Consider the following 72,089-nt stretch of genomic DNA (forward strand, 5'->3'; position numbering starts at 1 on the left):
TCCCTTATGGAGAAGGAATAGAATCTGATTATCTAACACAAAATAAATTTTAGCTATACTGTCATAAATGTAGAAGGCATAACTTTAAATGTGCTAGAAGAAAATGTAGAAGAGTATCTTAAGATAGGGGTACAAGGAAGAAAAATATACAATATAAATATACAAATGTAATAAGGTCTGATAAATTTGAATTAAAAACTAATACTAGTTTAGCATTACATGTTTAAAATATATATCTGCACATTTGTATCCAGAATATATAAAGAGCTACTATAGTATGTGAACAAGAAAATATACACAATGGGAAAAATATATATAGGCTACTTACAGAAGTGTCAATCCAAGTGGCTAGTCAAATAAAAAAAGATTCTGAACATCATCTATAATAAGGAAATTAAAACAATAAAAATGAGATAAAAGTCATAACCGTCTGATTGAAAAACAAAAGATCAGAAGCTGCTGCTGCTTATGGCTACTGCTACCAGGGCTACAGATTCATTATTAAATCTGGCTTTCAAGGGCCTATAAAATGGAAACCCAGTTGCTCAGATGAAACCTTTGTCTCTGAACTAAAGTTCCTTCATGCACCTTCCTTCTACCTCTGTGTCATTGCTCTCACACCTGAAACACTGCTGGCCTCCCCACTCTCTGGTGCCAAATTTTATTTAATCCCTAGATCCCTTTTGAGGCTCCCCTGATGTCCTAAGACTTTTCATCTACACCTGAATCTATAAGAATTTCTCTTTCTCCCATGTTTTGCTGCACTGGTAATGTGCATTATACGGTAGAGTATTTTTCTCTGTTATTTATGACTCTAGTTCATGTGTCGTTCCCTCACAAAAACTGTAAGGTCTTGGTGACAGGGAACAGGTTTATACTTCTTTACAGACCTCATCGTACCTGACACAATAGCTCTTCATAATTTTTTTTCAAGTTGTGTGTCAGTTCTCCATGGAGAAAGACACGTAGATAATTGCTGAGTTCCTCTTGGGCTCCTGAGTTATGATAAAAACCAGTTTTTATTCAATTAATGTCTCCCCAAACACTCAATGAATAATAGACCCAAGAAGTTTGTATTTTAAGACAGGTTTCCAGTTGCTGACAGGACAATAAACCATATTTACCTCCTACTAAGACATGAAAGTTTAGAAATCTCCGAGGCAAGTAAGTATCCAACTGCAAGACCAAATATCTCCAGTGCAAACAATTCAAGCTTCTATTGATTTAAATATAAGTTTATGCAACCACTCAAGGGCGGCTTGTTGGGGAAATAAGAGTTGACTGAATTAACCTAACATAACACTGACTAACACTCTGAATCATATTGTACAGAAGCAGAAGAAGACTTTCAGGGAGATTTTAGGCAAAGGTTTCTTCATATTTTATATGAAATTATTTTGTTTCACTTCTCCCAGAGAGAACATAATTCTCCAGCATTAATTTTAGTGCGGTAGATGATTGCTTAAAAAAAAATCAAAGTATGGCTTAAGAATGTTTCAGCTGTTGGTTGCTAAGATTTATTATTTAGGATTTGATGTTCAACCGTTCCCAAATCTAGTGTCGGACCCTGGAAATTGTCCTCGGTAGAATTAGCCACATGCTACATACTTTCTTTCTATACTTTATGGCCCACTGGCTCACTTTGAAATTAATGGAGGTTTGGAACTTGCATGCACTCTGTGGCTGTGGAAGCTAATCCAGACAAGAGGCCCAGAGAGAAAGGTCATCATTGTGTTTCTTGGATATTGGCCTTTTGGTTACCAGATGCTTTGGGATAAAGAATAAAGCGATCCTTTGCTTTGAATTTGTTTCAAATTTAGTAAGTGAATTTAGTTTCATAATAAAATTATTAAATCTAAAATTGAAATTGGGCTTATTTTTATTCCCAGGGAAACCAAACACTTTTATTACCATTTGTTATTTAGCAGAATTACCAGCCTCTTTGGTGAAGTCTTTCAACAAAGAGCCTTAGGGGATAGGCGGATAGATAAACATGAAAGAAAGAGAAAACCAAACATGGGTCAAATAACCAAGGGAAGGCGGCTTAGGGCAACGCTTGCTAAGATACTAAGTCTTTTTATCTTATGTAGATGGCAGCTATTCTTTCAAAATGTTTTTTTTCAATAGTAGAAGCATTATAATCCATTATTACGAAAGCACAAGTGCATTGGACCGAAAACTCTGCAGCAATTAGAAAGTGACTTGGACTGTGAATGTGTTACCTGCCTTGGGTTCTGTCTCCCAGCCTAATGCAAGTTGTGAAGAAATCAGGTGGGGAAGTGGTAGAGAGACGGCTCTGCGGATGGCTTCCTTTCTTTCCTGCCTTACAACTAAAACACGGAGAAACAAAAATAATGTTAAGGAAGTAGGAAAAAGCTATGCTTAAAAGGGTTGAGGTGGTGGCAAAATTTCTACTCAAGTCACCTAATCTTCCTAATACTTCCCGCGACCCACCAGAGCTCACTAATAAATCTTTCAGGGAAGGCCAGGCTCCTCCTCCCATGGAGACCTGACTTATACTCAGAAGGCGGTCCCCTCCCTTACCGTCTATGCCACGAAGTCCTTTATTATTGGCATGACTTTGCGCAAGTTATTTGACATACTGAGTTTCACTTTCGTCATCTGAAATGGGACAATAATGTTACTTTGAGCCACCTCACAATGTGCCTTGATGTCCTCGCATAGCCCTGTCATTACGGTCAGCATATTGCTCTCGGCCAGAATAACCTGCCTCTGTATCTCTCTCACACCGTGTTCGGTGAGGGCAGATACAAGAGTTTACACTTAAGGCAAAAGTCTATGGTTTCCAGTTAGGCAGGATGCCGGAGGCGTAATGACCATTCAATATAGTTCAGCTCAAGTCAACCAATTATAAACATTGATTAAACTGAATTGAACTATTGATAGAATAGAAAATGCATGTGAAAATGATCTTTGTACAGCAAGTGGGTTTCTCCCTTCTTTTATCTCATTCAGTCTTTATTAGAAATAAGATATTTGTGGGAATACTCACTAAGTTCAGTATGAACAAAAAAATGTTAAGAATATTCGTATAAATGTAGAAATAAAACCAATGTTTAATTCAATTATGTAGCAATTAAAAGATATCTTAGAGATCCCTGGGCTTCAAGATCTGAATGACACAGAAGCTTCCCACAGTAATGGCTCAATTAATGTCTATTAAAATGAATAAATGAATTAAAACAATAAAGAATCCCCCTGGTCATTCCAATAAGAGTATTCATTATTAATCCCCCAATCGCTTCACTTCAATGAAAAAATAGTTCTTTTTCTTTTAAGTTGCCTCTTGCTTTGTCGCACAATTCAAACTCTTTTCTTTTTTATTTGCTCTCTGAGGCAGGAGGCTCCTTTTGCCTGTTTTACTTATTGCTGTCTTGGGTGTCAGTAAACTCGCCAATTTACAAATCTAACTACAGATTTCGTACTTCTGAAGATGGTGCCAGACTTACTCCCTTATCTCCTGTTAAACTCAGTTTCTTTTACCTCTTCTTTAATTTGGCTCATGAACTCACCCACACTCCCAGTCTAAGAATCTCCTACCCGTTTTCAGGATACCCCAAGGACTCTCTTCGCTGTCTAGCCTCTCCCACCTCACATAGTCCTAATTAGGCTCATTTTAGAAGTCATGAGACACTGAGCAATATAGAGTCCCAGTAGCCTCTTAAAACAGCTTTTGACAACTTACAATTAACTGAGAAGAATATTAATGTAAATTAATTTAACTTTGTAGATTGCTTACAAAAAATCAGAACCTCACAATAGGCCAGTCTAAGGGAGCTTTCTTAACAAGAGGTTTCTCCAGTTTGCATATAAGAAGAACTTTAGACAAGAAGGTCCCTTACTGTCCTCTGCCACTGTCCGCCTGGCCCTACTCTCCCAAGTATCTTTATCATAAACCCTTCAATTATCCCAAATTGTTTTTGAATGCTTTAGATACCCAGGGGAAGAATCTCTCCAATTTTTCCTGCATTTTCAACATTATCTCTTTCTTCTACCGGTGCCTGCTCCCAGTTTATCCATTTTTTAAATTTTTCCTGTTTGCTCTGCTCTTATAGGGAAAAATTCATGTAGTAGAAATGTCTCATCTGGTCCACAGATGCAAGATCGTTTTAACACAAGAAATAGTTCATTTTTTTTCCTTCTACTCAGAACTCTGTTCAGTAAGACACAAACTACTCAAACTTAAGTAGCTGATAAGACAACCAAAAATAAAAATAAAAGGCTTGGAAGACTGAAATTCTTCTGTATTTTTGTATCTCTGAGGTTTCCATGGAAACCACTCATCTTTCTCCTTCAATGAAAATGTAGGTGATTGGAAGCCTGCAGACAAATGAATTTGGAAGTAGAAAACCTAGCTGCAGGACTATTGCTTTACCACAGCTGAAGCTGTTGAGCTTTCTTCCCGCATTTCTCCGTCCACCTCTAGGTTCACTATCAGGTGGAGTGGGGAGTTGGTAGAAATCTAAGAGCTTTAATTTTTTAACTACCTGTTCCTTTTTTTCTTCCTGCCTGAGAACTTTCTCTGGTGTCTTGGAAGCTTTTTAAGCACATGGGAAAGGCCACCGTACAGAAGCAAGAATTTAGTGCTCCTGGGTTCAACCCTGACATAATGAATTATGGGAAATGATGTTAAGGTCAACACGTCGGCTTCCCTGTCCCTGTTCCTCAGGGGGACAATCTGAGGTGCACTCTACTGAGTCTGCAGAGGGTCTCCAGTGGGACTGAGCCTACAGCATTAGACCAGGCATTAATGAACACTTTACGGGTATAGTCTGGTTTTGCTGATTCACGCTCCCTTCACTCATGATTTCTGAGATGACTCCTAAGTAAACAACCAAAACCCAAATCCATATTTTAGGTTCCCTTTTGAGAGGATACTGATTGAGGCAATGTCCTTGGATAAACATTTCTACACATTTTAATCTTAAATTGGCACACATAAAATATTTATATAACAAGATATTATAAAGAACTTATTCTCTTACCTGACACACTCAAGATGGGGAACAATGTTGGTAATGAACAGAATTATATACACATTTATTAAATGAATCTGACAGCTGGGAGTTTCATTCTTGAGACTTAATATCAACCAACTCCCATCACCACCTCTCCCCACTTCCACTGCCAACCTGCACAGTCCTCCCTGAGTCCATATGAGAGGAACCTCAGCAAAGGAAGAAGGAGAGAATTTCCCAGCACTTAGCTCTATAGGTAGTAAAATGTGTTTAGAATTTTTTCTCTCTGCTCTGCACAGGGAAAAAGAAGAGGAAACTTGCAGTTGCATCTCAAAACCAAACGTAGGAGATGTTGGTCAAAGGATGCAAAGTTTCAGTTGTGAACAATGAATACGTTCTGGAGACCTACTGGACATCATGGTGAATTTAGCTAATAATTTAAACTTCAAATTTTCCAAGAGTAATCCTTAAGTGCTCTTACCACACGCCTGCGGCCTAGCCTTGAAGTCCCTGAACATCATTTTTGCTATATTCTGTTGCTATAGGACTAGTCTGGAGTGAAGGGGAAGATGCTAACTAAACAACGGTGTAAATACTGAAAGATACAGAGCATTGGAGGGCCATGTTTGGAGACCAGCCATCCTACCTTGTATTCTGAATCATGCCAATGATCTCCTTTGTTGGGTGTTCATGTGTGCGCATGTGTTTCACTCATTGTGAGGGGCACTACGAAAACTCTTATAATCTAAAAACCCATACTGCTCTCAGTTCTGGGAAATGTTAAAGCATGACTGATTTTTTTTGATATTTTCTTTCATTTTATTTTCTTTATTACCTTTTAAAAAGTTTCGTATTAGTTAAACATTGGGACTACTGAATAATTCTGCAATTGTGTTTTCAATTTCCTCCCACCTTTTGCTTTTCCCTTTACCTGCTTAGAGACTTTCTAAATTATCTTCCAACACATTTATTGAATTTTTATTTATTTTTGTTCTCACAAAATTCTGATCCTTTTACATAATATTCTCTAAACTTCAGAGAAATGGGTACAATGTATTTTTGTTAGCCTCTGAAAACATAACTTACAATGTGCTGATTTTTTACATATTTTCTCCTATAGTTTCTTCCAAATTCTCTTTCTCTGTTAATTTTACCTTTTCCACGATGATGGATTTCCTTCAAATGTTGTGATATCTAATACTCATTCATAATTAGGAATGAGACAGTAAAAATTGATTGAAAACTTCACGATCATAGGCAAAGCTGCCTATTGGATTTAATTGGAGGTTAGGCACTGAAGAGTGAAATTCATTGGTAGCCACACAAAATGACACTACCTACAGGTGGGTTTTTCTTCTCTTGGGATTTTTAGACTCTTAAATAAATAATATTCAGTCTTTTAGGCTGTTTATTCTTGATGTAGAATGGGGCAAGAGCTTTGGCTCCACCTTTCAGACTGATTTGCACTAACTCCAACATCTTTAGCCCTACCCTTCAATTCTCCCTCAGCTTAGCCAGGGTTCTGAGCATTAAGTGTTTTCCATCTATAGCCCTAATTGTCAATCTATCCCTACATTTGTGAATAGAAAGAAGTCTGTGATTCCTCATGCCAAACCATTAATAATTGTCCCCCTTGGGAAATACTAGGAAAAATTGAAGAGAAGATGTCCCTTTTTATTTTTTATACTTAAAAAATTATTCTTACAATGTTATTTAATCATTTTTTAAATATTTGACATCAATCATACCCCTGCTGTATGTAGAAACGATTTGGAATTAGAAAAACAGCCTGGTTCTCTAGGAGGTAGAAAGAGAAGCCCTCGGGATTGAATTTGTATCTGTGCTGCACACCTGTAATTTCCTGACTGCACGGTCAGTGCATTCAAATTCCTTGGACTGTGGTGAATGGCTAGTTGCATAATGCAGTTGGCTTATCTCAGAGGGAGTCCATAGAACTGTATTCTCACAGGCCTAGAAATAAGAGGACACATTAGACATCAAAGCCTTTAGATGAACAACCAAAAAAATATGCTTCATGGTGAATAGGGAGGGTCTCCTCTTTAAGGCAAGATCTTTTAAATTTGTTTCTCAAGAAGGCTGACATTGTGAATAGTTGTTGACCACTGTGAAGGCTGCAGACACCAGTGGGGAGAGTTTCCCTAAGAACAAGCCCACGAGGATGTGCTGCATTGAATTCTGATCCAGCTTCTCAAATCCCATGAAAGCCATGAGGGTTCAGCAAAGCAAAACTAAGGAGGGAAGGGAGAGAATTTTCCTTATGTATTTTAACTCTCACCCAGCACAAATTTTATTCTTGGAGTGAAGTAAAATTAAAACAAAGCACAGGACTTGTCCTATGTGTGTGTGCATATTTGTGTGTGTGCTTGTTTGTGTGTGTGTGCATATTTGTGTGTGTGTGTGTGCATGTCTGTGTTTGTGAAAGCAAAGGAAAGAATCTAAAGAATGCTTTTGTCTAAGGTGGAATTTTTTTTGAGATCACTGGAGGAAGGGATCTAACAAAGGGGGAAGTGGATTCATGCGCAGTGAAATCGGGGTGGTGTAAGGAAGGTGCTTGTCTGTCTGTCTAGCCTGGGGAACAATGGACGGGCTAGCAAAATCTTGAAAAGCTAAACCCCCCCCAACAAAGAGTTCCCTCTCGCCGTTGTTTTCTCTCTTGTTCCCTTGCTTTCTCTCTCTCTCTATTGCTCCATGACCCGAACTCACCTGTGTGCTCACCTGTTCTCTTTCCACAGCCATGTGGCCTTCGCAGCCACATGGCCATGGCTGTGCAGACCCCACACACAATGGGCTGTAGCTAGAAACACAAGCTAAGCTGGCCAGATGCTGGGCTGGACTGCATTTTCATGTGGAGCAGAAACGCTGGGAAGTAGCCTTAATCCTGGCCCTGCTGAAGAAACTGTTGGAATTCTTCCATGGTGAGCTGGACAGAGATGGGGTCTTGGAGGGAAACCCTCTTAATTTTACATCATCAATAAGGCTTTCCACGAAACTCCACACTCCTGTAGAGGCCTCAGGAAATTATTTTCTTAGTGGCACCTCAAGAACTCTGTTTCCACTGATAACAATATGACTACATTCCCATTTTGTACCAGGGTGGGTATAGGGAGACGATATGGTGACACCTGGACTACAGTTATGATTGTTATTTTTTAAAAATATATTTTCATTGACTTCAGAGAAAGGAAGGAAGAAGGAAAGACAGAAACACCAATGATGAGAGAGTTATTGCCTCCTGCATGCCCCTTAGTAGGAATAGAACCCACAACCTGGGCATGTGCCCTGACCTGGAATCAAACAATGACCTCCTGGTTCATAGGTGACACTCAACTACGGAGCCATGCAGGCCAGGCAGTTATAATTGTTATTGTTCATCTTTATTTATTTATTGTTTCTTAACTAGTATTGAGAAACAGTACTAATTAGTCTCTGATGTGGAACTTTAAGGTGTTTGCCTACCTAGTTGGACCATTTACAACTGTCATCTAAATGGTCTCCAAGAGGTCTGAGTGTCCCACATGAGAGGCTCCAAGAGAAGAAGGAACTACTTTCCACTCAGATGCACTTCCTTGGAATAAGCTGACCTAGTTCTCGAATTTTATTTCATACTATCAGTGATTTTTTATTAATTCAGGTTTTTTTCCTAAAGTCCATTCAGTCAGGTTTGTTAACAGATAGAATGCAGAGTTTATAGTTTCTTTTTCTTATGTATAGTACAGAGAAGGGCGTTTTGAATTACACATTTCATAGTTTCCTTTCAAATCTATCAGTCTATGAGTGACACTAGAGGGAATCAAACAATCTAGCCCAAGGGCAGACACAAATCTCAGAATGCAGCTCAGTCTTTCACCGTTTCAAAGCATTTCAAAGCATTAACTTATTTTTAATACCAAGAATTACGAGACAAGGATAGTCTTATTGTTTTTGTCAGTTTTTAGGCATCCTGTTTAAACTTTCAGAATTGCAAAATAGATACTCAAAACGGAGCTTCCATAATAAAAGTATAGATTACAATTCTGATTTTAATCATTTGAATAGAGAAATTAAATTTTATAATATCTGTCTAAACTTAAGAATTTTGTGTAATCTGATTTAAGTATTTAGTTTTCTTAGAAAAATTAGTGTCAAGTTTTTAAGCCGAGCCATTTAATTTGCTAATAACTAACACATTTTAATTTACAGTTACACATTTGGCTTTGACATTTTCTACCGGGAATCAGCAAAATCACTTTTTTTCTTTGTTTCAGATAATTGTCTTATACTAAAAAAAAAAAAAACAAAAAAAAACAAAAAACCAAAAAAAACACAGCTACTCTCGTTAGCAACTTGTAAGAAAATGTTTAAAACACACATATACAAAATAACTTTGGGAACAAAAGTGTTCCCATAATTATTATGTATTAGATTTCTTAGGATGTCAAAACTCTGTTTTAATGAGGAGTCTTTTAGGAAGACTAAAAAATGAATAAGGTCTGTCGTCGAGATAGGTGAACACAGAGCGACTGAAAGGCCGTAAGCGCCGGTGAGTGGGTGGAGCATGGGCCTGCACGTGGGTATGTTTCTGGACACAAAAGCTCCTGTCCCTGCTGGTGAGTAGAGCAGCAATAAATGTTGAAAATTACTGCAGGCTTTTAAAGGGTTGGTTCTAAAGTGGAAGGGGCAATTTATTTCCTTCTACCAGCAAAGCACCTTTTCTTTTGATTCTATAGCTCCGACTCCCTCCGGCCCACCCTCTCGCTCGCTTCCTCTCCGGCCCCATGGCACACCATAATGAGGCACAGCCAGAGATTCCTTTCAGAGGGAAAAAAGACGGCCCTAAGTGGTGCAAATGGGCTGAAAATGTGTTCCTTCTACTCAGAAATGGCTCTTACTGATGCATACTGAGAAAGATCTTGTGTTTTGTGTGTGTGTGTGTGTTTTTTTTTCTGCCTCTCTGAATTTGTGATACACACACACAGTTTTTATCTTCTGGTTTGTAAGCGTCAAAGCCATAAAGGGTGAATGCTATGTCTCTTGGAGAGCATTTTAGACTATAACAGAGAGAGTTTCCAATTTTTACTGAATGGAATTTCTGCCTTAACAGAGCACACTCAGTTCGGGGTGAGTAAAATATAATAAGTGAATAGGTTGTATGGGAAAGAAAGAAGCAAGCCAGAAATGAGAAGGAAGACCAAAGTTTCTCCTTTTAATATAATTGTATCTGGAAATATATTCATTTTCCTGTTTGCATCTTCTCTCCCAAAAAACAAAACAAAACAAAACAAAACACCACTCAGTTACATAAAAGAAAAGTAATGGGTGTTATTCTTCCTTGAATATGTTACATTTTCACCGATTATGGGGAAAAATCTTTCATAAAACTAGAGACTAAAAGTAAATAGGCAAGAGAAACCAGCCCGGCCTGGCCGGGATGGCTCAGGGGTTGAGCATGGACCTAGGATCCAGGAGATGGTGGCTTGATTCCCCGTCAGGGCACAGGCCCCGGGTTGCGGGCTCAATCCCCAGTAGGGGGCGTGCAGGAGGCAGCCGGTCAATGACTCATTGATGTTTCTCTCTCTCCCCCTCTCCCTTCTTTTCTCTGAAATCAATAAAAACATATTTAAAAAAAAAAAAATAGCAGGAGAAACCAAATACATGCCTTCAGGCAAAATGACATGTAGTCTTTTTTTTCTCACTCCCAAGACTTCATTGCACTGTATTAGTAATGCGTGCCACATTTAATAACCTCTACAAAGAAGGGGAAGCCAGCGTGCCTGTAATGGTAACATCAAATTAAAGAACTTAACAAAGTTTTTTTTATCTGATAATAAAACAAAATCAAGTTTACACATTATGCTCTCTCTTCCAAATTTCTGGAAGTGAATCTGTGATAGTGATGAGTGAATGTTGGCTGGGCTTTAAAACACACACACAAATGGAATCCCTGGTATAACAGCTTATCCTTGCCAGATATTAATACCTCCACCTCCCCATCATGTTTCCCCTTCTCATTTCTAAAGATAACATGGTCTGGATGTCTTTCTTTCCATACTTAGGAAAGATTAGAAAAAGCCTACCCTCTTAGACTCTAAATTGGGTAATTCCTTTAGTCATGCCTTAGCTATGGCCTTTTAGCGCTCTGTGGTAACGGGAAATCACAGATATTATCAGTTCTAAATTTGACGTTGGAATAAACAAAAAAATTAGTACAGACTAGAAAATCAGACTGCAATATTTATGCTGCCTGTATGAAAGACCTAAGATAAAAGCCTAAGAAGCAGAAGTAAAAATATCTAAACCAACATAAAATGTTAATGTATATACAAAGCTGTACACCACCAAACCTGGCAGAAATATATTTCTAAATTCTGTTTAATTGTTCTGGTGAATGGGGGAGGAGACTTCTAGAACATATTTGATTCTGCTAAATTTGATTAAAATGGATCACAAGCAATGTGAACCAGGCAGCAAAGGCTTATCTCGGGTGAAGAATTGGATTTCCCTAAAAGGTGAAATTTATAATAAATGATAAAATATTTTAAGAATGTGACATAATAAACAACGTGATGAAGAAATGAGAAAGTCATCATTGTGAAATAATCTCTGCACAGAGATCTTCCCAGAGGATCAGTTATGTGCATGTAGTTACGATGAACAATTACAAGACTTAGCAGAAGGACAAGAAATTTAGCTTAGACAGTAAGTTCCTAGGATGTCTATTTACCTTTGATGTCTAGCATAGGGGCTGACACATAATAAATGCTCAATAGTTTTTACCTAATGGGAATCTTAATTCAAAAAATATGCCTAAGTACATTTAAACAAGAAATGTATGCCCTTAATTTTTTACGTGCTAAGTAATTAAAATTAGCCTATGTATATCTTAAGTGCAACATCTTAGGCAAGTTCATGCTAAATCACTAGTCAGTTACTGCAAGTTATTTCCAAACACAACATAAATGAAAAGTGTCTACTGTTTAAAACTGTCCAAAAATTGAACATAGCGCCTACATGCCACCCTAGAACTGACTTCTCTGTCACTTGAGGCATTCAAGCTGGAGTGAGACATCAGCTTCAAGAATGAAATAGAGTATGCAAGCTTTGGATGGGGCTAATTGATCAGTTGGCTTCTAAAGTCATTTCAGTAGATATATTTTATCATTTGTTACTTTCTCTTATATATTTCCCCATATCTAGAAGTCAGAGAGACAGTTTACATAGGGGTTGATTACATCTGTTCCTTCTTTTTTACTTTCCCAAGAATATGATTTAAAAAATAATTAGTAGTAGTTAGAACAGGATTAAACCACTACCTGTTCTTGTAAATAAAGTTTTATTGGAGCACAGCTGCTCATTTGTTTGTATAATGTCTGTATTGTTTTCCTACAGTGGCAGAATTACACAGTTGCAATTGAGATTATATGGCCTTGCAAAGCCAAAGATACTTACGATCTCTTTAAAAATAAATGTTTGCTGACCCCTGGTCTAAAAACTTGTTTGAACTATCAGTATGATTTCAACACAGTATCCAAGCATCATTCCCAAAACTTTAGGATTACTTCATGAAATAAAAACATGTTATTGGCCATTATAAGGACAAATATAGCTGACTGGTATTACTTGTCTATAGATAACAGCGTTTCTCATTTGTATTCCCACATTGACATGGTTTTTAAAGTATACCAGCATAAACTCTTATAATTGACTAACTTGATGATTTAAATATATTTTCATTACGTTAAGCAAATCACGTTTCCACAGTGGTTGACCATGAGTTCACCAAGCCCAGCATTTGCTCTGATGTAAGAACAACACTGCTTATGTTATAGTTGGAGCGGCGTTAAGAATCCCTCATAACACGAAGCACTTTGCTCTAAAAGCATTTTTAATTTGGAATTTTCTAATAAAAGAATAAATCTTAAGAAATTACTCCGACATTCCATTTTAAAAATAATGATACACTAAAACATTTTCATTTTAGATGTTTTTATTTTCCGCCTCTTTTGTAAGAGAGATGGTAAATATTATACTGTTACCTGTGTTTCAAATGAAATAAAACTTTTACAGTGGAGTCATTCAGCTGATTGAAAGTTTTCTCAATTATACGTGCCCTCTTTTCTACTTGGCTGCATGGTTTAGATATTCATAAATATTTAAGAAGTCAGGTTTTCCGATACAATATGACTGTAACCCATTTTTACTGCGAGAACGGAATTGTTTTTGCCCCTGTAGGTGTGTAAGAGAGACAAGCTAATTGCCTTTTTAACTTACAGATTTTCAGCGCAAGATCTCATTATCATTTGCTTTCAGGAATGAGTCTCTCTCAAGTTCTGTTAGAGAGGATAGCTTATTTTATTATAAAATCATGAACTCTTTATCTTCCCTATCTTTCTCTAAATTCCCATACAGAGTACTTAATAGAAGTTCATCACTGTTTCAAGTGCTTCTTAGAAAAAGTTGCGAGAACAAGGAACATTCCACATTAGCATAACAGAATACTTGAAAAGTCAATGACTATGTCCAGGTAGAAATGATTGCGCCCATAACCAACATTCCAGACATTTAGAAAGGTCATAGAGAACTTCTTTAATATTCAGTTCACAGGAAAAATTATAAATGGCAAGCTTCTATTTGTTATGTAGAGAGCTATTTTATCATTTTAGATACCTTACAAGTGGCATAATAAAAATTGTTCCCCTGGGAAAGTAACCTGGTTGAAAACCACAGCTATGGATCTGGAGTTAATGAAATGCATACTAACACACACATATGCACACACAAGCCCATATACAGTAGTTTCAGTCTTTACTGGAGTGAGTTGTCTGGTTGATTCCAGGCTTAGGTAGATTTTGAGAGGGAAAATATCCAAGGCATAGTGTGCGTAAAGGAAAAGCATTATGGATGTTTGTGTAAGGGATGGCAAGTTACAGCAAGTACACAGGGCTTAAGAAAGAATTTATTTGATTTATACTTTTGATTTAGATCCAGTTCTGAGTTTAGTGTTCAGCTGGGAAAAGTGAGTTGGTTTTTTACATGATGGTATGCCTCTTTCTGTATATTCCTGAAGAAGTCTTTAATAATTTGTGTATATGTATAGGTGTACACACACATATATATAACTAACATAAGTGTTTTATTTCAACTACTTTACCCTATGATGACATGGACATTGCTCTTAGAACCTCTTTAGTCTTAGAATCTCTTTTTCGTTTCTTTAGTATGAGGAAAATAAAATGTTTAGCATAGTCAGGGTATTAAAGAAGATTAAATTAGTAACTTGCATAAACAATCAATGTAAATCTGTTATTTTATGAACTTAATTTTTATTATAGTGGATTTTATAGTTACAGTGTCTTTCTTTTTTATTGATTTCAGAGAGAGGAAGGGAGAGAGAGAGAGAGAAGCATCAGCAATGAGAGAAAGTCATTGATTGGCTGAGCCACAACAGCCAGGCCAGTGTCTTGATTTTTAGAAACAAATATTGAGTTTTATAGTCTCAAGAGTGTGTATGTGAGGGAAAACAGAAAAATATTGGAATTCAGATTATTGTTATAGGTCAGGCTTTATCTTCAAAAATAATATATTCCAAAAAATAAAGTCAGATAGCCAGAAGTGCAAACAGGAAGGTCATTCTAGGCTACATACAGTAGTGAGGTGGTTCACAAAATTGAATGGATAGGAGATTCATTCTGAGGTGAACTAAAGGGAGCTGAAGAAACAGAAGCATGGTCAATAACTTATTTATTTAAATATAAATAAGTTTATTTAAATATAACTTTGTTTTGTTTTTTGTCTTTAGTAACCCGGCAGGTGCCATTTATTCTGATTGGGTAGAATGTGAGAGGGTCAGATAATTGCTTTTACAGTTGTTTCCAGTGTTTGGGGCCTGTGTGTGTGTGTGTGTATGTGTGTGTGTGTGTGTGTGTGTGAGGTATAGGTTAAAGGTGTGAATTTTGACATGATTATCTTGAAATATCTATGAACCAGACAGGTATAGATATCAAATAGCTTAAGAGATATGGATGTAAATCTCAGATGTAACATCTGGCCTGGGGATTCTTTGGGACTTGTGCCACAGAAAGTCAAGTCATGAGAATTAATGAGATCATCTCTAAGAAAGCGCAGGGGGAACTGGATGAGAGGACCCCAATTATAGCAGCTAGGTACAGAGAAACGAGCTAACAAAAGAAGAAAAGCTAATGAAGTCAAGTAATCCCAGGGATATTTGGTGTCATAAGACCCCAAAGGAAGAAGCTGTTAAAAGGGAGGGTGGATAAGGGAGGACAGTCATTATTGCCAAATGCTTCTAAGAGGTAGAATAATATAAAGTCAGAAATTTTTCTATTGAATTTGGCAAGACTAAAATTCACAGTGACCAGATCTAGAGAAGTTTCAGTCAAATGGGTATCAAATGCATGTTGTTGAGATACTAAGTAGAGCTAGTGAATATAAACATTTCTTTGAAGATATATATATATATATATATATATATATATATGCACACACACATATATATACATAATTGTATATAATTTGTACATTATATTAGAGAATATATGTATTAATATATATGCAAAATACCCATATGTATTGATGCAATAATGTATATACAGATGGCCAATAAATATATCAAAAGACACTCAAGGTCACTAATCATCAGAGAAATGCAAATTAAAACTACACTGAGATATCAACTCACTCCTGTCAGAACGGCTATCGTGAATAAATTAACGAATGAGTGTGGGCCAGGATATGGAGAAAAGAGAACCCTCATGTGCTCTTTTTGGGAAAGTGGATTGGGGCAGCCACTATGAAAATCAGTATGGAGTTACCTCAAAAAATTAAAAATGAAACTCCGTATGATCCAGTGATTCCTCCTCTGGGAATTTATCTGAAGAAACACGAAACACTAATTCGAAGGAATAGATGCAGCCCTGTGTTCACTGCAGTGTTATTTACAATAGCCAATATTAGGAAGCAGCCCAAGTGCCCATCAGCAGATGAGAGGATAAAAAAGCTGTGGGACATTTACACAGTGGAATACTACTCAGCCATAAAAACAGAAGGAAATCTTACCCTTTGGGACAGCACGGATAGACCTGGAGAGTATTATGCTAAGTGAAAGAAGCCAGTCAGAGAAAGACAAATACCACATGATTTCATTCATATGTGGAATCTAATGAACCAAATGAACTAACAAGCAAAATAGAGACCGACTCATAGATAGAGAGCAGACTGATGGCTGTTAGGGGAGTGGCTGGGTAGGGGTGGTGGTGGAGGGAAGGACCAAAAAATAAATAAAAAGAAAAAACTCACGGATGAGAACAACAGTGTGCTGATTGCCAGGGGAGGAGGTACGGGAGGAGATGGAGGAGGGAGTGGGGGTGGTAAATGGTGACAGACAAAGACTTGAAGTGGGGCGGTGAACACACGCAATACACTGTACAGGTGATGGGTTGTAGAATTATGCACCTGAAATCTGTATAATTTTGTTAACCCGTGTCACCCAAATAAATTCAATAGAAAGGAAAAAAATAATAGATGTGTAACAATTCATCAAGTAAATCCAGGGTATCAATAATCTCTTCTTATTTCAAATCTCCTTCCCTGATACCTACTTCTGCACTATGCTTTTCCACATTGAGCACATTTTTCTCCAGTCTCAAAGTTATGATTTACCATTAACACCTCAAATAGTTTAGCAGAGATATGCTGGTTTAATACACTTTCATTTGATTTATGATAAACTGATTTTGGTGTTGATTAGACTCTTATAACTTACTTGTTTGATGTTTATCGGCCAGATGTCACTGCCTCTCTTTCTTAAATGAACTTAATTATTGCCACAAAGAACATTAAATCTGACTGCTTTATAGACAGATCAATATGACTGACAGTGAAATAAATATTGCCCATTACTTTAAATTGTTGTGCAACATACAGGCCACCAGATTAAGGGGAAACGACCCTGATTATCAGCCAGTAAATCAGGCTTGGGTGTTGCTTTCCCAGTTGTCTGCATCTGCTCCTTCATGAGATGACTTTTCTTAGGCTTGAAAGACAGAAACGCACATAGGTATTCAGGACCACGAACAGAAATCCACCAGAGCTGTTTATTGTAGGCAGAGATGCGGTGATTTTTTTTTATTTTTATTTTTTATGGTAGCAGGGATTCTTTAGGAACATGTAAAAACATTATTTTATTTACAAGGGTGAATGAGAAGTGCATTAACCAGCTATGGTATTTTCTGGGTCAGTTTCATGTGACTTTCAATTCATGAGCTCAGAGATTCCCACCAAAACACAGAGATTTTAGTGGTTTTCACTCGTACTCCTATTGTTCAAAAGTGCTTAAATCAGACATAAAAAGTTTCATAAGGCTTTCTGGGCATCACATGGTTCTTTCAAAGACACTATTTTGAATGATTTAGATCGTCTGCTAGGAAATAATGCAGAAAAATAGTGGTAATAATTTATTTGCTACAGTGAAAATGTTGTATATGTGAAAGGAAAAGTGCTTTGTGAAAAGCATGCTTGGGTTTTTATCATTTAAGAAGCATCTGAAAAGAGTTCAGCAATTTCAGAGGTGCTGAAATACAGATACTATATTTTAATCCTATCATCACACATCCTATTGAGCCAGGTTACCTTAGTCTTACGATGACTACCTAACTTACTAAAACTTTAAATCTGTACAGAAGAAATTCCATTTTGTAGCTTTATAATAAACATTCAAAAAACATCATCATTATTGAAAAGTTATAATGCTCCCAATCACGTTATAATTGTTCCCATATTTAAAGAAAATGTCAGTAAATCAATAACAATCTATTAAATGATACCTGAGTAAAGTAAGACTTTCTGGATAATAACTATGCTATCTGGAATATAACTGAATAAAAAAGAGAATCAATATGCTCAGGATGAGTGGAACATCCTGTATGCGTCAAAGGTGAATTCCAAATCGGTCACATACCTTTAACTTCTTCCATTGTAAGTCTATTTTCAAGTGTTTGTATTTAAATTTGTAGTGTCACTACTTATAATCAGAGGCCTTATAAAGTGTCTCTTCCATTCCCACTCGCTTTGGGTGGGCTTTTCATAATTGTGTAATTTACTTCCCATAAATTCTTTGCTATATGATCATTACAGTTTTCATGGTGTATTTTAAACAGTAGTGTTCCTCTACTCACATGTTCAACAAATGTGATACTAAGGGAACGGCATTGTACCAGGCACTGGGGGTTAACAGCCCCTGAGACTGTTCTAAGTACCTGTTTTTAGAGACAACAAATGTATGAATGTATTTTCAACCATTGGTGTCTTCACAAGTTTATGTTTTGTAAGAGGTATCCTCTGAGCAAGCCTACACATTGGCATGTGAATATTTCCCTTTAGTGATCTTTAGATATCTTTTATTTTTATTTATTTTTTGTATATTGTTTACCATTCCACCAGACTGTAAGATGTTTGCAGGCAGGAATTCTGTAGTTTCCTTAATTACTTTTGTATCCTTTCGGTAAAGCTTGATGGTAACAGATAGGTATTGAGTGAGTGAATAAAGAAAAATATCATCAACTAGTTGATCTTGTTGTGTTGGGGCAATAAATATAGATTTTCATTCTTTTGTTTTTATACTAACATTTTAAATTTTGTTTTTAATATGTCTTTGTTGATTTCAGGGAGAGGAAGGGAGAGGAAGAGAGAAATAGAAATATCAATGATGAGAGAGTCATTGACTGGCTGCCTCCTGCATGCCCCCTACTGAGGATTGAGCCCGCAGCCCTGGCATGTGCCCTGACCGGGAATCAAACCACGACCTCCTGGATCATAGGTCGAAGCTCAACCCCTGAGCCATGCCGGCTGGGATATTTTAAATTTTTATTTGTTAAAAAAAGATGGCATTACATTAGAACAATCTTATTATTTAGGTAGTTCCAATCTTTATTTTTCTGGATAAATAATTTGAAATTATCCAGGTATTTTATTTTAAGAAATGCAATCTCTCAAAGTGAAAGAAAAAAATAAATGAAATAGTAAAATTAGCTAATGTTCTTTTTTATCTGTGTGGGGCACTTTACTATATTGTTTTTATATATTATCTTATTTAATATTCAATAAATATTGTTGAGGTACTCTCATTTTAAAGACAAGGACACTGAGGCTTAGGATACTTAAGTGACATGGTCACGATTCCTCAATTAATAGATGTTGAAGTAGAAACTCAAGCTGAGCTCTGTCTGATTACAAAGTCTTAAAATAAATATCTTCACAAATGAGAAATAATGGATTTTTCAAGTAAAGAACAATATGAGTCCTTGTTCTGAAGCAAGCATGCTAACATAAATTATCATTTAAAAATAATCTTATAGTTTCCCTATCATTTTGAAAAAGCGAGTCTTCAAATTTGTTATAGTGTACCCACTCTTTAATGAGAGATCTATAGACAAAGATGTAAAATCTTTTACTACAACCCACTATATTTTATTCCTTTGGGAATGTCATAGCAACATAAGAAGTGCCCACCTTTATCTCTGATAAAGTTCTTTGTCTTAAAGTCAATTTTTTCAGGTATTGATATAGTTATGTCATCATTTTTATTTGCATATGTTTAATGTGTATGTGTGCATGTAAATACATTTCTATAATTTTATTTTCAAAGTTTTGGTCCATATATTTTATGTTTTCTTTTGAAATAACACACCCAGATTTGACTTATTTACTTTTACACCTTTTTTTTTAACATAAAATTTTAATTCATTTACATTTACTAGGATTACTGATATTTTGGAAATGTTTGTCCAGTTTACTTGTTTCATAATTGCCCTGCTCTTTCTATTTTTTCTCTTTTATCTTGCCCTATCATGTATAAAGTGACTGAAGTTTTTTACTTTAATCTATGTTGTTATTCCTTTATTAGTAGGAAGGTATGCACTCTATTTCTGTTCATGTTAGTGGCTGCCCTAAAAATGGCAGATAACAACTATAATGGCAGCTTCAGGCAGGCAAGGACATGGTCTGTATTATTAAATGCTATATCCTCATGCCTTAAATAGCAAATAGAACATAATATTTTTTAATAACGATTATTAAATAAGAAACAATATCGATTGTTTAGTTCTCACAATTAAAAAAATAACAAAATGCATTCATTCTTATTTTTAACTTCTAGCTTATTAAATAGCACTCCAATATTTTAATTTATTTTTCTAAGTAGTCATTTAAAATTTTCATATTAGTTTACAGCCATCAACTGTTTATTATTTTCTTGAAAACTAGATTCACTTGGTTATACAAATCTAGATTTGAATAACTTGTATTAAAAATCTAATAAAATTTACCTGATTGTCCAAAGTGTGTGTCACTTTTTGGCAGGTAGATCTCTGTGAATGTTCGTTCAGCAGCTGATACTCATTTTATCTTTTGGCTTTTATATCCTGCAGAGTCTTGACATTATCTGTAAGAAGCTGGTAGAAAGGAAAAGAGTGCATGGAGAAGGGTTATTTCTTAAAAGGCTTTGTCTAGCGCTGGCACACCTCGCTTGTCCAATGTTCGACTGACCGGAGCTGCTCAGACTGTGTCACTTAGTTACCAGGGAGGTGAGGCAATACTGTTGATCCTTGAACGACATGGTGATTTATGTTATGGTAACATTTTGTACTCTCTTTTATTTATATAATCATATTAAAAGTACTTTTCTATTTGGGATACTGAAAATATGTCTGCATGTAGAAATGACACCCAAGAGTGTATATTCACACATTTATTAAGCTGGGAGTTTAAGATTTGCTCATGTTACTGTATGTACACAGTTTCCTATTACTGCTGTAAATAACTACCACAATTTAGGGTCTTAATTAAAACAACACAGATTTATTATTTTAAGTTCTAAGGGTGTGAATTTTGAAACGCTTCTTACGGGGTTAAAAATCAAAGACCGCATTTCTTCTGAAGGATGCAGGGGAGAATCTGTTCCTTAACTTTTGCTCACATTCCTTGGCTCATGGCTGTATCATTATATCATTCTGACCTCTGCTTTTGTTGTAGAATCTCTCTCTCTGACCTTCTTGCCTCTCAAAGGACCTTTGTCGTTATATTATCTCCACCCAGATAATCCAGGAAGATTTCCCATCTCAAGATCCTTAATTTAACCACCATTATAAATGCACTTTTGCCATGTTAAGGTAACATATCCGCAGATTGTGAAGGTCAGAATGTGGGCATCTTTGTGGGGACATTACTCTGCCTACATACTGTGTAAGTTATATCTCAATATGAATAAATAAATAAACACATTCTTTTTTTGTAAAAAGAAAAATAATGGTCTGCTGATAGTGCAAATAAAAGAAAGGAGATCATTTTTTTATACTCATTTACCAAATTTAATATTTTTTTCTTTAAATAAAACTAACACAAAACCCATTCTTGATATTGTATAAACATAATGTCCAGTCTTTTATTCTCTTCTTCCTAACAACAAAGCTAGTTCTAATCATTATGACTCATGGAAAAAAATAAAATAAACTGATACATTTTAAGAACTTTAGGGTTTTAATTTGATGAGTTCTATAAGGCATGAACTCATCGAGTTGGTGAATTATTATCTCATCCTGGCAAAATCTAAAAGATGAGAAGTCATTGTAATTCTTATGTCTATTTATAGTTGTGCCCAAGTTTCCTCAAAGACAGTTGATGAAAATTTCCCTAGTTGGATTTGGAAAACTAGGATAAATTTAGAATCGTTGAATGGTTAATTAAAATACAATAAACAGTCTACAGCAGTTTTTTTTCTTAGTCTCTGGGGCAGAGGGTCATAGAAGAAAAGCCCAGGTCGGCCAATCAGTCTCATTCTCACATCTTTCCCTCTAATTAAACTCTTAAAATGTTTTATGAAGAAAAACATATTTTCCTTTATGTTATCAGTTAAAATATTTTTTCACGAGTTCCAAAGTTACAGCTTCCAGGGTGACTGCCTATAAACTCTGGAACTGCAGTTCTATTTTGTCTGCACTGGGAATGTTAGTAGCTTATTTTACCACTCGTGTTAGGAAAATTATATGATGCATCTACTTCATTTATCTTTCATTAGACTAAGGCAGATATACTCTAACTTTCACCACCACAAAACTTGCTGGTCTAACACGTTTAGCTCTGTGTGTTTGTGTCTTGGTGATACAGAGACCTGTAAAGTTTTATATCATGTTTTCAAAATGTTACAACTTTGCAGCTAGAACTGTATGAATTTTCCATAAATGTTGGAGAAAGCAGTAACCTTAATATTCAAGAGGACTAGTACATAAAACAAAAAGTAGACAGAAACATGTGTTCAGATAGTCCTCCTTCCTTCCATTTATATTTTTTAAATATATAAAATTTTGAATGCATTGGGTGGCCATTCTAATACTCTTAACCCTGAACACTGAATCCAGTCTTTTCTTTGATACCATATATTACTCACGTTCTACACTTTGCTTCTTTAATAAAAGAACCATTATCAAGGGAATTATTCTTTCAATCTTTCTGTTTCCATTGCTACTGTGTGTGTGTGTGTGTGTGTGTGTGGTGTGGTGTGGTGTGATGCACACAGATGGAAAGGTGTATTTATGAAATCAAGGAATGATCATTTTAGGGGACAGATTTTTACTTTTACTTTTAGATGGAAAGTTTTTCTCTTATATTTTTATTATCACAATTGCATCATAGGAAGAGAATCAGCTTATGATGAGTATAATTAGTTTTCTAGCAGAAAACTAAGTCATGCTGCAGTAACAGACAACTTTAAAGCATCAGTGCATTTAGAGGAAAATGGCCAAGGCGTGTTTTCCTTCCTCTTACCCGTGTGCTGCATGCAGCCTGACTCTTGCTCTTCTCCGGGTGACCACCATTCTGCAATACAAGCTGCTGGGGGAGCCACACTCAATAGTAGTTACTGTAAGAGAGAGAAAGAGAGAGAGAAGACGAGAGAGGGAGAGGGATGGCAAATCATACCATTTCTTAAAAGCCACATTAAAAGTTCTTAAAGCAACACGACCTACCATTTCTGCTTAATTTCATTAGCCACATCAAGTCATAGCTGTGTCTACCTCAAGGGTGTTGAAAGGCCAATGTTCCCACATGCCTCGGGGAGATAATTCATAGCAGGACTGAATAATTTTATGTCTGCTAGTAATTTTTGAAATCTCACATTACTAATTGACACAATTCAAATTGCTTCACTTTTTATATATATATGGTCTCTCTGTATATGAGTCCTCCCCGCCTTTCCCAAGCCTGCCAAGACTGGTTACATGCAAAGTGTCTTTATTATCCATTTCCTCTTCTCATTATAGGTATTACTCACACACAGTAACTGCCTCTTGCAGTTTGGCTGTTCATTTGGTTGGTTTTTATCTGTCGAAGAATAGATGTCATTTCACGAGGCATTAGATCATTTTTTCCTATCTCTGATTTGCAAATTTTATAGTTGATTCTCTTACGGAGTTTTTCTGTTTCCCAATGTCTCCATTAACACTGGCCCACCTGAAAGAACTGTGTCAAAGGAAGAGATAAATATTGGAGATATTGCCAAGTTCAAAGGTGCTGAAGTTCTATCGATGTGCCTTTCATTTTCCCTCCTGTCAAGTCAATGCCTTCTGCTTTTGATTCTATCAAGACACTGAGTGATCTCAGGAAACGCATTCATTTTATGTAATGTCCACACTGACCATGCTCTGAAAAATGTGAGGGTAAATTTATATTTTTTTCCCTCTCAACCCTACCATCAATATCCTGTAAAAATATGAGCACCAATAGCACACAGGTTAATACTTCATGCCAGGTGCAGGAAGAATATACTTAGCAATCATTTTTTTTTAGGACCTGAATCAATATCTTTTCTCAAGTCTGTATTTGTAGAATTTCAATATTTCTGACTTGACCCATGACATTTCCTAGCACACCAACATGCTTGCCCTTCCTTTGAAGAACTAAAACCATCCTGGAAGTAATGACAGCCAACTCTAACTTTCTTTCGTCCTGGCAGAGTGACTCGCACATGGCAGTGGATTCTCCATAAGCCTTCTGAGCTAAAGTGAATTCTTGATATCGGTTCTTGTTTATTGCAACCAGCTCCCTTGCTTTCTTCCCCAGAGCCTGACTTACAATGATCAGAATCTAGTCAAACAATCTTATTCACCCCTAATGCCTCCGTTGTTTAATAATTGTGCCTAAGTCGCGGACTTTACTTGAATGTTGACTATTTCTGTGCGACCAGGCCGCCTGCTCCCTCTCCAGCCTCCCTTCTTACAGCTCCCCCTTTCCCGTCGGCTGCTGCAGCCTCTCAGGCCCCTCGCTAACCTTGAGCACTGAAGGCCACGTGCCCCCTGAAACCCAATGCCTTTTGCTGCTCCTTCTGTCTGAAATTGTCCTTCCCAGATATCCTCATGATCCACTATGCTTCCTTTGTTTTTCCACACATCGTGTTTTCTGTGACACTGGGCGGGCCACTCTCTAAAACTGCACGTGCTACTCTTACAGAGGGTAACAAGAAAAACAGGGATTAAATACCTCATCCTAGTCCGTTCAAGCTGCTTAACATAAATACTATAAACTGGGCGCCTCGAACAGCAGAAACGTGTTCCTCGCAGTTCAGGAGGCTGGGAAGACAAAAATCAAGTTGCTAATAGATATGGTGTCTGGGGGAGAACCTCCTTCCTGGTTCATAAACAGCTTGTCTCTGGCTGTGTCCCCCATGGCCGAAGGGACAAGAGAACTCTTTGGAGGCTCTTTTGTAAGAACACGAATCCCATTCATAGGGGCACCCCCTTCATGACTTAACCACCCCCAAAGGCCCGCCTCCTAATACAGTCATACTGTGGGTTTGGATTTCAACATCTGCATTTTGGGAAGACACATCCAGCCCATAACACACATAGAGAAGGGAAGTGAATCAAATACTAAATTTAAACACCCGAGTTCTGTGATTCCTTGTTTTTCTGAACTCGTTAAGAGAAGGATGGTACTGGCTCTTTGTAACAGGGAATTTTAACTAAGAAGAGAAAAGAAAGGACAGGTAATGTTCCATACAAAAGAACATTCCAGAGGTGTCCCTAATGGAAGAGCCTTAATCTAGGGCTCAAATGGTGTGAGCTGGGCCTTGCTGTTTCTCAGCTTTTTGACTTCACCTCCTCGGGGCTGGCCCCCTGCTCAAGCTCACCCCCCCCCTTATTACCCCCAGAAACCCAGGCCTGTGCCCTTCCCCACCCCCGTCAGCAGTCAGCAGAAAGACAAAGGTGTCTCCTTTAGCAGCTCGAAGTCCCAGAGCTGGGTTTCATTCATCCTCTTTGGCCAGGAAAATGTGGTGGAAAATTTCGAGTACTGATTGGCAAAGAAAAGAAAGCAAGAAAGGGAGGAAATGTAACAGTTTACTCTTCACTTCTTTTCCCCTTGGGATAACAATACTTATCGAATAACTTGAAATTAACATATCGATTTATTTAAATTATCATCTTCATCTCTTACAAACAACATTAAAGTGCATTCATTCATCACAAGCTGTGCAAATTTTTTGTTTATTTCCTAATTTTTGCTGATAAAGGCTGTTTGATAACACAACCACATGAGCTAACTTGTTTTCAAGTTGATGTGTTTAGGGTCTAGTTTTAACATGTTCTTAAAGCAACAAATAGCATGTTCGCCATCCCTGTCTTGGATTTGCATACGTTTAATTAGACCATTTATATTATACTGTCCTGCCATGAGTTTTTCAATCACTACATGTTTTCAGCAACTACAAACAAATGTACTCTAATTTTGGGGGGAAAAGCACACAAAAAACAACGCTCTAAATATGTGTCTCATCTCTGAACAATTGGAGGATGGCAAATAATGTTTCAGGCATTTTAAATTTCTATTTCCTTCAGTAATTTTTGTATTTTTAAAAAGTCAGGACAGAATTCATAGTTACTTAACCTGTATAATTACAACATATCTCATGAATATTACCCTCTTATACTTAAAGTTTATTAGTAGAAGTAATCAGAGATATTCATTAAATACAATTATGAGTAATGGTCATCTATGTAACTTTGTTGCCTTCAAGTAAAAGCATTTGAGCAAATTACATTTATATAAGGTGTAGAAAGAATAAACATTAATTTTAGTTTATCGACTTGAGGACAGTAAACTATTATTTTGATTGAACTTATAAGTCAAAATTCAATCTATTAATTAGGTTAATGTAATGTTTTATACAGTGCTTATTTCATTATTAGTTTGTTGATTGATAGTGTCTGTACTCTAAGGATGTTACAGACACAGTTTGGGGTTGAATAAATCACATACCTGAATGTGGTTGATTTGGGATGGTTGACTTTTCTGCTTTTCAAAAGTAACAAGGTTGACTTGGGTTTTTCTTTCTCTGTTTTTTGTTTTTTGGGTTCTTTTTAAGCTTGTAATTTTTAGAGGTAAAAGGAAAAAGGCTTAACTGTATATTGTCCAGAAAAAATAGATATTACTATTCCACTTATCTTTACCTCTCTAAATTTTCTCTTTAAAATTCTTCATTAAGTCCAAAAATCATCCTGCCTACTAGATGTCAATGAGTAATATTAAATTTTCCCTTAACCCCAAAATTTCTTTCTTACCTTAATCTATCATTTTTCTTTTTGTGTATCAGCTTTGATAACTTTCCAACCATGCTTCTCAAAATGTGGTCTGAGGTTGGCGAGATGACCTCAAGTCTAAAGTTTAAAAATATTTTAAAATCTTTTTTTTAGATCTCACGAGTAAATGATACAAAGAATAAAGACACTTATTTACATATGTTTAAAAGTATTTTACTACTAGTCTTCTGAATTGTGAAATTAAACTTTCAAGTTACCCAAGTCTAAAGGAATCTCTAATTTACTGTTCTTTTATGTCATTTATCTACCTCAAAATTCTTACATACAAATAGTTAGAACCCTCACACATTTTGAGAAAGACCCTATGGTATCAACAAATATTTTTTATTGTTTTGGATTGGTTCTGATGGTCAATCGCTCATCTTCACTTTATGTTTTATAAAGTATGCCAGATAAGGAGTTATGATGAGCACACATATCTGCTTTCTCCCACCCCACCATCACTATAGGAAAACTGAGAACCAGTGAGATAAGCAGGCCCTGGGGACTTTCACTCAAACCAAGTACCTGTAAGGCAAAAAAGTTGGAAAGCCATATTGTCAGAGAAGTGAAAATTGATTTTAAGTTTGCTTAATAAGTTAATGCCTTAACTTATCTCTTTGTAATGCAATTAGCAATTTATCTGTTGCCTTTTATGTGTAAATTTTAAGAATAACTAATAGCTAAAATTTGAAATCTATTAGCAAAGGAATCATGGGAATATATTAGCATCAAAGGAATCACAATAGAGTTTATCTATACAAGCTGATTTAAATATACCCTTGTTATTATATCAGCACAATGAACCCTTAAATACTCTTTTCTCAAGGTTCTGTCTCACTGATCTGTCGTGTTTGGTGCTATCTTCAGTGTGTGGGTGTGCATGTGGTCTGGAGCCTAGAATCTTAGATATAATTTTGCTTCTGGAGTTTTCTATCTGGTGACTTAGCTGGTGCACATTATCACCTTGCATGTGTTCGGCAGTTCTAAACTCTGTTATCAGGAGTATTTTGCAATCACAATCATAGCTCTATATTGGAAAACCTGCCTTCAACTGCTAGAACACAGGCCTTAAAAGCCTGTAAATCTATCTTCCCTTCTGAGACTCTACTCCTATTGCTCACTCCAAATGGTGTTCCTTTTTTCCGTTTGTAAGTAATACATTCATCTCTGCTTGACTCAGACCTGCTTGATCAATAGTTGTTCTGGTGGTCTTTACAGGGAGTTGACAGTGAACGCAGGTTAATCCATTGTCACTTTGGTGTGTAAATGAAAGAAATCCTGCCTGTGACCTGGATTGCATCTCTGAAGTGGGTTTGCCTTTATCTGTTCTCTTTGCACTGTCTTCTAATGGGTGCTGTTGTTTTGGGTACTGAGTTGATGGATGGAGATAATTTCACTCTTTATAGCCGTTAAGTGCTTATAACATCAGATGCTTTCTAATGGATCTTATTTGCACAGAAAATAATGGAAAAGTTCAAAGCTGAGATGAGAATTGTAAAGAGGGCCTGAGAACACTTCTGCCATTTCTTGGGTTCTGCTCTATTTTAGAGAGTAACATGGATATCCTTTGTTCCCCAGGAAAACCTAGGTTCAGAAACTATTCTTTTGACCTTTTATGCTTCTAAGCAAAGTAATGTTGGTTGCACATAAGTGTTTCTTTTAAAGATAATTTTTAAAAATAGAGCCTATTTCTTGTTATTTTGAAACTTTTAAAATATTTTTTATATAGAGCAGGAGGTAGCATCCCTCTGTGTTTCACCATGGGTTTGACAGAAAACAATATGATGATTGTAATCCTCAGATATTTGTATTTTTAAGATAATTTGAAATGTTTTCTTCACTGATATTATGTTATATAAAGTGATAGTGTTATGTATTTTTAATATAGAATACGTTCAAAGGTTTTCCCTGGAATTCAGTAAAATATTTCCAAGTTCAAGGCCACTTACCATTTTTCTTCAACAGCTTGTTCAGACTTTTAAGCAGGTACAGTGCCCGTGGAGGCAGTAGTTTTCAAAATCAGTGTGTGTGTTTTTTCTTCTTTCTTACAACATTTCTTTATATTGCCTGATGTTGAATCTATATGATCTCAGATATTACAAAGCAAATACATTTACAATTCAATTTTTAGAACAGAACATGATTGCTGTTTAGGGTCAAAGCTTCCGTCACCAAACCGATTTGCATTAGAATTCTCATTCTAGCTTCCTCTTGCTGGGAAACTTTGGGTAGTTTCCTAAACACTCTAAGTTTTCTCCTCTAGAAAGTGAGAAAGTGAACATTTAATCCATAAGGCTGTTGAATGGATTCAAATTAAAGATAGCTTGCGATACCCCACTTAATACAGTGGCTGGCACAGGCCAGTGAGCAATAAATGTCAGCTATGATCACCATTATCTCTCCTGTACACCCATAAACCCATTTTTACATCTATAAATACCATCATTGGGTGTGTGTTTTTTCAAGACAAATATTAAACCACAGATGAGGATAACGTGTTGTAGTCTTTTCCTCGTTTCTAGATAAGACAGATCAGCATAAGGAGCCAGGATTGAGATATATGTCCCTGCTGGCTCTCCTGACACATATGAGACAAAGTGATCAAGATAGCGGAGCTCTTGGGAGGCCTGTGGCTGGGTCACATTTTCCAGTGAGGGGAGTGGGAAGGCCCAGGGTTTGGATGGGAGCCTTCACTCATGGGCAGAGGTAGCCTTTATTCACCTAGTGAGGAAGCCTGGTCTCGGCTGTTGGAAAAAACGCCAAATGGGGGAGATGGCTTAAATATTTTTTTCTCCCCCAATTGGTTTATAGTTGCAAAGCTCCTAATTAAAAACTGGTGCTGTCTAGAGAGAAAAAAATCTGATACACTGCTAGCTTGTCTTCAATGAGAGATATAAACCTGAATAAACCTGAAAGGTCTGGAATTTCACCAGGGTGGGAGGATTGAAAGCCAAACCTTAGTGAAGCGTGAGTTTTCAGGAAATGGAATAAAACATGTCTGGCTTTGCTGCTTTAAGTGTTCTTTTAGGCTCAGACAATGTCCCCCTCAAAGTGATTTATAACAGAAGTGAGGAGGACCTGCAGGTTGGAACACCTTTTATAATGGTTTGGTGAAAGTTGAAATTTTTTTAGGATACTCCCTGAAAAAAAAAGTATGAGATCAAACATGATCCCTGTGTGTGTGTGTGTGTGTGTGTGTGTGTGTGTTATGCTGTGAGAATAAAATCCAAGGTATGTTCTCCTGTGGAACTGGAAGTAAATCTCATTTACTTCCTTCAGACTCTTAATCCTTTCCCAGGAAAAGCTGAGCATGAGTGGGTACTTTGGAATTTCCTTGACTGGTTTCTAAAATGAGACTTAATGTGGAAAAAATAAATTTTTAAGTACAGTTTGAGAGATATACGAGTTTTTGGATCTTTGAACACTGTTTAATCTCTTTACATATAATATATCCCGATCCCACCCCAGTACACTCCTGTCTACTCTATTACAAAAGTAGCATGAAGGATCGGTTTCTTGAACTCAGGAAACTCAGTAATAATACAAATGGAAACATTTAAAAGTTATATAAAGTGCATAATATGCTGTAATAAAAGAGTCAGAAGACTGGGCATCAGTTCATTACTTTACTCTTCAACTTATTTTAATTTAGAGAATCTGTGTTTATGTTGCCTTGATCAAAATGCACACGCACACGCACACGCCCACACACTCGAGAAAGAAAGAAAGGAGACAAGAATGAGAGGGAGGAAGGAAGAAAGAAAAACGAGAGTTAGAAAAGGAAAGGAAAGAAGATCTAAAAAAGAGAATCTGAACTACAGTTATACAATACCAAACATTCTGATGCAAATAGAAATAGATAATTATTATCTAGTAACATTTTATACACAAAAATGATGGTCATTATCATATCTATGGTCATCATTTCTTCTCAAGCACATGTTATAGAGAATCCCAATTATCATTTTGTTTTTTTGGCTGGATGATAAAAATTGTCAGTTCATTATATGGAAATAGATAATACTAAAGATTTGTCCTTGATGTTTTTTGGAGGGGGTGGGGCTTCAAAGGGCTAATTTTGGAGGTGGGGATATGGAGAAGAGGCCAATGACAGGACAGGTATGGGAATAGAGATGGCCAAGTACACAATATTTATTCAAATGTTAGTGTTGCAGTAAAGGTGTTAACTAAGAAAGCACCGTTGTTGGGTTTAACTCTTAATTCTACTAGAAAAGAGGAGGAGAGTGTCAGCCAGTTTTTCTGTAAACATTGTATGTGGTCATGGACAAGATCAGAAGATTACCTTTGAGAGTATATAGCAAGGCCCTCATTCCAAGTGCAAAAGGAAAATCACAGCATGGGGCTGAATTCTGAACTCATGCTTTTGCCAGTAGTAAACCATAGTAGATCAAATTAATTGCCAAGTGTTTTATTATATAATTAGCAATAAATGGCAAGATAGAATAAACCCAATAATTACAGACACATAAGATATGCATAGTGAGATTCTTCTAATCTAGCAGAAAAATTTAATTACTGTTCCTATGGCTACAGAACCCTGAGAAGCAATCTTCCTGAAGGATTTGCAGACAACTGCAGTAACCACTATGAAACCTGACCAAAAGAGGATACCTCTGAGGTAATTAGGTAAACATTTAATTCATGTGGATTAATGATCTAGAAAGAAAACCAACATATGTAAAATATTAAATAGCTAAAACATAGAAGTTTTTACATGCATCAAAGTAAGATGAAAAATAGACAAGCCATGGGAAAGTTAAGGAGCAGCCACTTAAATGATTATAGCCATGAGAAGCATCCAAAATAAATTAATATGGATACAGAAATGCAAAGAAAAAGTCTTCAATTTTGTCACTGATCTTAGTCTTTAAAATAACTAAGAAACAAGCAAAGTTTAAGGCTCAAGGCTAGTTGTTTGCAAATTAATTAATTTTACTTAATTCTTTTTATTATTCTTATTTTTACCTTGGTGAAAGCAGCACAACATGCTCAATTGACCTGTCCATGGTTATGCATTCACACAAAACCTTGAATTAGATGAACACGGCCCTGAGAATTATGCTAACACATGACGAACATTCTGGAAAACATTCAGACTTTTTTCCCTGAATCAAACGGGACAAATGCACTGATAATGGTAATATGGGAATGAAGATAAGGGTATCATTGACTTTCCAATCCACCGACAAGTCAGCTGAGGCCTTAAAAATTTACGACCTACCCAAGACCTCACTGGATATTAACAGGACACACATGATAGGAACTTATTTTTCCTAAACCTGTTCCTTTTTAAACAGTAATAAAAATATATAAAAATATCAAAAATACTTATATTGCGTATGTTAAATAAATAACATCTATTGCATTTATTATATGCCAATTGTACATCCATTGTAGGAGCTCCAGTGGGTGGGATATGTAAAAGACTTTTATGATATTTGTCTTCATCCACAGTTCCTGGTTTATAGTAACCGGAACCCTTGAAGTTTCCTCAGTGTTGAGGGTGATAAAGGTGTCCCTTGTGATGTTAATAAGGTAAATTTTGGATTTCATCCAAAGGTGAGGGCTGGTTCCCAGGAGAACCACCATGTGATTAAAGGTTTGGAACTTTCAGTCTCACCCCCTAACTTCAGTGGAGGGAGAAGTGTCTGTAGGTTGAGTTCAATGTCAAGGGTCAATTTATTAATCAATCATGACTATGTAATGAAGCTTTCAGAAACACACAGGAGAGCAGCTACCTGACCTTTTTTTCAGAGAGCTTTCTCATTGGGAAACTAGAATGCTTTCACATGCTTCAGCACTGGGCTCCAAGTTCCGTGAGGTCAGAAGCTCCACACTCTATGTTTTTTCTTATCTAGCTGATTCATATCCTTTAATATCCTTTGTAATAAATTGATAATCTAGTGAGTAAATGGGTTTTCCTGAGTTCTCTGAGCCATCTAACAAATTAATGAAACCCAAGGAAGGGATCTTTGGAACCTCCAATCTATAACCTGTTATCCAGAAGCACAGGTAAGAACCTGGGCTTGTGACTGCATCCGAAGCGTGTGTATGTGGGAGGGGGGCAGTCTTGTAGGACTGAGCCTTTACCTGTGGAACCTGATGCTATCTCCTGGTAGATTGTGCCATCATAATTGAGCTGAACTCTTGGGCATCCTGCTGGTATCTGAGAATTATTTCTTGGTGGGAGGTTGACTCCCCACTAACATTGGAATTAGGTTAGGGAATACTATTCAAGGACGTTAAGTAAAGGGCTTCTAACTTTAAAGATAATCACTTTTTAAAGAAAACGAAAACAATATAAAACAATTGATGGATGTGATGGATATCTAGAATGTTTCTCACAGGTTACATGAGCTCTTAGAAATCAGGAAATTTAAAGATTAAAGTGATATGAAATTTGAACTTGAATTAAAATTTAAAGTTGTGGATGAACAGAGAAACAGGAAATGATATATTTATGATTTAGTTATGTGGCCTTGAGAATCTCACTCCCGTTCCAGGAGATACTTCTTCAGTTAATCTTTTCTAAAGTGGAAGGAGTTGAGTCCTGCATTTTCTGATACTCTGGAGTCATAAGGGTCCACCTGCTCTCTTCACAAGGGCATAGGCCCCGGTGTCAGATACACTGAGTTTAGTTCATACTTTCTTCATGAGCGTTGGGAATAGTCAAGTTACTTAGTCTATTTTCACATTTGTAAAATTATAAAATAACCGTGGTAGAAGTATGCATGATCACAATACATGTCACATAGTTGGTCCTCAAAACAGGCCACTATTATTCTTACATGGACAACAGGATTACAAAGTGAAATGTGCTCTGAAATTTAGAAATGACAGAATATCTCATAGACCTCGATTTTGTGGTAAGTGTAAAATTCAATCTTCGGTCTAGAACTTTTTCCCATTTCCTAATTTTACTAAATTTAGCACACACTAACACTCATTTTGAGAAGTTGAAACACAGCATATTGTCGGTTAAGAGAAGAAACTTAGAAATCCGTAATAAAATCTGTAAAAGTTTATTACATTAAATTTTACCATGGATAGACTTATATGAAATGTTTTAAACAACTTGGGCTTTCTCTGGAATAAACTGTCCCAGTAGAAACTCTGCTATAATTTACCAGGGAGTCTTTATATAGTTGAAACCCATATGAAAGGCCATGGTTGAGATGCGATCATATAAAAAACTGGCCTTGAGCTGTCCCCTCTTGTCTTGCTACTTTTCCTCTCTGACATGGTTTGTTGATTACTCCTACCCAAGCTTGTTCAGGTCGAAAGGGCCAACTCCTAAAAGAAACTGAGGCAGACTCAGAAGTATACACTTAAGCTTCAGCAGGAAACAAAACAAAAGGATTTAACGTCTTTAGAAATGTAGAGACCTGTGAGTCTGGCTCTTTCTAGACATTTTTATCTTGTTGATGGAAGTGATGATAGGCAAAACATCAGTTTTCACCAGATAGGCCTAAGTAGCCATGTGAATGACTATTTATTATATGTTAAGAAGCATCTCACACTTGACAATTTGTATCGCTCGGGGGGTGATAACATGGATCAAGGGACCACTAAGCAGCAGCAAGAAGATAGACTACAACTCTGAGTTTATGCTTCTATGTGTAAAAAGCTATTAAAATAAATTGTAATATTAAATTTGAAACCAGTAAAATTTCCTCCCCTTTTTAAAAAATTTAGATTATATCTAATAACTAATGTGTTCTGATTTTCAAAAGGTGGTTGTTTTTGTTTTCTCCCCTACATAGATATAATCTTGAGGCCATGGTATTTTCAAACACATACACATATGTATCCTTGCAATAGATACAGATGTATCACGTACCCATAAATTGTGTCTGTCTATACACATGCACACACACATATTCATGGCGTCGACAAGCTATCATTATCATGCCATTTAGGCCAATATCTGAAATGGAAATATCGCATCATTTCCTAATTATGAATTTCTTCAGAGGTTACTATTAGGCCTTCCAGTAAATGTTGATGCCAGACCAAAATAGAGACATGCAAAGCCAGTTCATGACTTACTTCCAGTAAGCTGTAATCTTACCTTTTCATTTCTCCCAATCACTGAGGGCAGCGTTCTGGGATACTGGACCAAAGAGCTAGAGGAGTTGTCCACAAGCAGCTGCCCACACATGCTTTGAATTTCACAGAAAAATAATTCAAAGTTTATCAGCGCACTTTCAGAGCTAACTTACAACCTCTGTCATATTCATGTTTTCGTAACATTGCACACGTTTCCCGAGGAAGGGCATATTTCTCTTCCTGTCCCGTCCTGAGACTAGTATAAGTCAAATGATCAACAAAAAATTCAGAAGGTTCAGTAACTTGTACAATTTGTGTCATTATTTGAGATATATAGTAAGACCTTGTGGATTTAACATTATACCCTAAAAACATATACATTAAAATAATATTTAAGTTCTTTCTCTACAACTGATTACTCTTTTCCTAAAATATTAGATACATTTGGTTATGCCTCCTAATATCACCAGATGCCACACACATTACGCTGTAGGAGGTTAACAATTATTTAAGTATTATTTATCATGGTAACAAACCAAAAAAAGAGAGCCAACTTTTTCAACTGATCTCTAAAAGTTAAGAATCATGATTCCAATACCAGTGTACTAATGGTTTTCTTATTGATTCTGGCCAAGTTATACAATTTTTTTTTTTTATCTTCTTCATATATCCCCTTTAAACTTAAAATGTTTAAAACATGGAAAACTCATCTATTTCTATAATTAGCATTTGCTTTAGGCCGTTTATGCATGATTCCCAAATAGTTACATTTGGTCAAACCAGCCTAACCTCACACGGCACTTGGCTTTAGAGAGAGAAATCCAGCCAGATTATTAGTGTAAGATTCACTTTTCACAAGCATTTATACTTTTGGAAGACTGAAGCCTGCCAGAAAAATTACTAGTTTGGTCACTAGAAGGAGCTAGGTTTCAATGCTTAAGTTACTCAGTAATGAATTAAACAATTTACTTAAGTAATGATTTAAACAGTGTCTTCCTTCATAAAATGGGGACAATAACATTTGCCCTCCTGTTGAGAATATTAAATGTAATAAAACACCTGTAGAGGATCTATGGGCAAAAGGTGCTCCAAGAATTAATAATCGGTACCTATCATTGTTATTACAAAACCTCTCTCACTCCCTGAAAAGTATAGGTGTTAACAAAATAAAAATTGACTTCAGCATTCAAGTTTTTAACCTGCTGAGTACTAAGTAAAAATCCTACCTTGCCCTAAAGAAACCTGAAGGCAGGGGCTGGGCAGGTGGTTGGGAAGAGATTAGCCAAAGAACTTACATGCATGTTTGCATGACCTGTGGACACAGACAATAGTGTGGTGAAGGCCTGGGACAAGGGGGGTGGGGGAGGGCACAGGGGGTGCAGGATAGAAGGGGTCAATGGGGGGGAAAAGAAACTTGAGACTTGCCGGAGCAAATTGAGTGGAATACTTGATCTCCTTAGGTCCCACCACCTCACCTCCCCTGTTTTATAGTTTTCCATGTTTATTCTTCTGCAAATAGGGCACAAATTGATGGTCTGCTGAAAACACCATAGATGTGCTGTTTCCTCAGCTATGATAATCTAGAACCAGAGAAATTATATCATCCTGAAAACTTCATTTTATTTAATTGACAGGTGGAGCCCTTAAGTACTTTGCCACCAACCTTCTTAGAATTGTATAGTTATTTGGGGTACTGAGGTTATCTACCAGAAGAAAGAAACATCAGCTGACCTTTAAAAAACAAACAATGGTCACTGAAATTTTCCCTTAACATTTATTCTTTTAATATTGCTGACATATTTTTATTATCAAGAGCAAAATTTATTGTAAAACAAAATTGCTTGTCATAGGCTGTAAACTCTCATGGGTGGTATATAATTCTCTTAATAAAGTATAAGTTTGAACCCTATTATTTTTTGCTGTACAATTTTGCAGAGGAAAAATAATGAAGAAGTTCTAGAGTGTATGTATAATTTCTACCAAGATTCTATAACCGTACTTGTTTATAGTGTTTTCTCTGCAAAAACTCTAAAATGTTTATTGATATTTCTCTAGCTCTTCTTTCCCCTTTTTTTTAATACTCTGAACTTAATCACTGAGTCACTGTGGTGTGCAGAGGGCTCAGGGGCTTGTTGCCCGAAGGGGATTGTGAACACTTTCTTTTTCCCAAAGGGTCAATGCCATTTCACCGCTTCTCAAAGAGCCAGGCAATGATCTGGAGAAGAAATCCACAATATTCAGGCCAGTCCCCTGTATTTAAAGCCAGGAGTCTTGGTGAAGAAAGCAAAAGCCATTCTAAATACACAGGGGTCTGTGTCAGTTCATCAGCTTATAAGAAAATCCAGAAATTTTTGTAGGGAGCCAGGAGGTGAAAGGATATGCAGATCTTGTTTTGCTACTGCAATCAAGCCAAGCCCACAGAAAAGTGCTAGCATAGTCGTATTTCTTGTCCTGGAAGATAAAGTGTTGTGGTAACTTTTCCCTACATATTTGGATTTATGGGAATTGAACATTTTTTTCTTTAAATAACCAAACAAAGGATTTTGACATTAAATTTAAAAAGAAAGAAAGAAGAAAAGCATTAATTCAAATCCAGATAGGTTTAGATTTTACATAAATGACCCATTTTGATACACCATTAGCATCTGTATTTGACTCTCTTTTTTATACAATTCATATACATATATCACACACACATATATTCCCAAATATTGTATAGGTATAGATATATGCGTATATATACATATTATATTAACTCATACTTGGATATGTATATATGTATACTATGTTTATATGGGGGAGTGTATACAAACCAGAGACACAAATAAAAAGCAGGGATACATACGTATATGTGTATGAGTATGTGTATCTGTATATATACACACACATAGCAGTTGGTCAGCGTACCTGTCTATAAAAGAAGCTAAAGTTGAAAATAACTTATTACTGAATAAACTCCTTAGCATGTGAAATTTTCCAAATATGAAGTCACTAGTGGTCAGAAGGCCAGGCTTTCCTGCCACGGACTTTCAAAAGTACTACTTCTACTGCATGCATTATAAAGGATTAGCATATTAGAAATCTCAGCTTTATATTGCATGGTTTTAACTACAAAACTTATGCCTTTTTCAGCTCTAGAGTTCTATGGTTATTTTTGGAAATGGTATTTTTATGAACCACCAATAGCAGTATTGTTTTTGTGCATGTGTGTGTGTGTGTTATAAGTACTTTTCTGATTCTACCATTATTTCTTTTTAAATTAGCCCAACAGAGTAAAGGCTAAAGAGCAATTTGTCCTTTCACCCTTCTTAATACAGTTGAAATAAGCTAAATTAAATTTTAAGTACAACTGTTCACAATGACTTCCTTCAGAAAATGAAAGAGGCTGGATTTAAAAGGCACCTCTAATACTTCCACATTGAGAACTTCCTGGAGAACCTGGCTTTCACCAGCTTCCAGGGCTAACCACTCAAGGTGAATTTCAACCTATTCTCCCACCAGGCTACCACAGAGACAATACACTCCAGGGCACTCGAAAGACGTTGTTGACTCCACTCAAATCCATGCTCTCTAATCTCTGCAATTTTATCCTTTACTGCTACAGACATCTAATCTTTACACTAATTAAAGTTCCTACTTCCTTGGGAGAAGGGGGAGGGTTCCTCACTCAGTCTTAGGTAAACATGGCTTGATTACTTTAGCTTTCTGTGATCCTTTCATTTTCTGAATTTCAGTAGTGTTTACTGTCCAAGTCATGCTTGTATTTTTATGATAGTATTTTCCATAGTGTTTCATATGTGAAACACCTAAATCTGCTGTTACTCCTTCTTGCAGATTTCTCACTTAGTGCATGGTAGACTTCTAACATACATTTGTTGAAGGGATGAAACCTTCACGGTCAAGCCCAAATACCCAACCTCTCAAATTCACCCAGCCTGTCAGTTGCTCCTATCTGTCTTTATATAACACGTTGTAAATCAGTCATTCAATACATGTTTTGAACAGCTCACATTTGCCAGACGTGGTTGAAATATTGGAGATAGAGAAGTATACATAATATACCTGGTCTTGCAGAACAGAAATTATTTCTAGTAGGGAAAGAAACAAAGATAATAAAAAAGCAAGCTCCAAAAGCAAGCTAATTAATTTTAGACGGTGATGTTGCTATGAAGATAATAAAACAGGTTAGCAGATAGAGCTTGACTGCAAAGGACTGCAGATTACTTTAGTTCAGTGTTATAAAGTCCCTTGTCAGAAGCTCAGACATGAGCTGGACCAGGAATGCTGATTAAGAGGCAGCAGTGTTTAAACCTATCACAGGATAGAGGAAGGCAAACAAAGAACAAGTGAGCTTTCTCTGAGCATAGAGCTTGGCATGTTTGATGCCCAGATAGAGGGCAATTGTGGCTGGACCACAGACCTCCTGTAAGGAGAAAGATGAGGTCAGAGACATAATGAATGACTCTTGCAGAAACTTTGGTCCAAGGTAAGGATCTGGAATCTTACACTGTTTGCAATGAAAAGTCAATGGACTGTGTTAACCAAGTGAGTTAAGATGTCTTTTAATTTTTGAAATATCACTATATTGATTGCTATACTAATCCTATGACCCCCCTAAAGATACATAAAAGTCCTAACTAGTGGTAACTATGAATGTTACCTTATTTGGAAATAAGATCTTTACACAAGTAATCAAGTTAAGATGAGGTCACACTGGTTTAGTTCCTAATCCAATCACCATTGCCCTTATAAAAAGAAAGGATTTTGGAAATAGAGATTGGAAATACACAGAGGAGAAGATCATGTGAAGACAGAAGCAGAGATTGGAAAGATGTATCTACAAGCTAGGAAACATGGAGGATGGCTGGCAACCAGCAGAAATGAGGAACAGGCAAAAAGGGATTCTCCCCTAAACTTTCAGAGAGACTGTGGGCTGCTGACACCTCAGTTTCAGACTTCTAGCTTCCAGGACTGTGAGAAGATAGGCCATTCTTACCAGTTTTTCTTTCTCTTCAAATGTTGCTTTCCTCTGGGCAAGCATTTACATTATTCTAATATCAGTATTCATGCTGTCTTCCATGACACTCTTCAGGTGGTCTTATTTCAGGTCTATAAACATTTCCTGAAGACCTGATATGCTTAGGACACTGGGCTTACTTGTAGTGATTTCACAGAGAAAATATGTGGTCCCTGATTTTAAGAACTTTGCAGATAAGTGGGTGACACTGAAGCAGAGCAATTTCAGTGCAATGTGATAAGCACCCTGCTAAAATTAGTTCCAGATGTTTTCAAACACAAAGATGAGCAATCAAATTAGCCTGGGGGTGGGGACTTGTTGTCATAGAAAAGTTCCCTAGTACGGGGCAGCTTGTGTGTCATATCATTGCCTCAATCATGGATTTGTGTGATGTGTTTTCTCAGTTTACCTTCCTTTCCCTCTACAAAAGTGGTTTGAGTGTCTAAATTATTATTAATTATTTGGTGCAATAAACTACTCAATTAAAAGTAACACTTGTTGCTGCATATGATGTTTAAAATAGCCTAATACACTTAAAGGTTAACAAATATCATATACATATTCAAACAATGAATAGAAGTGACTCAATTGTAAAAATACTTAATTGTAAAGAAAGCACACAATTAAAATATGTGTTATGCCCCAAAGGTTACTCTTTAAATAAATTATTTGGAGAGCATAACACAATTTTCCCACAAAATAGGAATGCATATGCTATCAGGCTAGTCCATGAAGGTCTAATTAGCTTATAATGTAGCTGGTATATTATATATTTATCATAAAAATCATTAAAATCATATTATTCACCCCAAAATTGGAATGATTAAATATCCAATAATGGTGGCTTAATAAAATAAATTGTGTTTTAGCTAATTAGCTCTATAATGAAATGCTATAAAGCCACAGATGATTACCCTGCAGAAGAATATTTTCAAACCTTATGAGTTTTCTGATTTAAAATATATTCAGTAATACAGAAATGTAAAAAGCAAAACACAAAAGTTGCTCATCAGTCCACCTGTGAGAGCCATCCAGTGTTAATTATTCAGCATGCACTTCAGCCTTTTTAGAGAAAACTATTAATATAAATGGAACAAAATAGTGATATATTATTAATAAAAATATGTTTATTTTTGCAGGAGAAACTAAGGAGAAAATAAACAAATGGGACTGCATCAATATGAAAAGCTTCTGCACAGCAAAAGAAACCATCAACAAAACGAAAAAGGAGCCCACTGAATGAGAGAATATATTTGCCAAGGACACATCAGATAAAAGGTTAGTATCTAAAATATATAAGGAACTGATACAACTTAACAAAAGGAAGACAAACAATCCAATTAAAAAATGAGCAAAAGACCTAAATAGACACTTCTCCAAAGAGGACATATGGATGGCTAAGAGACATATGAAAAAATGTTCAACGTCGCTAATCATCAGAGAGATGCAAATTAAAACCACAATGAGGTCTCACTTCACACCTGTCAGAATGGCACCATCAACAAATCAATGAACTACAAGTGCTGGCGAGGGTGTGGAGAAAGGGCACCCTCGTACACTGCTGGTGGGAATGCAGACTGGGGCAGCCACTGTGGAAAGCAGTATGGAGTTTCCTCAAAAGATTAAAAATTGACCTGCCATTTGACCCAGTGATCTCACTTCTAGGAATATATCCTAAGGAACCCGAAACACCAACCACAAAGAATTTCTGCACCACAATGTTCATAGCAGCACAATTTACAATAGCTAAGACATGGAGACAGCCCAAGTGCCCATCAGTAGCTGAGTGGATAAAAAAGCTTTGGCACATTTACACCATGGAGTACTATGCAGCTGTAAGAAAGAAGGTTCTTTTATCCTGTGGCGCAGCATGGAGAGAACTAGAAAGTATTATGCTAAGTGAAACAAGCCAGTCAGAGAAAGACAAATAACACATGATCTCACTTATATGTGGAATATAATAAACAAAATAAACTGATGAACAAAATGGATCCAGAGACATAGAAACATGGAACAGACTGAGGGGTCTCAGAGGGAAGGCAGGGAGGGGAGTAGATGGGGAGAGATTAATCAAAGAACTAATACATTTATAAGTGTAACCCATGGACACAGACATTGGTATGGGGAAAGCCTGGGGGTGAGGTGGATGTGAGGTGGAGGGGACCAATGGGAATAAAAAAGGGACATCTGTAATATTTTCAACAATAAAGATAAACTGGAAAAAAAGTATATTTATTTATTTTTAAAACCTTTCATATTAATATAAAATGTTTTAATAGTAGTTGGATGATGAATATTTTATACTTTATTTTTTTTACTTTTCTGAATTTATTTCATGTATTTATTTGTGCTTTCCCAAAATTTCAGAATTTCCACATTCTTAAATGTCACTTTTCAGAGAAAAGTTACCTGAATAATTTTTATAAAAAAGCTATTCTACTCTTTCCTCCATGTGAGACTCATTTTTCCTCCTAACATATGACTTTTTTCTCATAACACTTATCATCACTTGACATAGTACATATCTATTTATTTAATGACTCTGGCTTCTTCTAGAATGTTCATTCTATGAATGCAGAGGCTGTACCTCGTTTGGTTCCTGCCTTATTTCCAGCTACTTACACAAGTACCTGGAATGTATACAGCACACGATAAGTATTGTTGAAAGAATTATTGATGTAAATAAATCACTACATAATAAAAAATACTATATTTTCAACTCTGTACATATAATAAGTATGCTACTTTAACTATATTTTAATGGAAAAAATATATACAATTGGAAAAAATATAGCCTTATAGATATTAAAATTAGTTGGTGGTGCAGGCTGCCAGGTGGCTCAGTTGGTTGAGCGTCGGTCGTCTCATACACCAAGAAGGCTGCTGGTTTGATTCTTGGTCAGGGCACAAACCTAGGTTGCAGCTTCTCTCTTCTCTTGGAACACTACAGGAGGTGACTTATTAATGCTTTTCTCTCTCTCTCTCATCAATAAAAATATTCCTGAGTGAGGAGTAAAAAGAAAAATGTTGGTGGTTTAGGAAGAGTTTTAATTGGGAAAAGAAAGCAAATAAAGAGCTTTCTTTATTTTCTGCTGTGGTCTTTAGAATTATTTCTGGATTTTCTGGATGGTGGATACCAAATCCACTTACTGACCTTCTCAAATGCCCCTGGTAGACCATCGCTCTCTAATAAGCACAATTCATATGCATGGTGGCTATTATTATATATTTTTGACTCAAAAATAGAAAAGGGTGGGAGTAATTGAAGAAAAGGAAAGAAATTGAGGGCACTGAGAGGCTTTTGAGAAGTTTCTGGGCAAAATTTGGATGATCTGATGTAACTAAATGAATCATTCAGAAGCTGAGTTATGTAGAGATAACAAACAGTGCTAATGCATCATGGGCTTAAGCCAACAAAGGTTTATGATTCACTCAGGCTCTGAGTCTCAGTTTGGAAGGGGCTCCGTTCCACCTTCACTTTGTCCATTCTGTAGGATCCAAGCTGAGGAGTCATTTTTTTCCCCCCTGTAGACTGAAAAAATATGCACTGGTTCTCTAAAGCTCTTTTCCTAGGTGACACCCAATAGTTCTATTTATCTCCTTTTTGCCAATGCCAGACACATGGTCAAGAACAAATTTCATTCCATGGGGAAAACCACTCCTACCCTATGCCCAGAAGGAGAGCAAGGGTTAAATATTTGTGGGCAGTTATAATGACTGCAAGGCAAAAAAGAGTGAATGGAACCTGTATGTGAGAAAGTATGTGGCTTAGAGAAAGAGAAAAGAGCACATTGACTTTATGGTCAAACACAGTGCTCCAGCCAAGGGCACGGCCAATGCAAATTGGATCTGCTTCCTGGAATTCGGCAATGAGTGAGGTGCCTTGTTGGCAACATGGCATGAACTAAGGGCCTGGAGAACAGCAGTAAATCCCTCTGTCTTGGTGATATTTAATTCTATATTTGTGCATTTCCTATTTATGGGTTTCAAACACATACTGTTCACACCTGTACACAACATTATAATGAGTGAATAAATATAATTAAAGTTTTAATAGCAATAATATCCATGTCTCTAGTCATGGGTTAGAAGCACAATGAGACCAATGTTTCTTTCTGATTTTCAGCACTTTACATCTTTAAAAACCAAAGAAACCACAGAGCTTCAAAAACGTACAATGCTCTACCACACTTAATGGTGAGTAACTCAAGCTTAAAAGGGTTATTTAGATTAATTTGCTTTTAAAATTCAGTTATTACTAGATTTAAGTGATTTGCCTATTGTTAGCTAACTCTAGCACCCATTAGTCTAGAAGCCGACATGTAACGGGCACTTCTCTGATTTCTGTGATTCTTAGTTTCCAACATTAGCCCCCTCTTTCCATTTTTCCTTTTATTATAATTTGCTAATACATTAGCTTGGTCCCTCTGGATATAAATACAATGCAGCTTTTAACTCTGTTTATGGGATACAGGAACACGCATCCTGCCAAGAGATTTCACATTGAGCTACAAATTACTATCATGAGTCATTATTTCCATTTCATTCTTCTTGTATGCATGGAATTAGTGTGAAGATCCCATTAGCAACGGTGCCATTACAGGCAGAGTATTATTTTTTAAAGGAGAAATCAAACAAAACAATTTTCATAAACCCTAGGCACACATGAAAATAAAATAAAAATCTTTAGAGGTTATTGTTATTATGAAAAATAAATAGTATCTAGGTACACAGTGAGGATTTCAATGTAGGTATTTTTTAACTCTTCTAGCTGGAGAAGTGTTAGAGGTATATAACTATAAAATAGAACCAAAAGTAAAAAGTAACCTATAAAGAGTAATATAAGAATTTTTAAGGAGGGATCTATTTGACTCTTTGGTGAATTTGTTACTTCTTTCTATTATAAGCTAAACATATTATCTTTAGTTTTATGGCTATATTACTTTTAAATATAATTTCATTTAATTTTGGTCTTCAGAAAAAATCATCCAACAATATAGAACCCCAATGCTGTTTTTCCTGTTCATTTGAAATATTTGACACAATGCTATGAGCTTTGCTGAATCAGGGTCTCAGAGGGGACAGTACAGATTCCTAGGCTTAGAAAATTTTTCCTGAATAAGTCAGCTCATTTAGCTAGACAGATGGCTATATCTGGATGGTCCACAGGTTGTTACTGAGCTCCTAGCACATGCCAGCACTGTCCTAGGCACACACAGACCTAAACCCCCCTGTGGTAGAAGCTGCCGTGCCGGTGAGTGTGGCAAACAGATAACACACAGTTAAGAAGAAATTAGCGTCATTCAGTGATACAAGAAGGCTATGCAGTGGCAATTTTAAAGGAAGGACATCATACTGCGCAATAATTAAATATGAACCAACAGTGGAGAGACTGGGCCATAGCTATTGCTTGGGGACAGGCCGGGCAGGAAGGAGTAACATCTCTTCCAAGACCCTGAAACAGCAGCATACGGTGTGTGTCCTGTTTACAAAGGGGGGGCTTGGTGTAGTTCAGGCAGAGAGGTGAGGGAGAGGCTAATAAGAGGTGCACTAGGTTCCTCCATGTAAGCTTGTTTCCTCTAGCTTCCTGGTAACCTATTTCGAAAATTGTGCAGAAAACAAACAAAAAAATGAATGCCTCATTTGATACTGTGAATCCTGTTTCCAGAAGTGGACACCATGGTACCTCTTGCCAGAACTTCTACTCAGAGCCTAATTATAGGCAAGACTTCCAGTGAAACATAGAAATTTATACTTATAGATATTTAAGTGCAAAGGAAGTTTGACTTTTTTGGTTCAATGGCTTTTCAATTTAGGTTTTTTTGATTTGTTTTGTTTTTACTTTCCTCGGAGTTTATAAGAATTTCATCAACAGAAAAGAGGTACTTAAAGCTGGATTGATTTTTTTAATGCAGTGAAGATCTTTTATAACCCCTTAATTTTATATGAGCAGGAAATGAAAGTATAGTATCACTCTTTTGTGTTTGTTTCTGTGGATTAGCTTTCCAAACCAAACTGGATTTTTTGTGGGGGTTTTTTGGTTGTTGTTTTTTTTTTTTTGGTCTCCAAATTTCAATTGACTTGCCAAACACAATTAGTCTTCAAAATAATTGTGTCTCCCTTGGTTGTCATACTTGCAGATTGGACAGAAGTTCTCTCTCTTTTTTTTATTAAATATATCTTTATTGATTTCAGAGAGAGGAAAGGAGAGGGAGAGAGAGAAAGATCAATGATGAGAGAGTCATTGATCGGCTGCCTCCTGCACGCCCTCGACTGGGGATGGGGCCTGCAACCAGGGCATGTGCCCTGCCTGGGAATCGAACCCCGATCACTTGGATCCTAGGTCGACGCTAAACCGCTGAGCCACGCCGAGCAGGCATAGACAGATGTTCTTTTGATGTTAACTTTTCCAGGTGGAAGGAAAAGAAAGATTTTGAGGAAGTTCACTATGACTTACTGCTAAATAATGAACTGTCAGTTTGGGGGGAGACTGAAAATGCCAAGGCAATTTTGAAATATAATTTAAAAAAAAGAAATGGATAAGCCAACTGACTCTAGAACTGATGAGATTTGTAGTAGAAGGCATGTTCTCAATTGATGGCTTACACAAACACACGACTTTAAGTATCTGCAATTAACTACTTTTTCCGTGTGATTCTTTGATGGACTGCAGGTTGGTGCAGAGTAATACTCCATTACCCCTCTCTATCACTTTTGATGGGTTAAATAAAAATCACCTAATTGCTGGTCATGGAAATAGAAAAATCCTTTTCTTCTCACAAATAAAAAGAAAGAAGGGCTAGAAAGCGTAGGTGCTATTAGCTGTATCTGTTCAAAGTCGCACTGCCTTTGAGGAGAGAATTATGAATTTAAAAAAATCTGGATGGACTTTATTTTGTTTTAAAATAATACTAATTATGGTGACTTCTAATATAAACGCTAATGGTAAATCGGATACTATTTCATGCTTTAACAACTGAATGGTTAAAGCTGTCAAAGTTGATATTTTTAAAAGCAATATATATAGTAGTGTTTTCATATGATGGTGTGATTCCTTTTCCAACCACTTCTCTATTTTCATAAATATTTTACGTACTTTGTTAGGTCACATTTATGCAGTGAGGCAACAAACAAACAAACAAACAAAATAAAACAAAACACTGAAGAGGACATTTGGCATCACATTTCAAGCATAGACCGTGTACTAGTTTATCATTTGTTTATATACATATGCTATCTTCAAGTATTTTCTGCTCAATCACAGAACAATATATGTGGGAGGGAAACGTATTTTATTCTAAACTGAAGGTAACTTCATTTCTCACACTTTATATCTATTATAGCCTATAAACCCTTTATGTTCTGTGGGTACAGCAATTGGATTTTTATTCCACTGATTGTCATAAATATGGAGATTATCAGTGGTTATAAGTGACTGAAAAGGTCTGAAGGTTTACTTATGTTGAAATTCAAGAAACACGTAAGTCCTACCCACGAAGACCTATAACCTCAAAGATGACTTTCACGTGGCCTGCTGAATCCTAGATTTTTTTTTCTTAAAGGTGATTGGCTGTTAATAAATCCAGAAATCTCTGCAAATATGTGCTACTTCATTCTGTGAAGTTGTTTGCAATTTGTTTTGGTTCGCGTGTGTACGTATGTGTGTGTGTTCTTACATTTGTAAAAATTTAAAAAAATAATGCTAATGAAAGTAAACAGCAAAAGGGAAGCTATGGTCTGACAATCAAAAGTAACATCAAGAATATGTCCATATCAATTCATAGATAACACATTTTTGCAAAACTTTTTCATGCAGAGAGATTTTCTCTCTTTAAATGTTGCCGTTTTGGTGATTAGAGAGTTAATGCAGATAGACAGCTGAATAACTTTTGCCCTGTTAGGTTATAAAGTCACTTCCATTACTCAGAAACTCATTCCTTGCTGCAGGCAGCCCACATCATTATAATAATGGTAATTATAATAATTATCATAGTACTTACACTTACAATCACACTGCGCCGCCTCTCCCAGCAAATCCCCCAACTCTTCACAAAGGAAATGCGCACCGTAGATGGGCGCCCGGCCACTGAAGTACAGCTATCCCTGGAGTGGAAGAGGGGGCATCTCTCTTCTCTTCGGTTTCCAATTTTTCCTAACAGTTGTTATTCAGGTGAAAAGATTTAATCGAAGGTTAAAAATAAAAATAAGAATGTGAGAATTGAGTGCAAACTGAAAAAGTCTAAAGTACCCCAAGATGCTGTTGTTAAAAACATAATGTCCAAGGAAACACATTTTTAGCTTTTAGTTCATAAGAAATACTTCCCTTATGGGATCATGTTCTGCAGATAATGTGCTCAATATATAGACACCAAAAATATCCATTGGCCCTAGAGCAACTATCAGCTGTTGCCTCCTTGATCGCAGGTACGTACATTTCCCATGAGCTATTGGACAAGTCCCTAAAATTTAGGATTGTATTATTTAGGATATGGAGGGCAAACAATTCGACTCTACTCTTTTTTCCTTTTTCGCTCTAGTAATTTCTAAACCACACCATCTTTTCAGGCTAATTTTGGCTGTGTTGTGAATATATGTGGATTGCATATGGCTAGCTTAGCAGCAGTAATTGCTGGTTGGCCATCTCTCAGAACACTCTGGGTCTGTTTGATTTAAAATGATTTTCCCTCTTTATATATTTCAATGAGTCTATAAATATAATGAAAATAGCTTCGTTGAATTACTTCAGTACCTCTGTATGTGATCTTAGCTAGAATTAGTTGTTTAGTACAGAATAAAAATAAGAAATATAAACTCCAAACTTTTCACAAAAGTCCTTCCTTAGAAGTTTTCCTAAACAACAGCTGCTTTCTAGACCTCAAGATGATAATAACTCAGATTATGTTGGTTTTCTTCTCTCTCACGTCTGCATTCCCAAACCAAAATCTTTTTTGAAACGCTGCCTCATCCATAAGAAATAAGCTTGTCCTCCTCTGAAATGCATAACATGAGAGCTGGTTACTCCTTTCTTAGAACACTTAGTCAGTGTATGCTCTATAAGGGCAAGGATTTTCAATTGGCACTGTGAACATTCACAGTACTTGTTACATAGTAGGTGCTCAATAAAAGCATTTGACCTGCTAGGGTCTACCTTGTACAAATACCATTGGCCACTAGGTGGATGTCTTACCTTTACAACCCAGATGCTTAGTAAATATTTAGCAAGTAACAATGATTATTGTTATCTGCCCTAAAGTTCTATAAACTCATAGGAAAACAGAAGGTCCTATGTTATTTATCATTATATCTTCAACAGGGCCTTGTATATACTGCACATAATATTTATTCAGCAAATTGACCCAGCCTAAGAATTGTGTTCACAATGTGTTGCTTAAATCCAAGTCCACAATTTTATATTCTTTGTATAATATTTTTATTCTGTACACTTTATATTTAATTAGGAGTCAGATTTCTAGAAGGACTTTGGAAACAAGTAGCAACTATTCCAAAAGTTCTATCCAAACAAAATAAATTTGAAATATATTAGAGGAGAAAAGAAAGAACGTTCCCTCCTCCTCCCCCCAAAAGCTGGTCTATACTGAAGGACTTAATGTTCCTAGCAGATAACTAAAAAATGTGCTGAATCCAAGGAAAAAATTTATGTGTGGCCATCTGAACTTTACAAAATAATTGCCCTGCTAAAATTTATCTACCCTACCACTGGGTTAATGGAAGCCTGTATTTTGGTATGCAAAGAATCCTTTTTTTAAAATAAAAATTTATAAATCTCTTAGGCACGTTACCCTCTTATTTGACAAGAAAGTTGCCTTCACATATAATCTGTCATAGCCAAGTCTGCAACAATGTACTACTGGTGAGTCTTAAATGAAAACACTATTTTTTGGAGATGGACAATTAGCCATATTATTCCAGTTGTGTGTTGTTGAAAGAATATATGATTCTTGTTATGAAGAAAAAAAGTTCAAAAAATTACAAGAACAAAATATTTGTAGTTTTTCACAGCAAGAGAAGACAGCAACCTAGAAATAGAGTAAAATGAAGATGCTCGCCCATTTCCTTCCCCTAAGGATGTTTTTCAGGAACAGAAAGAGTGTCCCTAGGGGGCGGATCGAGTGTCATTTAGGCTAGAAATTACATGCTGCCCTTAAATCTGTCTTGATGGGCTTGCGTTAAATGGCAAGGTTGTGAAATGAAATACAAATTAGGCTTAAATAGGATAGATTACATTAAAAACGTACTCGACGGAGCAGGAAAGTTCAACCAAAGTTCAGCGAGTTCACGCTGGTGTGAAGTGGGGTGAGGTCTGGGCCCAGCGTCATGTCTGCTGTGGGTGGGACCTCATGGAGACTTCTGGCTGCCGAAGGCGACAGAATATACACAACAGTGGGCATTCCAGTGGTGACTGACATCCTGCCGGATGAAGTTAATTCGATCCACGTGAGGATAACACTAGCAACTAGCTTTCCGACCAGCATGCCCCTCGTTGGTTCACAATAAACGCACATTGACTGATCCTCTAAGGCGGCGTTTGTCTGCATCATGAATACATATTTCTGATTTTAAAAGTCATCATTCACATGCTTCTGACTAATACACTAAATTGAGTAGCATAGAAATGGATATTCTTATCTTTTCAACTGCTCTCCACTTTCAGTATGATTTACATAATTCAAAAAATCTTTGAATTATTTTATGTATCCTACTGAGAAAATTTTTTCATCATTTCGTACATTAAAAAATTCATAAATTTGAAACAGATGACTTTTTTCATTCCAGTCTTATGCGTTATAGCTGAGATTGATAATACAACTATTTTTCTCTTGATAGCCAGAAACTAAAATTATTTGTATTGATTGCATATAGTAGGAACTGTTTAAATACATTGCATTTCTTATTTCATTGTCCCAAGAATGCTACAATGGTGGAAAGGAGTTACTATTATTTCCTTCTTCCCCATTCTCTGGGTGAGAAAGCTGAGGAACAATGAGGTTTGGTAATTTGGCAGAGAGGTCAGACTTGTATGGAAGGAAACCAGGATTTAAACACAGGCCCATTGGCTGCAGAAATGGAATCTTACCACTGTATTGTGACATCCTACAATTTCATTCCTAGTTTTTAAAAAAGGGTAAATACAAAGGATACACAGTTAGAACATCTGAATGGTCCAAAGTGAAAGATCACAAGTGGGGGTAGACATAAACTGGATTAAAAAATGTCTTGGTTAAAACTGCTAATAAATAGAGCTGCTTTTCAAGGTGATAAATATGCTTAAAAATTATGGTGATCCACAACTCTGTAAGTATACTAAGAACCATTGAGTGAATATGTATACTTGTGCTGGAATCTTCTAGTTACACTGAAAAATAATCTTAATTTCTTTCTCCCTTTAAAATTTTTAAAATTATAATTGAAAATACATTCATACATAATTATTTTATTTATTTTTTCCTTTAGCCTTCTTTACACATTTTTCAAATTTGAACTATGGAGAAATAGAGAAGTGACTTTGGAGTAGGTCACTTTCTGAAGACATTTATCTGAAAAATAAATTCGATTTTAGCTGCTTTGGAAGTTGACAAGGCCATGCAACCTTCTCAAACCAAAGAACTCTGTTCTCAATTTGGAATATCAACATCTATAGTCTAATTTTCCAAAAGTTACATCCTTCTAGGTTAAACAAAGTTTCTGACACCTTAGGGAAACGTGCAGAGGACAGTTTAACCCTGAAAAACATTAGAAACCTTAGCACACGTTCACTGTGGTTTGGTTTTGTTTTACTTGTAAACATATTTTAAGGCACGAATTGTAAGAGAACAAAACAAATGCATTTGTACTACATTTCATTTATTTTTACAGTGTACTAAATTCTTTCATATATGTAATGAAAGTATCTTGTTGATCCCTGTGTTCTAAACCACATGAAAAAAGCGCATTTTAGATTTTAATCACAAACAGATTTAGGCTCCATTATGGTTTTCTTCTTTTAGCCTATAGCAGCACAGTCATTTAAATAAGATGTTTACTTGTAAAAGTGTGTGCGTGCTTTACTTGAAATAGCTGATTACAATCCTCTTTAAGGGTTTTATGATACCTCTTTTAAAAAGTAATTTTTAGGTTAAAATTTAAACATTTCACCTTTTAAACTGCCTCATGTTTGATTTGGTATGCTTGAATTAAACACACCCAATCTAATTGAATCTCTCCCTATTTAAGAGAATCTTTCTGAAAAAAACAGGCCTGGCAGCTAACTTCCTTTCTGTGGCTTTCCAAGAATGAATTAAAATGTGCAAAATGACTTGAGATTCATGGTGAAAGGATGCTTTAGAGTGTTAATCCCCCATGAATTCTGCCTCCAGGATTGTGCTTAAATGAACAGGAAACTTCTGGAATTGAACAAGCATTGTGGGTGGCCACTCTATGGTTAACAGGAAAAGAGGGGAGATTTCAATTAAAGATGTGAGTTAACTCACATAAACACCATTATTTGTAGGTGTATAAGTATAGGCCTGCTCTGATAGGCCAGACAGGCCCAGAAAGACTGAAAAATTAAATTTCCAACATGTCAGAGGAAATGCTCTGAGGATAACATGTACATTTTCAGGAATTTGTTTTCTATCTCTTAACATACTTCTGCAGTTTCACATACCATTGAATTTGGCTATGATCAGAGTTTTGGAGATTTGCAGATAAAGCTCAGCATTATGTTCTGGTTTACTCTTGAAATTTTAGGATTTTAAATTGGTTTTCCATTCTATTTCCATGTTCTGGTGTGGGAAAGGAATGTAACACACATTTATTTCCTGTGTATTACAATGAAAAATAATTCCTACATACTGTGGCCACACAGATCAAAGAGTATTATCTTTAATAGCAGAATGAGAAATCCTGTCTCTGATGATTACTGCAGATATTCAATTTATGAATCTTTTTCAGATCTCCCTATTACTCATTACAATTGTGTTTTAATATTTCTAGGTTTGTGTATACTGACTAAAGCATCTCTCTAATGTTTTATTTAACCACCTTACATACACATACATACACACCGAGAAATCTAAAATTGAAATTATGCTATCAGGGTTATGAGTTTTTTAAAAAAATTGAGATGAATTGCTTCAATTTCCAAAAATCAGTCATTTAAACATTTTTAAGTTTAATTTACAAATATGGCAGATATAGTCATTCAGGTGGTCTAATTTTATGTCAAATATTAGCTACATCCTGAAGCACGGCAAGCTGGTGGAAGTTTGTGATAGGTAAAAATACTGTGAACACATCAAAAATTAAGAGTTTGAAATTTAAGTAAATTTGCGGTAAGACTTGAGGAGAATGGTGATGTTTTCATTTGCTTTTTAATACAACTGTCATTGTTTTAATTCCTTTTTACTGAATTTATTAGGGTGACACAGGTTAACAAAATTATACAGGTTTCAGGTGCACAATTCTACAACCCATCATCTGTGCACTGTATGTGTGTTCACCTCCCCAGGTCACGCCCCTGTCCATCACCATTTATCCCCCCTACACTGACCTTCCTCCCCCCACACCCTTTTCCCTGGCAATCACCACACTGTTGTGTGAATCCCTGAGTTTTTTTCTCTCTCTTTTTTTTTTTTTCTCAATCCCAGATTATTTTTTTTTTAAGTGCTTTCAGATTTGGTGCCTTAGTATCTTTTCAGGGTCTTGTAGAACAATTAGAATTAGGCACTTAATCCTTCAACTTGTCAAAGTCAAGGAAAATTAAAATGGATTAAGCAGTAGAAAATGCCTGAAGGGTTTGACTGATGTACTCTGACTTGTCTTTAAGTGCACACCTCATTCCCTGGGCTTTGTTCTATTTTATATTTTATTTTATTTATTTTACCACTTCTCATAAATAATGAGGCTGACTTCTGCAGCTGCTTTAGGGGCAGGGCTATATCCAAATCACCATGTTAGAGAACCGCCTGGTCCTATAGCAGACATCCCCACCAATGTAATTAATGAAGACTCCACTCAACCAAAACCTCAGAGGGAGTCTGTTTATAAATGGAAAGTACAGTGTAATAACTTCTGTCTCTTTTTGTCACGTTCTCCTTAGACATCCTTAGCATACTGTGTACTCATTCTGCCCTTTAATTACAAAGAGCAATCATGTTTTTAGCACCAACTTTACACCAAGGATTCTCTGTGGAATTCATGAAGCTTAGGGCTCAAGAACTTAAACTTGTAGGGTTCCCTTCCAAGTCCTGGGAGAGGCCCTGCCAATGTGTTCATATAGCCATGCTCTTGTAAAGTATCCAAAGATAAGGGTTTCTTTGTGACTGACCAAGACCTCAGTGTTTACCACTCAACCTTCTCCTAGGTGGCACTTCCTCTCAAGCCAGGTGCCCTTGGGGTGAGCATGGACAATTACAGGATTTGGGGAAAAGAGGGTGAATCTGGGTATGCATTTAGTCTGATGTGTCAGGATCATGTTTATTTGGTTCACAACAAGTTCTGTGTACAGTTACTGCTGGTCACATTTGTTCTGACTGACTCATACTTGCAGTGGTACAGGGGAATGTGTCCCGTAGTGCCAGGCAATTGGAAGTATGTGCTTAATGGGATAGATGAAATGAGGAACTAAAAGTCAGCCAGTGCAAAATTTTTCAAGAATCTGATGTGGGACATTTTAATGGAGGCTTTGGTTTTCATTGATGTGCAGTCAAAACAACATTTTCTTCTGTCAAGAACTTATTAACATTTTGGACACCTATAAAATAAGTGTGCAATAACTTTTATTTTATTTTATCAATGGAAATGGCATATTTGTAAAATTTTTATGTACTTTCTTAAGTGGAAAGATGTTCTGGAACATTTTAGTAAAACAGGAAATAAATTACAGACCCCTTATTTAGACATATATGTACTATAAGAACTAGCACTCAGTTCCTCACAGCATCGAAGGAAGAACTAAATGATAAGATTGAGAAGGTGGAAGCTAGGATTATAGACAAACTCTGGGTTCTAAGAGCATCATCTCAGAAACAGTTCTGTAGGGCATCTCTGCTGATTGGCAAGTCCTTCTGTCTTCATAACTCCATCTTTACCTGAAATTCAAATGTCTGATCGTCTGGGTGAAGGCCTTTGAGTGACAGTGCACAGGAATTGCACGGGCTGACAGTCAAGCAGTATCACTAGGGAAGATAGGCAAGGTAGACAGAAATAAAAAGGCCTCGCTACAACTGAATACTGTGCTTGAGGATATATGTGACGCAGCCTTGTGTTTTTCAGGAACTTGCAATTAGTGTAAGGAGTAGCGACATAAATGGGTAGTTTGAAAAGTATGTTAAAGACCAGAGAAATTAGGAAGCACAGGATACAGAGATAAAGCCCAAACCTGGCTTTCTTGGAGAGGGAATGCCTGAGCTGGGTCTTGATTCTGCATCCAGTCTTCCTTTCTAGAAAAAATATGAATGAATATCATATTTTAGCATATGACTGTTAAGAAAATAAATTTAGATATCTGCACAGCCAGGCGTGGCTCAGCGGTTGAGCGTCGACCTAGGATCCAGGCGATCGGGGTTTGATTCCCGGTCAGGGCACATGCCCGGGTTGCGGGCTGCAGCCGATCAATGACTCTCTCATCATTGATGTTTCTAGCTCTCTCTCTCCCCCTCCTTTCCTCTCTCTGAAATCAATAAAGACATATTTTAAAAAAAAAAGAAATTTAGATATCTAATTTTCCCAACTCATCAAGTACAACACCCTCTTCAGGCAAAAGAAAACTGAGTCCAAGAGAAGTGAAGTAATTGACAAATGAAAAATCAGTTACCTAGTGGCAAAATTTTACTGGAAACCAGGTTTTCTAAATCATACTTGCTCCAATACTCTGTTCATAATTCCACACAAGAGAAGAAAGGACTTCACAAAAATTGCCAAACATCAAAGTAAATAAATAAGACTTCATCTGAGATTTTAAGGAAAGTAAGCAAAAAAGACCTGGTATTTACAATTCTACTTCAGGTAACATGACTAAACATATGTATCTAAAAACTTTTAAATCAAAATATTGTAAGTACAGGTTAAAAAGAGCAATGTGTTGGGGAGAAGAAATTGGTATTTCATAATAGGAAGCCATGAGCAGGAGTCCATGGGATTTTTAAGCTAATTAACAGCATGTTGAATGGTGAGAGCAATGACGTATGTCAAATATCATTTAACAGGCTTTAAATCTGCACCTCATAACAAATGTATAACCCATTTAGACCCAGATCCCTGGCTTTGATTTCTTAAGAGCATATAGACAAATATATTTTAAAACATGTAGTAAGACTCACGGTTTACTAGGATATCACAAGGATATCACCTAAAACTCAGGGTCATGGAAAACAGAAATTCCAGGTCTGTAAACACAAGAGTATCCTGAGCATGGGGAAAATGATTATGGCATAAGGGACGCATCGAGGACATAGGCAAGGCCCAGCGCTAACATGCCTTCCCAGGGCACTTGCTAAATTCTTTGTACACTCATTTCTTTCTGTTCTCCTCTTATTTTTCCTCCTCTTACAGATCCAGGCGGACATTTCCTCCTGTAATCCTGGGGTGTTTTTCCTCACTGCCCCTTCCCTGGATAGCTGCTCCACTGGTACGTCATACAGTCGAAACATCTTCCTCAGCTGGCATGTGGAAGGTTTAGTTACCCGACGTATTATATTCAGGTCGGGTCTTAATCAGACTGCAGGCGTGGGTGTGATTAACCAGGCAGTGGAGCACGGTGACAGGCCCCGGGCCTGTGGGTCAGACACAACCAAGCTTGAATCTTCCCTCCAGCACTTGATAATCTTATTACTTTGAGCAAGTAAATAAGAAAAGAAAAGATCATTTTCTTATTTTGTACTATAGTGGTGATGATAACATTTTCTCATTGTGATGTGGAGAAAAACAAACAAAATAATTAAAAGTCAGAGGTCTCGCCCTGGCCAGTGTGGCTCAGTTGATTGGGAGTCATCCCTGTGCCAAGAGGTCGTTGGTTCAATCCCTGGTCAGGGCATATGCTCAAGGTGAGGGCTTGATCTCTGGTAGGGGGTGAGCAGGAAGCAGCTGATTCATGTTTCTCTCTCTCTCTTTATCTCTCTCCCTTCCCCTCTCTCTAAAAATCAATTTTTAAAAAAGTCAGAGGTGTCAGTAAATCTTATTTCTTATCATCATCATCATCATCACCATGGCCACCACCACTGATGACAACATTATCTGGACAAATATGTGTCTTCTCTGAAGTAAAAATATATCCTGTAAGCCACTTCTGTATATTTTTTTCTCTAATGATTCATTTGATTTCTCTTTGTGCTAATTTTCAGAGAATTTTGTAGAGTAATTTTCTTTATGTCTGAGGCTTTAAAAAATTTTTATAATATAAATAGAAAAGAGAGAAGCAGGAAAAGATGAAAGATTAGTAATGAGAAAGTAGAGGTGAGAGTGGATGGATTGGATATTATTTTTATATATTAACCATTGTGTTTGAACTTACTATTCTTAATTTTATTTTCTCCAGGACATCTCTTTGTTCCCCTCAGGTACTGCCCACAGAGGGTTAGGAAGTTCAAGCCTGCCAGGCTTAATCTGAGTAAAACAGATGACAGTGTCGTCTGATGGGAGTGAGGGAGGCAGGGGTGAATTCAGGGGCTTGAGTAAGCTGAGTATGTTCTGGAATAGCCCCTCTGGGAAACAGGATAGGGAATCAACCGTGAGCAAATGAAAGGGTTTCCGAGAAGCGCTGAGTGGTGAGAGGAGGCGTTTTCAAAGGATCCCGTTGGCCTAGTTACATGACTATCACAGCTCAGCAGTTCTTGGTTAGAAGTAAAGAACAGAAATTATTTGTTTAAAAGAGATGCTAGTAGACAGAGATTTGAGAGAACAGTGCAGAGTTAGTCTTATTTGTCCTGTTTGGAGGCTGAATACCTGAGATGTGAGCTGAGCTATTTATTGTTTTCATTGTGTATACATTTTTGTGTGTGTTCCATGTAACATAATAAAGATTGTTTTATACATTTGTTTATTTTCATCATGAGCAACAGTTAGTTGTTGAATGTGTTTAAAAATAAATGTGCCCTTATTTAAATTTACCCAAAATAAGAAATTAGAAATTTGCGTTTTTATAGGCATATATAAACATGAAGAGAGAGGAGACAATAAGAAATAGTTTCAAGCATATGAGGTGTATATATATATCCTTTGAGTGTGCATTGCAGTGATTCCAGAAAACTAATTAACATAAGAACATATATATGTGTGTGTGTTCCTTTCACTGAGAATTATTTAACTTTAAAACATTTTAATTATGAAATGTCTCTGAGCAATTCTTTGTTAGAGATTAAGCTCTCAAGTGACCATATATTCTTCTGTTTTCTTTTGAGCTTACATAACTTGGTTAAATGTTTTTCTCTTCCATCCATTACCAGGACGAGTCTGCAGTGCTCTGTAAAATATAACCTTAGCTTTGGTGCTGGCTCCTGTGAAAATCAGGTGATTTATACAAGTGATTAATGTATTGTAATTGCAGAATTGCCTCAGAACTTAGTAGCTTTATAGAAAAATATGACCTGAAGTGACTTCAGCAAACTAAGTAAAAATTCTTCCTTGAAAGTTCTAAGGTAACTTAATTTTAATACCCAATATCTGTATTTTACCACACAACGAGAAAGAAAATATATGGAATAATTTTCTAGGCAGTTATAACTATCAAAGTACATTGTCCATTAGAGATAATGTGACAACAGAATTTGGGGAGCCCTGGGCTAATTTTTTTTAAATGTTATTCTTACAAATTGTATCTACAAAATATTTGGAGCTCAGCACATTGTCCACCAACTATCAGGAATCATGAAGTAGGCATACATATTTCCAGAAATTTTATTTTATTTAAAGACTTGGAGAGGAGACTATATTTAAAATTTCAAACATATATGGGTATGCCATAAAATAGAAGAAAAAGTTAAGATAAATTAAATCTTCAAAGAAAGATTTCAAGCACACCAAGCTTTATGATCTTGGCTGTATCACACAAATGCTTCAATGCTAAAATTCTTACTTTACTTCTCTGTTAGGAATTCATGATTGGAAAGGTTTCAAAGGCAGAACTGTAGGTTTAAAATGAAAACCATGATTAACTGAAAAAGAAAATAAAAATCCATTCACCACAGCAAAAGAAAGATAAAATATTTAAGAATTAATATAAAAAGAGATGCATTGAATTTATATATCAGTCAGCATTACATTGAAGAAGCAGAACTACTTTACGTGATGGAGAAAGAGCATTTATGCCAGGAATTAAAGTAAATGTAATGCTGGGAGCTGGTGGAGACAGTGATTGTCTCTGCCTGGGGCTGAGCTTGGCAATGCTCTAGGTCTGCTAGATCAGTAATCAAGAAAGGAATTCGGACCTTGGTGAGGATGAACTGAGATCCACAGTAGAAACCGTGAGCCCATAAAGACAAACCGAGGGCTTATCTCACTGTTTCCAGTGTTGGTGTCCTGATCTTCATCTAGGGAAATGTAACACTTTCACCAGAGTGCACAAACGTCATGTCAGTCCTCTTAGTCCCAGGAACTGGGCTAATGAGAGCAGGAAGGGTCCCATCCGGACGAAACTGTTCTTGTGAAGATGCTCAGGACAGACAAGCTCATAGTTGAGGCAGGAATGTGCTCACTACACCTGGGACTTGGGTAGGAGTCTCATCACTGGAACTAAGCAAGTCCTGAGCACCACGGTCTCCGAGTGGGTCCAGGAAAAAGGAGCCTTTCTCGGTCTAGGCTATTTGCGCTGTAGACAATCCCTTCTCGTGAGATTCACATCGCATCTCTCTGTTTCAAGAGGGATTTAGTAGGTATTTGGTTGCTGAAAGTACTCAGATGTAGGTAGTAAAAGAAATGAAGAGCCAGAGGAAAATGAGAGAGGCAAAGGAACAGTTCCTGAAAACTAACGTGAGGACAGCAAAGGAAGAAAGGAAACAAGAACAAAGAGAGAAAAAGGAGAAGGGAAGGGAAAAGTCACATCAAACTATCATCAGAGAGATGTTTTTTATAAGTTATTTCATTTAATTTATGGAACAATACTTATTATTTTTGTATACAAATGACTAGTTAAAAAAGCAGACAATTAATCATTTGGCTCACGGACATACAGTAAATGCTGGAGCAGACGCGCAAACTCAGATTTATCCCATTCCATTCCTAAGTCCCAGTCTACTTTCCTTTCTCACGGATCCAAGCAGGTAAGTCCAAGGTGGTCCCTCTAGACAGCTTCTGACTGGGGCAGTTTCTCTAAACTACTGGGGTTGGCTTCAAAGCTCTCCTTAGGTTTGGAGTTGAAGGTTTAGAAAGCTAAGGGCTCTTTGTGAACTTCTATTAAGGATACTGATTTGTAAAATCATATAGAGATATTCATACTTATGTTGAAAATTACACAGTTTTTACTATGACTTCTTAGTGGAACTGGTTTGTTGACTGGGTGTTTGTCCATCTTGAATTTCAAGCAATTTGCTGGGTTTTCTTTCTTCGTGGTTGACATCATCGAAGGCAGATCCCAATGCTTTCCTACCACTTTTGGATGTTTGAGCTGTATTAACTGATGATCTTACAATGTGCTCTACGCCCTCACATTACACCTAATTAATGTTTCCCCCTTTCTCCCATTTGAGCCTCACCCAGGCTGAGAGGCCCATGGGGGGTAGGGGGACACAGGTGTCAGGGAATGTGTCTCAGGGTTCAGTCTTTCCCTCTCCTTCTTGCAGTCACTCTCACCACAGTAAACTACAGCAGCTCATGCTCTTTCATGCCAAAACTTATGATGAGGGCAACGAGGTAAAATAACTAAAGGAAAAGCTCCTTCAGCGGGTACTGTGATGTATTGATGACATGGGATGTTTCCAGGCAGATATGAAAATAATGGGTATTTTCACATGGGGGTCGGAGACATTTTCTATACCCCTTAGATTCCAGGGGGGCATTTGTTGAATGAGGAACTGTGTGTAAGTCTTCGGCAAGGATGCAGCTGGAGAGAGCATTGCTGGCCGCCCCTCCTGGCAAACAGCTCCACTCGCTTACAGTGGCTTCACCGAGGCCCTGCTCATTTTATTTGGGAAGTGAGAAAAAAGACACCCTCTCCCTGTCCTTTCAACACTCATCACTTCTCAATGACCTCTAGTTACTCTGATGAACATCTAACCTGTAAATACAGGTTGTAGGTGGGTTTGGATAAAGGATGTCAGAGATGGTTTTGATCTCTCCTAGTACCTGTTATAGATGCATCCAGCTACTCTCTTTAAAATGTGGTGGTACTTTAAAGCAATCAGTTTCAGTTATGGGCATTAGCCAAAATGCTAAAACAATGAAAATCCCATTTTATACCTTGTTACCTAAGTACTCATTTTTTTTGGAATATTTGGAGAGGATGTGCCATAAGAATCTATGACTTTGCCCGGCCGGGCGTGGCTCAGCAGTTGAGCATCGACCTAGGATCCAGGCGATCGGGGTTCGATTCCCGGTCAGGGCACATGCCCGGGTTGCGGGCTCGATCAATGACTCTCTCATCATTGATATTTCTATCTTTCTCTCTCTCCTTTCCTCTCTCTGAAATCAAAAAAATATATTAAAAAAAAAAAAAGAATCTATGGCTTTATACAGGTATAAATAAATTTCCCTCTTGGTTAATCACATGTAGATAGGAATGACATCTTACCTGACATAAAATACAGGCTTTTAAAAAAATTAACAAGTAAGGAATATGGTAACTAGTTATTCTGATAACCACAAATTAGGCCCGAAGTACATTTTTTGTTTGTTTGCCTTATAAAGTAATCTCTAGTACTAGATTCTAAATGGTTCACAAAGTATTTCCAGATTGCATTTGGAAATCTCCAGTTTGTTATGAAAACACTGGCAGAATTTTAATTATAATAGTGCTACTGGGCACCATTAACCCCTTTCAGATACATTTATGCTGAAAAAGTGGTAACTACAAGGCGTCCATCAGGTTGTTAAATAAACACAGGTGTTGCCGAGTCCTGGCTGGCGGGCCATCTGCAGAGGAGTTATTCTTTGGAAGCAGTCAAGAAGAAAGGGCCAGGAGACGAAGATCAGTGAGGTCAACTGTAGACCTGATGAACGTTGCTCAGAAACAAAGGTGGCTTGTCTGTCATAAGGCTTATGCTTTTAGCTAAGAAGTGGGTGGGATGACATGTTTGGCTTTCCATACACTTTCTCCCTCCTCCTGCCCCAAAGGTTAGGGTGAATGCATTCAGCTGAGTTTAAGTTGCCATCAGATGCTGTCGTTTAAAATGTTGGACTTTCCCATGAGAAAAAAATAAATCGAGGTTTTATTTCTTCCCTTTTGAAACCCTAGTTTTAAGTATCAGTGAATAGGCAGGTTTTTTTTTCTACCTTCTAGATGCAAAATAAATATCCAGGTTAAACATCATCACACTTTAAGATTGGATCTTGATCTATCCATGACCCAATGTTTTGTTGTATTTCTGTCTTGATGTTTATTTACTGGAGAGGGATGAGACATTTACAAGGCCACAAAATTTTAAGTAAATGAAAATGTTGCTCTCAATGTTATTTTGCCCCCACAAAGGTACCCCAAAGAGCAGGATGCTGGCTAAGTGCTAAGCAGTGGTTCTCCGAATTTCTTTGACAAAGCCTTTCACTACCCCTGTCCCCAATCCTAATGGGATTGCCCTGCATTGCTGTTTAGTCACTAAAGAGACTCTCCCAACAACACTCACAGGCCTTGTACCCTGGAACATGGGTGATATGCTTGCTCTCTCTTGCTTTCCTTCCAAGCCCCCACCCCTCAATCTGGGCATCCAGTTATGCAGCTTGGGCTTTTGTGTTAGAGTCTAGACCAGCAATTTTCAACCTTTTCATTTTATGGCACACATAAACTAATTACTAAAATTCTATGGTACACCAAAAATATATTTTTTTTGCCAATCTGACAAAAAATAGATATAATTTTGATGCACTCACATAGGATGGGCTATTGTTGTGTTGTGTTAGCTGTTGTCGTATTTTTATTTGACAATCTAAGGGAAAAGAGGTCAGAGCCCCTGACTAAGTAGTCAGGTATTGCATGTTCTAAAAACTCTTGTGGCACATCAGTTGAAAATCACTCGTCTATGCGAACATGCTCTGGTCATGTGTGGAATCACATTATGCTTCTGGAGGACAAACATTTTCTGACTATTTCTGATCAACTGGGGAAAGGGCAGTGAGAGACAAGAAATGTTTTGAACGGAATAAAACAATATTAAATCCTGGATATTTAATATCAATATGCTTCTTAAGGGTCCATTTGAAGAACATTTTTATTTTAGTAGATAATTATGGAAATTGTGATCCTGAATTAGTACAATAAGGAAAAAATATACAAGATGGATTCAATCTGGAATACATTCGTAAGTTGGGGGACTGTCAGTTGCTGGAAACACAAGCCAAATCGATCACCCGAGGGGAACAGTTGCTGATAAAGGTACAGACAGCTCAGTGCCCTCACTCTGCGCTTCTTGGTACAGGAAGTCAGCCCAGATTAAACAGAGGGCGACCTCTAAGCCAGTCCTCCTTGGCTGCACTTCCAGCAGCCAGGCTTTCTCTGTGTTCATGTGCATGAGACGCGAGTCTGGTGTCTGGTGTGTGTCTGTATTTATGGAAGAAATTGGCTGTGAACCAGGGAGTTTCTCCTGCTCAAATACTCTCCTTTCAAACACAATCAAACTGTCAGCTGGTTGGCATTGGCTTAGTACATCTCTCAGATGTTTTCTTTTCACTCCACCAAGGGAATCATAGACCATAGGCATGAGCCTCCAGACCTGAGTCATTAAGCCTCTTTTGATCAGCAGCTTATAAACCTGATCCCTGTTTTGAGTTAATGTCTCCCTGTTGATGTATATTGCAAATGAACAATTGGAGGGTAGCGATATTCTTTCATACCGTTAGTTGGATTAAGAATAGAGACTGGATCGCTATTTATACCTTAAAATAGTGTTAATTATATCTAGGGATATGCTCAAGTCTACTTTATTTTTCTTTCTGCTAAATTCATTGAAAGGCTACGATTTGGTTAAGTATTTAAAGTATGTTTTCCTCTGTAGATGCTAATAAAATAACAATCTCCTAATGTTACATTTCTGCTAATTACATTTGAGAAAATTTCCGTCTGTGTGTACATGTGTATATGTGTATGTATGTGTTAGTGTGTGTATATGTGTTCATGTGTGCATGTGTGTTAGTGTGAGTACATAGGCATATATGTATGTGTTAGTGTGTATATGTGTTCGTGTGTGCATGCATGTGTATGTGTGTGTTAGTGTGTGTGTGCCCGTGTGTATACATGTGCTAAGGTTCCCTAGAGCCCCTTGGGTGCTGACTATATCTTCCCCAAAGCCGCTTCTTCTGCCTTCTTCCTGTTAATTGTCAGGGTCCCACATAAAGGCAGAAAACCAATGTTAGGGGTCCTGTCTTCTGATTGGAAAGATAAAACTACTAAGAGATAAATCAAGTGAGAAATAGTAGAAAACAAGAGAAGAGAGGAAAGTGGAACACCCTCAACAGCTCTCTGAGGCCGCCACGAAACACGCCAATTCCAGAAACGCTCGCCTGCCCACGCATCCTTGGCCCGCGCCTGGAAGTGGCCTGTAGGCTCATAGGTTAGTCACTCGGAGAAAAGGTATCTCTAAGCCCCTAACATGGAGAAAGCCTCCGTCTAGGCGAATTCTGCATTTGGTATTAGCTCGAGGGACTGTTCTTCTCGTAGAGACGGGCGCTACGCCCTCCACGCTGCAGGAGGCTGAGAACGGTCGGCCGACCATGGGAACGCACCCGAGAGCCCTGAACTCATGCTGGAGCCCCTGAAGTTTGGGAGGCAGGAAAGGCCCAGTGTGTCCCATCCTTAGCAACATGGTCTATTATCATGAGTGTCCCATTTGCTGGAAAAAAACCTAGCTTGTGTGAAACCTCGCCTGCTTTTTTAGTGGTGGCAATCTGCATGGGGGTTCAGGCGTCCACAGTCATTTCCTCCAATTAACACGAGCAGGAACCTTCCAAACTCTTCTCCATTTCTGATGCATCCTAGCCCAAAATGGTAGAGGGGGTCCCTTGGAGGAGCAGGGGCGCCTTCTCCCTTTTATCCAGCTCGCTTCCTTCCTTTCAGCCCCCCGGGGGCCGCAGTGCCCAGCCCGGTCTCATGCCCCGCAGGCCATGGAACTGAAAGGCCCTGCGAATGGGCAGAGCTGCATCGTCACAAGCGCCTCAGCCACATCCGAGTCCGAAAGGGGCGCAGCTGAGCCCACGCGAGGGAAGAATCACATCCAGGTGACTTTCCGCAGGTCCTCCCCGCCTGGCTCAGTCCTGCGGTTGTTCCCCCTCTGCCTCGTCCCAAGCACGCTGCGCTTTAGGAACTTGGAAACCATCTGCGAGCAGTTCTCCGGCCTAAGGACGTGGCAAATAATTTCCAGGGGGGTGGAGGTTTCCTGATTAATTTTTACATGGCCATGTGAGTCTCGTCTCCATTCCCTCGCCCCTAAGATTGTGTTACAGTTAATCAGGCAGGGATCCCAACTTTGTGTTAATTGTTATTCTCTGTGTCTTTTTTTTAGGTACTGTGATTTCTACTATTTAACGCACACCCACCACCACCACCACCATCATCTTGTATATCTTTCTACAACCGCCCCATTCATTTTGGAACATAATACCATTTAGGGAAAGATGATAGTGGTTCTGAAATCCTAAAATACACAGTACCCTGTGGTGAGCACTGACATTATACACAACGCAAATGGCACAGCACCTTTCAGGGTGGATAGGATTGTTTTTAGAACTGCTTGTGGAACAACAGTTATCATTTATTTTGCATTTTTCTTCAATGAATGCCCATGGTCAAGTGGACTTTTTAAGATTTTTTTATCTCTTCCTTAAGTCAGTTTATAGTATTTATACCTATGGTTTTCAAATTCTTCAGTGACACAAGAATTGTACCTCAAGTCTTTTACTCCCAGAAGAAATAAATATTTCGGTCTAATTACATTTTGGGCTTCTATACAAGTTTTTATTCATGTGAATTGGGAGTTTTAGGGAAAAAACATCTCAAAACCTGTAGATCTGTTTGTTACTGTGTCACATCAAGCTATAATGAACTCTGAACCGCAATAATAAGTGCAATAATAATATAATGTATAGTAATAATGTTTATAAGAATGTATATCATAGTATTACTTTCTAACTGGAACCGTAAAGCAGTACTACTCAAAGTGAGGTTCAGAGATCACTGTCCACTTGTGGAATGCTTATTATATATTTCCCATGACATGAATATAGAAATAAAGAGGATTTTTAAAAACTCACCACGGTTTTACATCGCCATGGCATTCGAGTTCATCAGAGTGAGCTTGCATTTTTGTACATGTTTTATTTTACATTTAATTTTTCCAACAATCTGTTTTATTCTGTTTTGCAAAAATATCCAGGATGCATTAAGACATTTTTATTATAAGCTTCTTCACCAGATAGAGTTGGAGGAGCACTACTCTAAGGGCTTCATGTCTGTCCAACTGTCAGGAGTCTTCTGTTCTCGTTTCTTGCTGTCCACACTTTAAAGCTCTCCAGAGCAGCTGTGTGCGGTGAGTAAGCACCATTATTCAAAGTGAAATTTTATACGAGTTAAGACAAAAGAAAACCCTTCAGCTATTTTTTCAACTTTGGAAGTGTATTTAAAATTTGAAGGAACATGAATGCCCTTTTTGATCTTGGTGAGGGAAATCACAGCATACACTTTGAGAGCCCAGAGAGCCACTGAGAAGAGAGCTGTCTGCTCTGGACCAGGCCTTGGGCATCCCTGGTGCTCAACAAATACCTTACCAGCTAAAATAATACACCTCCAAACATCTGACTCTCCCGAAAGCCCGCTGCTCTCCTTAGCAAAGAAAAGGCTTCACAGAAATTTCCTCCTTGGATTTAGACTAAGCGAAGCGCTGGGATCACACATGATGGGGTCTCTCGGAAGGAGCAGGCCGGGGATCACCTGTCTCAGCAGAGAGAAAGCAGCTGTGCCTCCCGGTTTGTTCAGTTACCCCCAGAGACGCGCCTCTGCTTTCCTGCCAAGCCAATTTGGATAAACTGCTGCCTAGAAGAGGCCGATATTTTTTCTCAGTCGGAAAACAAGAATGCTGGCCTTTGGTAAATGTTGGGTGTCTAGAGTGTTACACACCAAGGACTTAACGCTGTGGAAATGTATTTGATAGTATTTTTGAGAGCACTCATAGTTGTAAAACACGCCTGACAAATCTGGAATTTGCCTATTTTACATTAGGCTTTGGATGTGTTTATGCTTAGTTTTGCTCATGTTTTTTCAAGGAAATAAAAGTTAATGGCAATGTCATTTTATTGTTTCAGTAATTCAGTTTTTGATACAATTATCTATATGTCTATGGCCTCTTTATCGCCACATACTCTCACAAATGGTGTACACTGTCTAGTGTGATGGACATTGTCTGTCATTATTTAGGCAGTGATGATTTTTGAGCCATGACCAGTAATCTGACAACGAAACACTGTTCCAGGTTCATAAATAAATATTAATATTAAATATTTTTTTCTTATTTTGAATAAAGTCGAGCTACTTTTTTTTTCTGCCCTAAGTGCTGTGGCCGAATGAAGAAGAAAGGTTGCAAAAATCATGGGCAGTAAACAGTTTTTTCATATGTTGCACTAAAATCCCTGAACTAACATAAATCTTTTAGTCCAAGGTGTGTGTATATGTGTTTAATTTCAAATGTACCTGAAATAAGAGCTATAGACAAACACAAATTATATACCATCTATTTTATAGTAAAAGTGTGTATTTAAACTCAAAGTGGTTATTAATTCAATGATAGTTATCACACCAGAATCCTAGTATCAGTAAAATATAATAATAACATATTGAATTTCAAATGCACATTTTATATATACATGCAGTTAATTTTATTTTGCCATTGCTGCACTTCTCAGTGTAGAATAGTTTTCAAAGATTATAATTATAAAATTTTTTTTCTCTTAAATTGTAAAGGCAAAGAAAAAAAAAGTATTTTTTCAGAATGTTTATACAATTCCTTCATTTATTCAACAAGGATTTATTGAAAGTCTAGCTATTGCCAGGTAGTGTTCTAGCCAGCGAGGAAACAGCAGTGGCTGAATTGAACAAAAATGCCAACTCTCTTTCACTAAAATATTTTTGTAGTAACAGAGCTTAGGTTTTAATACCTTTCTCTCCCTCTCCATTTTTTTGGTCTGTGGTTAATCACTTCAAAGTGTCACCTTCCAAAGCCCTATGTGCTTTATGATTATGAATTTTAATCATGGTTCTCTGTGATACACGGGAAGGCTAACAAAACAATTTCAGAATCGAAGTAGAAATACAACGTTTGACTCCCAGTGTGGATTGAATTCTATTCAGTCCTCATTACCACTTAAATTGCTTATCTATGAAAGTACTTTATAATATTGGTGAGCTTTAAACTTGCTTTCCAGGGATGGGCAACATCTATCTATATAACTCTATATCATTTCTCGTTAATGTGTTGCTTTTTTATGTGCGAAGTTAACATGGCTAAAAACCTGCCAATAATGCCCTAAATGGTGCCACCTAAGTAACTGGTACTGACATTACTTTTTTAAAAAAAAGTAAAAATAGCTCAGCTGGCGTGGCTCAGCGGTTGAGCACCGACCTAGGATCCAGGAGATTGCGGTTCGATTCCCCGTCAGGGCACATGCCCGGGTTGTGGGCTCGATCCTCAACAGGGGGCACACAGGAGGCATCCGATCAATTGACGTTTCTCTCTCTCGCCTTCTCCCTTTCTCTCTCTGAAATCAATAAAAATATTTTTTTAAAAAAGTAAAAATCATTCACATGTTTCAAATGCAAGGAACAGAGAAAGTAACAATTTTTAAAAATAGTATTTCCTTTCCTCAGTCAGCGCTAATCACTGCTGCAGTGCACCATTCTTCCCTGGGAAAAACTAACTAATTAAGTAATAAATAAAGAAGTGCATTTACCAAAACAAATATTCAGGTCTCTAGCTATTCATTCTTCAAGTTTATTTACCCAAACATCATATTCTACGGATCGTTTCAGGCTTTGCTTTGTGTAATTAATACTTCATTTTAACTTTGCATCATTATGTGGAAGCCCTTAATCCCTTTTTTATCGTTGCCCACCCCGTGAGTGCGGCACCCTGTACATCTCCCGTCCCGACGGAGGACACGTGGATTGCTTCTGTGTAGAAATAGTCCTTAAGGAAGGAGATGGCTAAATAAACCATTGGCAGAAGCTCAGAGTGAAGCCTCCAATGTGGATGTGATTTTCCGCTTCGTCAGTATGTGCTTCCCTGCTCCTCCAAGAAGCCCTTGAACAGGCCTGTTCTGTTCTGGAGGTGCCCTGGCCTCCGCACAGGAAGGATGCACCAGGGCCTGTTGGGCCTCCCTGACTGACTGTGAGGGTTCAGGTTGGCTTCACAAGGAGAACAAATGTTAATCTGGTGGAACTAATCCTTCCTGGGGCTTGGCTCAGCGCTAATCCATAAAGAATCAACTCGCAGCTCTCTGTGACAATGAATGAAGTCCCTGTGGAGCGCAAAGGCCTTGAAAATATATTCATGTATCTATGTATAGTATATCAGATTCCAATCATGTTCCTCATCCCATTAAAAAAGACTTTTGTCTCACATATTTTTGTCCCTCTAAGAGCTCACAGTGAAGCAAAAAACAAAATAAAACAAAACAAAACAAAAAACAACACACACACACACAAAACTAAAACATGAAAAGTTTAAAAAAAAGCAGTCCAAGGAGGGTGGCAGAAAAGAAGGGGAGAAGGCACTGGATGAATGATGCCCTCTTATCGATGGAAGTTGATAGTGATATAAAGAAACGGCGGGGCCGAAGTCATTTCCCAGTGATTTATCACCACTCGTTACGGTTAAACATGACCATTCAGGAGATGAACGCCCAGGGAAGCAACAGGAATATAGTAAAGGGCGCAGCTTTCCTCTGAGGACACGCTGGCGGCTGCAGGGAGCTTTCGGTTTCTAAGAAAAGCAGCAGCAGGCTGTCCCTGGAAAGAGCGGCCGCGTCACTGTAAATCGGAGATAGGGTGGAGCACTGGATGCGAAGGACATTTCCGAGAAGGGGCTTGGTTGGAAGTGATTGCTTGGCTCCTGCTTGTTGATGACAGCTGCTCCTGGGAGTCGGCCTAGCTCTCCTCTCGCTGACCTCGGTCATCATCACGGTGACACTGGCAGGGCCGGGGAGCCCCCTGGCAGGTCCTCCCTAATCGCTGGCCACCAGACGCTGCGCTGCGCACCCAGGAGGTCACTGCGCAGAGTCGGGATTAGCACCCACTTCTGCTGCTCACTGCTGGACACTGACGCGCTCCCCGGCCCCTGCGGGCTGGTCAGGAACGAAGAGGTCAGCAACGGGCAACCGTGGGGAGTGCTGTTTTAATATTATAGTTATTAACAATTCCTATAAGTTATCGAGCTTTCAAGATTTTTAATTTGTACTTATTTTTAAAATTGTCCTCCATCTCATTCCAATGCGACAGAAATCTAGGCAATTCTTATTTTCTATGCGTTAATGCCGAAAAGCAAAAGTTCGAATGCGAAAGCTTTACTGGAGAAAATAAAATGATGAAACACACGATTGTCTTAATGCCATTTGGTGGGCCTACTACCCGTCGCTAATGGAATCCACACATAGCTTGACGATCAACTGGCGGGGAGGACAGAGAGTCAGCTCATTAGTCTTACAAAATCAAAAATGAAAAGAACAGGACCCTACTAGGATACTGGAGGTCTATATGTGGACTAACGTAGGACCTGGATTAACTAATTTCCTGGAAAGAATGAGCCAGTTTACGAAATAATATATAGATTTCTAACAGAATACCTGCTCCCGTGAGTGACTTGGTTTTGCTCTTTCATCCAGAATAAAAGGTAGGCTTCAAGGTTCTGATAATGATATAATTGAATAATCAGACATTTATGGCTTATTTTGTTCGAAATCAAGTTTCCTACCATCCTTTGACCTTATGGTGTTTTCACAGGTGAAATAATAATCGCTCTCTTAACACAGACTTCACTCTGGTTGTGAGTGAGACTGCTTGTGGGGACAAGGCTGCAGCCAGCTGAAAGCCACCAGAGAGAAGGCGTCACGTGGATGGCTGTGCTTTGCTTAACCTGACGGTTCTGTCTGCATTCGTCTCATCGCGCGTGCGTGTACGGTGTATGGGTGTGTGCGTGCGTGTGTTTAACCGGAAAGTGGGAAGATGTATTTTAATCTCATTTGGAAAACACCACACAATCCTGGGAGGTACTGCTCCTTCACATCAACAAAGAGCAAGGAGATAAAGCACACTCATCCTACATCTCACAAAATTCACAGAGGAGCTCAGATGATCAGAAAAGGTGTTAGTTAAGTAATTGCAATAAATGTTCATATATCTCTCACAGGGCACGTACAGTGTGCCAGCAAGGTATAGAGGCTGGGCCCCTAAACATTCTAAGTGGGATCAAAGAGCACTTCCTGAAGAAGGTGGTATTTTAGTCACCACACTTTATGCTTAAGGTTAATCTCCGAACCCTTGTTTTCTCCAAGGGCTCACCTCTGTTTCAATCCCATGACTTCTCCATGTTCCCAAATATAGTTACCATATTAAGTTGCTGGGGCCCCCATAACAGTACCACAAACTGGATGACTTAAGACAATAGAAATTCATCTCACAGTTCTTCAGGTTAGAAGTCCAACACCAAGGTATTGGCAAGACGGGCCTCCCTCTGAGCCTCCAGGAGAGGTCGTTCCTTTGCCTCTTACAGCATGTGGTATCTAGGCATTCGCTGGTTTGTGGCTGCGTAGCTCTAGTCTCCACGTCCAGCTTCATAGGGCTGCCTTGTCTTCCCTCTCTGTGTGTTTCTGTTTTCGCACACCTTTCTTCCTGCGTGTCCACATTTCCCTATTTTTTATAAGAATATCAGAGATACTAGATTAGAGCCCACCCTCATAATCTCACTTTAACTTTTTAAATCTGCAAAGACCATATTTCCAAACAATGTCACAAACCCAGGTAGCCAAGATTAGCACTTCAACATATCTTTTTTTAGATCATGGGGGACTCAATTAAATCTATAATATAAAGTAACATTTCTTTGCCTCCAAAGCACAAAACTATCACTTTCAACTCATGTCAAATATATTATGATTTATTGTGTGGCGGGAATAGCATATTCATGCCTCCCTGTAGTGAATTTTCTCATATATGTTGCTTTTTACCCCAGCACAAACTTACTGGTTAAATACTGAACATATAGATTA

This window comes from Miniopterus natalensis, chromosome 1 (genome assembly GCF_054644295.1).
Source record: "Miniopterus natalensis isolate mMinNat1 chromosome 1, mMinNat1.hap1, whole genome shotgun sequence".
Taxonomy (NCBI): Eukaryota; Metazoa; Chordata; class Mammalia; order Chiroptera; family Miniopteridae; genus Miniopterus; species Miniopterus natalensis.